Source organism: Acanthopagrus latus, chromosome 1, assembly GCF_904848185.1.
Source record: "Acanthopagrus latus isolate v.2019 chromosome 1, fAcaLat1.1, whole genome shotgun sequence".
Classification (NCBI taxonomy): Eukaryota; Metazoa; Chordata; class Actinopteri; order Spariformes; family Sparidae; genus Acanthopagrus; species Acanthopagrus latus.
Window position 1 is genome coordinate 26815604 of NC_051039.1, and position 60685 is coordinate 26876288.

Consider the following 60685-nt stretch of genomic DNA (forward strand, 5'->3'; position numbering starts at 1 on the left):
TGTTGATTGACGCCAGCTTTTAGCGCTTCTGTTTTTTTTTGTTGTTGTTGTCTTTTTTTCAACTGAGTGAGACAAAAGCTACGCAGCTTTTTCATCTTTATGTCCATATGCTTTTTCTACTTTGACGTGTGTGACCCTTTGGAGTTGTGCAAAACATATCCACTTAATATGACCCTAAGCCGTTGTAGCAGTGAAATGAAACATAATGAAACCCAGCTGAATCATTCTGTGCATGATTGTGAAATCTACAGTTCAGAAGAAAAAAGCCCATTACAGGACCGAGGCTTCCATTCGCTAATCTTGTGGCTGTCCAGCTGGACCAGTGGGCTAAGGCGCATACTATTATATAACCGAGACACTGTTGATTCAAATCCTTTATTGCAAGTCTTCTCATCACTCTCTGTCCTCTCTACTTAATAGATTCCCAGTTGATTTTTTTTTTTTGGTTTTCATTTCCCTCAAGTCCATGGAGAGGTCAGACCGCAGGCTCGGGTGGAGGGTCATGTCTGTGGAGCTGGTAGAGATTCTGCGAGTGTGCACCAGTCACCGCTCCACCCTGCTTTTCCGCCCCTCTCTCCTTCTGCTTAGTGTACTGCTTTCCAAAGACACACAGAGGTTTACTTAACTAAAATGAAGCACAGCCCGAGGCTGGCATCTGGTGATGGTGCATAAGTATTACAGCTTACACAGGTTCATCTTTTCATGAGCATCAGGCTGAGCTTTGCTGCACTCTTCCGGTGGAATGTTTACAGTGTAAGTGTAAGCAGCCTGTCTCGTGTCTCATCTCACACGCTGAGCTGCTCGCTATGAAGTCAGGCTAAAGGAATCAGAATCAAAGCAGGAATGTGGGGAGATCTGCGCAGCAAATGAGGATGCAGTATTTAAAAAGATGTTGATGTAACACTTTATAAAAACTATCATTAATAAATGTTAAATGAACCGTCAGCTACACTTTAGTTAATAGTATTTCACTATTAACAAACAACGCGTTATAAACCCTTTATTTAACAATATTGTGAAGCTTGATCTACATCAGTTACATCTTTACAGTTAATTACTTCTTAATAAATGTCTTTTAAAACATTGTATTGTTTGTCAACTATTAACTAAAGTTTGATTAACAGTAAATATACCAGTTATTAATGATGGTTATTTTAACGTTTTACCAATCTGTTGGAAAGATATGAGAAACACTGAAAGCAAACAAAAACGTGTTCTCCTAAATAAAATGCAGAAGATTGAAGGTGACAAAATGTACTCAAGTTTACAATTTTGAGGTTGTTGTTCCTCACTTCATACTTCTACTCCACTACATTTTAGAAGCAAATATTGTACTTCTTACTCACAGAATTTGGTGACTAGTCACTGTCCAGGTTGCTGCAAGTAGTGCATATTTTATTTATGTTTCTACTGGTAATCTACGGAGCCCCAGACATGACATGGTCAAAAAAAAAAAAAAAATGTGTGTATATATATATATATATATATATATATATATATATATATATATATATATATATATATATATATCTTTTTTTTTTTTTTTGTGGCCACAATATAGCTATAACATGCACACGAAATACTAATTCATGGCCACAAAATACTAATGAATAACATTGATATCATTCCTGGATAGCTGGGTAAACAAATCGAGCGCACCTTCTCTAGAAACTGCAACTTTTCTTATTCTGGTCTAGTCAACTGCCTAAATGTTATTGCACATTCAGGCAGTCGTTTATGAGTTTATTACAGAATAAGAAAAGAAACTCACCTTAAGGACATCACATAGGCTATTGCATGTTCTAGAGAAGGTGCACTCGATTTGCTTACCTAGCTGTCCAGGAATGATATTGATATTATTAAGTAGTATTTTGTGCAAACATTATACCTACTTTGTGGCCACAAATTAGTATTTCATGTGCACGTTATAGCTACATTGTGACCACAATTATTTTTTCTTTTTTTTGATCATGTCATGGGGCTCCGTAGGAACCAGATAAAAACAGTAACAAAACACTGATTCTGATAATCAGATGCTTAATATCTGATCTAATAATCATTATGGCTCATAATCATCTGACCATTGTTTTCAGTATGAACATACATATACAATATAGGGCATGAATATTTATTATTCTATATATGTTCTTTTGTCACATAACTACAGTTACTGCCAGGAAATGTCTTTTCATACTTATGATATCAGTTTCAGGTTTTGGTTTAAGGGGAAAACTCTAAACTAAGGGGATGAAGTGGAGGTGGACCCAAATGCAGTTACACACGGGAGGCAAGGATAAAGGGGAACAAAAGGCAAGCTTTATTAAATTAAAGCTGAATGCAAAAAACAAGGGTGCCAGGTACAAAAATAATCCAGGACAAAAAGCCAAAGTAGCAAAAGAAAATAGCAAGACAAAGTACAAATCTAAAGCAAAGTTCAAATCAAAAAGGCAAAAATGCAAGAATCAACATCCAAAGAACACATACCATGGGGAGACTGGAAGGACATGATGAGAACATGAACAGGAACATAGATACAGACAGAGGCAGGGGTAGGCACATGAACATGAACATGAACATGAACATGAACATGAACATGAACATGAACATGAACATGAACAGGAGCATGAACAGGAACAGGAGCAGGAGCAGGAGCAGGAGCAGACGGGGCGGACAAATACAAGGACCGGACAAGGAGTGAAGGGAAAACACAGACTAAATACACAGACACTGATTACCAATGAGGAACAGGTGAGGAGAAAGAGGAGGGAGGAAGCCAGGTGTGGTAAGGAAGGGGAGGAGTGCAGAGGACAAAACACTGACAGACAGAGGGCGACAGAGGGCAGACCACAGGGAAAACTTAAAGGCACATGGGGCATGAAAAATCCAAACATAACACAACACAAAAACAGGAATCGTGACAATCAGATAATGATATGATATGGCACTTTGACCAAAGCACCAACAGTCATCTACGGTAGATGCACAGAGATAAACTCAGCAACACGTGACATTCATGAATATATAACGGTCGGCTGGTCACCCTAAAAAAAGAAAATCCTGGTCGTCCCTATAGTTATCCCACATTATAACACAAGCTTGACCGTTTTGCCTTTACCAGCCTTGTCATCTTGTGATAACACCACCATCCCCTGTACATTCTGATGTTAAAGGTGGCTCATACTGTAAGCATACGATGTGAATGTGATTGGCATCATTTGGCATTAATTTCAACCTTGGACGTATCTGTGGTTTGCAGAAACGTTAACTGCTACGTTATATCATGGTGACTGGGCTGACTTAGTAGAGTTTGAGTCTGAGACTATATTTTAGGAGATACTTTTGAATTTTTGACTTTTCTTAGAAATTACAAGGGGGTTGAGATGGGGTTCCACTTGGTCATTTGAAATTCTGACGCAGTATTTCTAAAAGCCTTTCTGCCTGTTACCCAACAGAGATCAATCTTTTTTTTCATTTTCACTGTGATGTGGTGTGTACCAACATTTCTGTCTCTCTGGAACTTGAACATCTGTCTGCTCCCTTTCTTTGTATTTGAAAAGAGGCTGAGTACTCTGAATACTCTTGCTCTATTTCTCCCCCTACAAGCCTGTACTCCCGTGGCCCATCAACAGAACCCTTTCCCACTAATCTGAAATGCCGGGGATTAAACAGCCAGCCAATTCTCCATCCATAATTCTACCATCCCCTCCCCCTTTCTCTCTCACTCTCTGACTCCCTCTCTTTCTCTCTCTCTCTCTCTCTCTCTCACGCACACACACACACACACACACACACACACACAAATAAATACACAGAGTTCTGCCAGACTAGTCATTTTGAGACCATAAGCACGATGTTTGAGAGGCAGACAGAAAAAAAAAAGGTGGGCTTGGTGGATTAGATTAAGTTGGTCCAAATTCAAGGGATCACTCGTGGATAGAGGGGGTGACAGATAAATCGGGGGGAAAAAAGAACGTGTTTGTGTGAGACAGAGTCAGAGAGGGATAGAAGAGGGAGAGAGAAAAAATGGTCGAGTCATGCAATCAGAGTCAGAGTCTGGCAGCAGCAGGTTGCCTCAACCCAGATTTGACCCAGCGCTCTCACCACACCCCGTCAATCTCCCGCACCCTGCTGCTATGCCATAATATCACACTTAACATTTCAAAGCTCATCATGACAGCCTCCAACAACCTATAGGAGTTTAGGATCAAATGCGAGATCATATGCCTATGTTGCCGCTCACTGGACCAATGGAATCTTGGATTGGAGCATGTGCACTGAGAGGAGTCCTCATTTGCTTTCAGTAGTAGTGGGGAACATTTGCCTTCGCCTCAACGGGTGTGAGAGGTGTTTCCCCGCGGACTGCACTGGATTGAGAGTGGACTTTTTTGTGACAAGTGAGAACACAGGGAGAGAAAGAGAAAAAAGGGAAAGAGAAACAGGGGAAAAGTGTTGGGACAAACGAGAACGACAAAGAGGAAAGGGAGGGGGGAAGACAGGAAGAAGAGGGGCAGGGCGATGGGAAACATCAACAAAGCTTCTAAAAAGAACAGTAAAAGGAAGCAGGTAAGGACTTATTTAACTGCTTTCAGCTTGGAAAGTGAGTTTAAATTATTGATATATGTAGGATCATGCGTTGTTGAGTATTTTTAAGCGTAATCATTTGTGAAAGTTTGTCACTAAATTTTGTTTCTTAAAGTGAAACTCTCACCAAAAAGCAACATAGGCTTTATTTGTGAATGTATATGAGTCAAACCTTCGTGTAAATGCATAATTACAATGAAAGAGTCACTTTTAAGATTTACCATAGTTACGTTTACCCTCCCAAGTATGAACAGGCAGGAGAGTAATGGTGGACCTCCTCCTGTTTGGTCACACTCAGGGATCGACACTTTTTGTCTGCCATGACGGCGGCGTGCCGGAGATGCCACTGCTAGCGTGAGTTCTTCAAAAAAAGATTTTTAACAAACTCTGTGTACACAAACAATGTTTTCAATGCTGGTGTTCATGTGTAGAGACCCTGGTGATACTACGAGCAAAGTTTCATGTTGTGTCGAGTTTTTTTAGTGTTTTAGAAATAGCGATTTTGATGCTAGCGTAAGTGTGCCAGTAGCACTCCGTTGACAATTAGCTTGCCTGAAAACGAAACTACGGTAAAACTTAAACGTGCCTCTTTCATCGTAATTATGCTTTTACACGTAGGTTTAACTCATATACATTCAAAAATAAAGCCTAGGTTGCATTTTGGCGAGAGTTTCACTTTAAGTTTTAAAATTTGACTCATGACTGCCATAACACAATGGAAATGTACATGTGAAAAAAAGCATGTTTCATTGCACTCTGAGGTTTTATCCTAATTCGGTTGGTTCCCCTCCTCTAAGGGGGACTCACCTGTAGAGCGAAGCAGCGCCCAATTATCTGCCACCATGCTGGGGGAGTTGGGTGGTGCAGGTGAGGTGGACACGGACGACGAGGACGAAGCAGGGAGCGATCGGGACTTCGATGAGCCCCTGTGTGCTCTGGTTAAGAACTGCAACATGCTGCACAACATAGTGGGGCCTGCTTGTATCTTCCTCAGACAGGGCTTCGCACAGAGCCAGCTTGTATGTATGACATTCACACAGGACAGAATGATCAAGGTCAAAATCACCCATATATCCCTTCATCCATTAATTCTCATAGCGTGCCACTGTCCAAGGTGAGGTTTAAGGCCATCCCTCAGATCAGTGTGACATCATCTCACCCTTCCCATCTCCACCAGTGAGAATTTCATCCTGTGAGTGTCAACCTCCTGTACATCCCCCACCACCATATCCCCCTATTTCATAAGTCTTACTGTATGATTTTGGTCAAATATGTGTGTTACATCATTGGTTTAAGGGGATAATGCTAAAACACCTTGAAAGGGACATAAGATTTTTAGTGAAGAAAGTCATAGAATATTTTCCACTTACTGTTTGTCCTATGGTGAGAGAGAGTAACTGGTCATATGACAGATTGTCATTAAGTTCATGAATTAACTTTCTTATACTCTTGGAGATATTATCTTATTTCAGATCATTTTTTATGTATAGCAGAGGACAGCAAAGATCAATAACAAAGTAATTTCCTGGCTGCAGGGAGCAGCACTAATTGAAAAGAGCCATCAGGACAGTCACTGATCACGGGTCCTTTACTGAGCTATAGGCTCCCGAGGGACTGGAAGACCTTGGGCTGAGTTTAGAGGAGAAATGTAATGAAATGATTTACATAGAATCTATATTCTTGTACAGTACTTGACAGTTGGCCTTAGTGCATTTTTTGGCAAATGAATATAAGTAAATCCAATCAAAAACGTTGAAGGAAATCTTATTAACTTGTCGTGGAGAGTGACAAATGCTCACTGTGCAGTACTTGCACAGCAACAAACAGCATAGCCTACAGACACATGTAGCCGTGAGCTGAGACATACTTCTTGTTGGAGACCAAAAAAAAGCTAAAAAGAGGGTGAATGTTGGATTGACATTCATTGCATTGCCAGAGACAAGAATCCAAATGAATGCTAATGTTACAACATATAGGCTGTATACGTACATATTGACTGAGACGAGTGTTTTAGTATATAAGGTATGGAATTACATTTTTAAAATATTTAATACATAAATATACAAATAAATAAGCTTGCGAAATAAATAAACAAATAATGATTGAAATAATGAAACAAATGAATATGCCAATGAAATTAATTCTGAACTAAATAAATAGGGAATTAAATATATAAATAAACATAATGAATCAATATGGTTTAATAAACAAATATATTTTCAATTTGTACAGTCTTTTTTAAGGACAACATACTAAAATAGCATTCTGTAATTGGGTAGTCTTGTTCTGTAAATAGTTTTCTTTTCCTCTGGTCGGACACATTGATCTGAAGCACACTTCTGAGGCTGTTCTGTAAATGTTGTTAGCACCATCTGTTTTCAGTTTAAGCTCCACCAATTGTAAGTACAGATACAGACCACTCTTTTAGCTGAGCAGATACAGATTATGATGTTCTCAATCAGTCCCAAAAAAAATATACATCTATTTGCAAACAACTTTGACACATAGCTTTAAAAGATGAAGGTTACGCAATATTATGGTATTAGCTATAGACATGAAATATTTATATTGTATTAAATATACAGTACACATACGTTTGAATATACCAGCAAAGATGTTCAGCCTTATACGTCCTCTGTTTATTAGCTCATCTTGTTGACTTTTCACTTGTGATTGATTGTGATGGTAATTGTTCTTTTTGTACAGCTTTGTTTTTACTATTATGTGTGCAGACTCTCTCCACTGCCCTAAACTTGTATTTTGAGTAATTAACAGGACAAAAGTGTTAACGCACAGTAAACTATCAATAGTTAAAGACTGATTTGATTGCAAGCATTTCTTCTTTCTAATTTCTATAGATATTGCAATAATATTGTTATTGCAAATTTTAATTTGTGTTGTTCTACTGCCAATTCATGCAGGTCCTAACAACAACTTTAGCTGTTTTGTTGGAGCTGAGCACAGCTTGAGCACAAGTTACCGCAAAAAATGACAATCTGCCTCTTTGTATGCATATGTCTGAATGCAGGTAGCGCCTCTCCTTTAACGTGGCTATATCATTATTTTCATAATAACAGTGGTATGCAATTTACTGTTTTGGTTCAGTCTCACTCCTTTGATCGACTGAGTTTCCGGTTGCAGCTGGTTTCAACCAACAAGCTGTAACAACACGCCATTCACTGCCTGCCCACCACCAAACTACAGACGGATGAAATTAGCAACTAGCTGTAAATATAAATATAAAATGTGAATATACAACCAATCATCTTGCCAAATTTTGAATTGGTGATTGGTGATCCCTATATTTTTTTTATCCAACACCATCACAACATCATCAGGTCATTGTAATTTGTCTTGTAATGATTAGCCTTTCCATCAACTTGGGCTTTAGTTTGTTTTCAGTGCTGACAGAAGTAGCAACAATGGCATGCTTGTACACTACACTTATATGTTGACCATGGTAAACATCTGGGCTATAGTTGCTCGCTTACAGCTGTAATGTTCAAGCTTCATAATATCAGCATTTTAACATAGTCACTGTGAGTAACGTGAGCATGCTTACATTAGCATTAAGGTGGTGTTGATGAAGGTTCTCAGTCATCTAGGTAATGGTTAATCTAAGTGCTATATCGAAGGCAACTGGACGTTTGTTGTTGTCACCAACGACCTAGAAACTCAGAGTTCACATGTTTACTTAAAAACTCTGTTAAAAAAGTTTTAAAAGCCTGTAACTCCCCTCTAGATAGTTAGAATTGAAGAAGCCTCTTGGATGAGAGATGAAATATATTCAAGTAACAACCCGACCAATTGCCTAAAATACATCACTTAGAATTTGCAATACCCTCATGTAGTTATGAGTAAATTAGCATTTAGTCATCCTTACAGATGTACTACATCCTTACATCCCAACAGAGCTGCTCACAGAGATGCTATGGTATTAAACTCTTGTTCTTGTTGAGTAATAAGAGTACAGGCTTTCATACATCAGTCAAGTCACTCAGCAGAATCTTCACTGAGCCACCACAGTCCTGAACTCATAGGACAACTTTCTTCCATAAGTCATGGATCGAGGAAAGAGATGGGATTCCTCGACAGAGTACACAGATAAATCTACGAGATGGACAGTGTGAGAGTGATAGTCGTAACTGGTTATTAATCCCCCATAATCCCTTTGTTCTCTAAAATGATGCGCTTAAAAAAGGCAGAGAATGAGTACTACTTTAGCAGCACATTACACAAATGGTATAGTGTGAACTTGATGCACATAATTGTAGGCTCTCCTAAAACACATAGAGGTGGCAACATTCTTCCATCAAACGCTTTTGTCGATGCTGGGTCGTTCTACAAGCGATCGGTGGTAGTTGTGGTACTACTGCGGTAGTAGTTTGGGAATGCAAATCCTAACAAAATGGGAATGAGAAACTTCTCTTCAGGCCTCTGTGCCTGAATTGCACTTCAGCCTGACAGTCACAACTATGAGCAAGAACTACATCCGGCAGTTTGTTCATGTGTCTTTGCTGTACGTTCAGTCTGCGCAGGTGTGTTAATGTTTGTTAATCAAGTCCCGGCCGAACCACGGTGCAGATGCAGATGCAGATCCAGATACAGATGAAAAAAAAATCAGCATCAGATAGGGAAATGAAAAACCGATAAGCCTTCGTGATTTGTAATACAATTTACAGCTGTAATCTCCCTCCCACCGTTCTCTCCCTTTGCACTCTCTAATCCAGGTCTGTATTATTCCTGCTGCTGATGTCAAAGCCTCACAGAACACGCTGAGACCGAACTTATCCTGGCGTCACCTTGTGCCCATGCCACCACATGCTAAACCCAAACTGTAACTGTACATTTTGTGTATGAGTGTAGCTAAACGCTTTGCTGTTTCAGCTCTTTTCTAAAACAGTTTAGGCACTGACTCCTTTTCGACTCTTCTTTTCTGCAATTTAATTGTATTCGTTCACTTTTTTACTTGGTACATGTTAAGCAGAGTTTTCAGAATTTGGCCACCAGACAAACCATTTCATCAGCTTTGTTTCCTGTGCGTGTGCGCATACGGATGGTTGTGCTTTATTTATGCGTGTTTGGAAATGGAAAGAGATATCAGATGATGATACATTTCTGATGGCTGTTGTCGAACATATGCACAGCAGACTTCCAAAGCTTCTCCATCAGTGAGAGCAAAATGAGATTGGACATGAAATTTTATAGCAGATCAACTAAAAAGGCTATTAGGGTCAGTCGGATCAAAAAAAAAAATAATAATCCTGTATTGGAAGCTGGAACAAGGAAAAAAAGATGGTTCACAGGAGCGAAGGAACCTGTTGACGTACTACAATGTTTCCTGTATGTTTTGCCATTGTAACTGTGTGCATGCAATGGAGTGATACTGATCTGGATGTTTGTCCTGTCTTCAATCTGCACCACCGCAGGACAGAGATCTACGGCCAGAAGAAATGGAAGGTACTGTGATATTAGAACACTTAATCCAAAATCCTCCCAGCCTTTCCACCGTCTTCTCCCTGAACAGCCTTCCTTTCAAACCTCAAACCTTCTGTTTGACTGTAAAAAATTGTGCTTTACTGTAAAGAGCAGAATTTGAATAGACCCTCCTGACTTTGCCTTCCCACTGAATGTCAGCTTACTTGAACTATGGAAGATCAAAGTGAAGGATTATTATTCAAAGGAAAAGATTATTACTCACATTTAAAGCATAGTTCAACGATATTTCTCAGGTCTGACTCACGCTTTCACACTCCACATTCATGGTTATGAAAGAAGGAACTTATTGGATCATTTACATTAAAAACAGTGAACAAAACAAATCAAGGTACCACTTTAAAATGAGGCACATATTGTAAATGATAATGGCTTTATTGAAGTCAATTAATAGTTTGTGTCATTAGCCAATCATATTTGCTAATGATATAAGAACACTTTTGGTAGGTGATTATTCTTTCTTTCTGATAACAATGTCCAAATGCCACTTCTACAACACTGTTGGAATAAGAAAAGTTTTTGAAAAATTTTAGCTCAAAATAAATGCAGCAGCATCAAAAAACAACTGTTTTATTCCAGGGATTAGTCTTTGCTTGGTGCCTAAATAACCCAAAATGCAACATGACCTGAGGCCAAAAGTTCAGTAGGATCGGTAGCTCTCTGATCTGAGTATTGCATGCACCAGGGATGTTATAATGGCATGCACAAGCATGACTGCCATCTAGGACAGCAAGGTATGGTAACAGGACAAACAACACTAAAATGTACACTTCCTTAGTGCTTGGTTTTCATTGAACTGCTGTTTCAAAAAAGTCAATTCCAATGGGTCTTATTGACATGGAAATTACGAGAACAATATTTCCAAAGCATAAACGTGCAGTTCCCCCAGATATTGTACAGTACAGTACAGTACAGTACAGTACAGTACAGTACAGTACAGTACAGTACAGTATACAAGAACAAAATGAACATACTCAAATGTGCTTTTGCTACAACAGGTAACAATGCAGGTGGTCTGAAATAATTGGATGTAATTCAATCATAAGCCAACTTGACAAAACATCTGTTTTCTTATGTGGTACTTAGATCAGGTGGTGACAGGATTTGTTATGCTAGTAGAAGCTAATTTTCCAACTTTCAAACTTGTAGTCTTCAGACTGACACAAGTGACACCCAAGGACATTCATCAGACTTCCCTCTGTACCCACTGGAACAATTTGTGTATGCAGCATAACTCTCAATCACCTGTAACACACTTTGATGTCTAAAAATGGTAGAGTTGCCCTTTAAGCCATTTATGAATCAAGTCTGACAACTTTGGCTCCTACCACTAGTAGCATTTCTAAAAAAAAAGAACCTGTGTACGACCCCTACCTTCATGCACGCACACAATCATAGATGTGATTCGGGAAAGATAAAAGGCTCAAGCAACACACACAAGAACAATCCTCTCTAGGTTTTCCAATCAGATTCATTTGTCAAATGGTATAATCCCATTAAATTTCTAAACATGGGACTTCAACATAAGACCTATAGAGTACACATTTAGAACAGCAATGTCTCTATATTTCTAAATCGGTCATTATGTTTTTTTCTTACAGAGCTGCGTGAGGCTTTCAGGGAGTTTGACAAAGACAAGGATGGCTTCATAAGCTGTAAGGATCTCGGCGAGTGCATGAGGACAATGGGGTACATGCCAACAGAGATGGAACTGATAGAACTCAGCCAGCAGATCTGTGAGTCCCACATGCACACGCCAGTACATGTACAGAGAAAGACACAAAGGACATCTGTAATTTCATATAGTCTTAGAACAAAATGTATATATATATATATATATACACAATGTCCAGGTAATTGACTCGCAGGACTTCCCAACAACAAGCTAGCTGCTGCAGGAGAGTGGTGAGATGTGTTCTCTTTTCAATGTGCTGGGACCGTATTTGTACTGTTGCTGAAGTTTGGTGCTGTTCTGAGCATTATTTATGGCTATGAGTAGATTTTTGATGTTGGTTTCTTGGTTGGAGGCATATACTGCAGTGTACTGATGTCATGCCGTGTTTTCTGAGGTTGCTAAACCGTCATAAGCTAGTGGTCGGAAAACTTGATCTCTCGAGGTGGGGTCTACTCGATGTCACAGTGTGTTAGACCATGGATTAAATTTATATAAATTTATAATGTCTCTTCTACAGTGTCTATTAGCAGAACAGTGGCATATACAGTATCACTTTGGCCTTCTGTGTGTCCTTTTTTTCTTGCCCTTTAGGTGGTGGCAGAGTGGACTTTGAGGACTTTGTGGAACTAATGGGTCCAAAGATGCTTGCTGAGACTGCGGACATGATTGGGGTGAAGGAGCTGAGGGACGCCTTCAAAGAGGTGTGCAATAAAATCTATTAACTCGAGCCAAAAAAGGCTATATTCCATTTTAGGAGTACCCTGAGTAGCTTACCTTCTTTCAGCAACTTTCAGATCTATTACATTGTTTATTTTATTTTATCTATTCTTTTCTATTCTCTACCCCATCCATTGTACCCCCCCCCCAGTTTGACTCAGATGGTGATGGTCAGATCAGCCTTGGGGAGCTGAGGGAAGCCATGAAAAAGCTGATGGGGGAGCAGCTCAACCACCGCGAGATTGACGAGATCCTTAGAGACGTAGACCTCAATGGGGACGGACAGGTGGACTTTGAAGGTAAGTGATTACTACTTTAGCTCAAAACAGCTAAGAAGGAAGGGAAAGTGTCTGCAACATGGGCGCCGGACTTCTATCTGTGGTATTAAATAATTATTTACTTTGAAAAACCAGAGTTCAGGCATGATATAATCTTCTTTGGCATGCATGTAGCATCCATTCCTGGCAAGAAAACTGAGCTGGAGGAGGATGTTCAGATTAAGGAAAGAAGGAAAAGGAGGTTGTCAAAGGAAACAATGTAGGAACTAATTACCTTTTCCCGAGCCAACAATAACAAATTATTTCTTTCCACAGAGTTCGTGCGAATGATGTCTCGCTGACTCCAAACCTCTCTACCTACTGCACTAAACACACCATATACCTGACTGCACACTGTTAATGTTTATGTAATTCTTTTCAATGTACAAAGACTGCTTGGTGTCGTTTTCAGCTACTTCCATCATGTCTCAAATATAAGAAAATCCTTAAATGTGTTACTGTTGTATGAATGTTATATGTATTTAACATGTAACAAGAGATTATAGAGGGTTGGGGGGGGGGGTAGTCTCTTTAGAAGTACATTTAAATTTGAATATAAATACTGTAAGGGTTAGCTGTAACTCTAGTTTGGGGGTTCAGTTGCCCTGCCCTTTTAGATTTTGACCCTTTAAATATGCAGTACTTTACCGGACCTGATTTGAAGACAGGTGTATGAATATAAATATGAGGATTTGTTGTCATAATGTCAGTTATGCCACATCTGTTATGACTGTGACTGTGTGATATTATTGTAGAGTAGACAGCAAAAGTGAATCCTTTCCTAATGATAGAGCAAGTAAATGAGATTATATACACATATTTTTGTACAAACTACCACATAAATCCATACACACACCAGTTCATTTTAGCACTATCTTCAGCTGTGCTTTTTTAAATGTAAAATAATCAAAGCAAACAAACAAAATCATTGCTGATGCTAACTTTTTGATAAAGATTTGATAACACTACACATCTGCCACACATCTGTACACATGAAGTGTATGTCCATACCTCTGTTTTCCTTTTCAGATGGAACTTAACAATGTCAAAGTACATGTTTATTTATGCAATCATCGGGTTTAATGTTTTATTTGTACAGTGTTCAACATGTCAGATCTTTTTAAAAAAATGCATTGTAAATTAAAAAAAAAGTGAAAGAGTGAGCATTTACTCGTTTCTGTTGACCCCTTTTGACAACGTTTTTGTTTTAATTTATCATTCTGATGTACATACTTAATGGCTGTACAATAGATTTGTTCCCTATGAGTCTCACTTTTACATTACTATCTGTCTTTTTTTTCTGGTAAAACAAAGTCAAGCACTTCATAGTAAATGAATGAATGAATGAATGAATGAATGAATGAGTAATTGGTTAGGGTTAGGGTAAATTTATGAAAAAGGAAATGTGGGAACATAGGGCCTAATTGTGAGAAAAATCTTACTGCCGGGTCTCGAGACAGACAAAAGCGGCATTCTTTCTACGAGATCAGCGAGCAGCGAACCTGCCTACTTATTAATACAACCAGTTTTACTCTGTCTATTCATGTTGGTGGTTCAGGCTTTCCAGGTCAAATTGGGATTAGCCAGGCTGTTGGCTGTAACCATGTTGCTACTATCTTAGTCTTTGTGACAGCGGCACCAACAGTAATACCACAGGGAAACAGTGAAAGATGAAACATTTTTAAATTAAAATAGGCTTCTGCAAAATTCCTCTGCTTCCCCTCTCCGCTATAGGCACAGATAAAGCTTCACCTCTTATAGATCCTTCCAGAGGTGTTCCATCCTCTTGATAAACTGCATCAGATCACCCCTTGCCTGGCACTTTTTGAGGTCACCTAACAGACGCTTTTTCAAAGCGTGAGCAGTCTCACTATAGTCGACACTGATAGGAGCCATCGGTGGAGTTCCATGCCAAAGTGAAGGAATGTGCCAGCTGCAAGTGTCTCGATCAAACTCCACCACATCTGAGACCCTGGTGATTTTTGCCTTCTTCATCCTACTGTCTTTCCGGATGATCTCATTGAGCTTCTCCCACCAATCTTTACTGTTGCGCCTCTTTGCAACTGGCTTCATGTCAGTGTGAACGAAATAGCACAGTGGCTTCGATTTCACATCCTTTAACCTTGTGAAAGCATACAGCACCATCTCCAAAATGTCTTGCTCACTTGAGTTGTCTCTGGAAATGCTGACAATTGTGGCATCACTTAGTGCTACAGCAAGGCTGGCTACTTCCTTATCACGTTCGTGACTATGATCATCGTGAACCATCTGATGCGGTTTCAGTCCCTCAGTGTCAATGATCATGATGCAGTCACACCCCAGCTCTTCTTTGACTTCTGTGTCAATACTGATCAGTTGGATGGACGCCCCGCTGGTGCATGTTCCTTTGCTGACAGCAAACCTGACTCCAAACATGGTGTTCAGCAGAGTTGATTTTCCTGTGTTTTCAGCGCCGATGATAGTAATGACCTTGAGCTTACTGTTGGACTGCATTATGTAGTGTAGCTCAGTAAGCACCTCAGTGATCCATTTAACTGGGATGTTTGCTGCATCTCCATCAACAAGCTCAAGAGGGAAGCCATCCTGTAACATCTGAGCGCACAGGGCAGGGAGTTGTTCCCTGATTTTTCTCTGAACACTGTAATCTGGCAGGTAACTCGCACATTCATACAGCTGCCCACACTCTCGAAGAAAGTGCTCCAGGAGTAAAGAGCGAGCAGATATGTGCTTGTCAATCGCCGCTATTTCTTCTGTATGTTGGGGAAGTTTCTGACTGAGCTCTTTGTACTGATCCTGCAGAGCTGATAGTTGGTTCCAGGACAGCTTGTCCAAATCCATCTCCAGCCATTTGAGGAAAAAGGAGCGTTGCACTTCGGATGTGACCACACTGCGAAGGAAGCTTGACATAACAGGTGTCATCTCAAATTTTAGCTTGATTCCTGAAGGGCTTTGATCAGCTCTGTTTCAGTCTTTTTCTTTTGGCTCACATTAGTTTTCTTTAAACTTGGTTTCAACGTCAGCGTTTGTAGTGTAAAGGTCTTCCCCTGTGCACTGCTAATCAAAATGACATTCGCTTTTACATCTTTCCCTGTCAGATCCTTAAAGAAATCAGCTTCTGATTCATCACAGAAGATGTAAATTGCTGCGGATGTCCGACAGAGGAATAAGAATTGCTTGTCAAAGGCCCTAATGTCTCCTCTGAGGTTGGCGACAGCCAGTGGCTCAGTGAATCTGTCTACTTTCCTGTCCCCACATGGGTGGTAACAGCTAATTTCAACGAGTCCCTCTGAAATCCTCCTGGGAACTTCACCGCAAACCATGTTGCGATGATAGAATGGGTCATGGCACTGCTGAGAGTTACCAAGCAGTTTGTTCAGCATCTGAGACTTGGACAACATCATCCTGTCCAGCCTGACGAATGACACCAGAGGAATATCAGAAAGTATAATTCTTTCTACGCAGCTTAACTTTCGGAATGCCAGATTTGAGGGACTGAAGGTTCTGACAATTTCACGCATGGACCACAGCATCAATGTGATTTGCTTTGTTTCATAGTTGGGCAGCAAGAGTGGGACAGCAAACTGGCAGAGTACCATTTTCAGAACTATGTGCTGCTGAAGGAAACTGTCTGAACAAAGAAGCAGCGCAACAATTAGGTCTAGGGGATTAATGGCATTGCTTTTGTCTGTGTCCACATCATAGGAACCACATCTGACACTTCTAGCATTTGCGTTCAACATTGTAAGTTTCTTCAAAAAAGCCCCAGGAAGTGACTCTGCAGTGTCAAGCCTGTTTTCTGACATATCGTCTTGTTTGATCTTCATAACAGTGCTCAGTGTTAGCTTGTCGTCATACTGGTCTTCAAGTCCCATCTTTGACAGCGCCTCTGTGAGGCATGCCTCTGTAAATCAACACAAAGAGATAAATCAGTATTCATGATGTAACAATTAATTCCATTCCAGATACTTAATCATTTTGCTCAGTTCGTTTTAGAAAGACCTTCTCAAGTGTAAGTAATAAGTTGATACTGGATCACAGATTTAAATGGAGGTTAAAGTTTTGGTACAACAGAATTTAGTTTAATTTTGGTTGAGAGGGAAAAAAACTGAGGTTTAAAGAGAGGTTTAACTTCAATCTTTCTTAATTTTTGTGTTACGTTAAAAGTTTGGTGCAACACAGTTTAAACTTAAACCATGATTTATTCGGGTTTAAAAGTTGATCCTTGTTGACAAAATCTGACCTAAATCTTGACTTACACAATTTCAGCAACAGAATTTCAGACTTAACTTGCTAAATACCACAGAAAAATAAGTAAGACAACTCCATGTGTGGGGGGAGGGTGTCCAACCCACATTCAAGTCCGGTTGGATCGACGACTCACAAGTGGCCCTAACGACTCTATAAGAACACTCCCACATGGGGTTTAGACCTGAAGAAGCCTCTTGGATGAGAGGTGAAATGTCTTCCAGAGACTGAAACAAGTCCAATTGCCTACAGTATAACACTTAGAATTACCATGACCTGCTTTAGATTAAAAGATATCAGAGAAACGTGTGTTTTGAATATTAAATTCGATATAACTCCCACCTGTGTGTATAGTTGTAGAGACTGGCTCACTGCACACATCGCCCAGCACTGTAGAAACAGTAATAATGTACTCTGTGTCTGGCTCTAAATCAGAGATCATCTTGTAGCAGTCTTCTGTGTGTACTGCTAAGGAATCTTTCCCTGGACTCGTGATGGTTATGAGGTACTGATGTGGAATTCCCTCCATTTTTTCTCCTTCCGTCCATTTTAAAGACAGAGCTGTGGCCTCTGAATGTCCTTTTTTTAAGTGTCGAGGGGCTGGCACCGCTGCAAGAGAGCAGTTATTTGAAACGTGTGTGAATGAGACAGGAACACTATGTAGTGAAAGAAACATGAAATGTGTTTGCGTCCCTTTTATTACCTGTCACAATAGATGCCTCGACACATTCACTTAAATTGCCATCCTTGTCTTCTGTGGCCACTCTGAAAAAGTACTTTTGTCCAAGTTGGAGTTTGTTTATTTCAATTTTGTGAAAACCTCTGATGACGAGGCAACCCGTCGTCTTCATAGAGGAGCCCCACATAACTCTGAAGCTGGCAGGCCCCTCCAGTCCCTTTGGGCATCCCCAGCTTAGAAGCACAGAGTTTGGCTTCACTGACAGGAATGTGATCTTACCAGGAGGGGGCACCACTGTCAAACATAAAACAGCACAAGAAATACTTAAAGCCACTCTTACATTCACAAACCCATTATTGTAATCCCAATGGTCATCACGTGTAAAACACTTTCTAATGCTGCACACTCATTTCCATTCAATAGGAGCTTGTATTTTCAGCTATTGAAACTAAAAATGCAATTCTGTTTTTTTTTTATTATTTCTCATTAATATTATTAATATAAAAATAATGAGTTTAATTGCTGAGAATAATATATTTGCTTGAGTGTCTGCTTCATCATCATTACAAATTATTCAGCCAGTGAATTATGATTTCCATTTTAATTGAATACTGTCACACATTTATATATCAGCCTGTGTTCTTGGTAACTGGCACTGGAGATGTAGAAATCTCTTGTAAATATTATCAAGATGAAGATTAATAGATTAATAGACAGGTGGATAAATAGGTACATTGAACAGCCGCTGTACTCTACAACACCACCAATAAAAAGAATTATGATTTTTACCTCTGCCCAGCTATGCGGCGCGATATGCTTTTTTAACTGTGGATCAAAGTCTATCTCTCTACATGTCATAAAATAAGGGAGACAGCACCCTTTTTACTGTTGACTAGATTTTACTAGTTGGGAGGAAACTTTCAACAACCCCTTTGTATGAAACTCTTTCTGTTTCTTGGATCCAGTATATGCCTTGTCAACTGGAGAATTCCTCATATTGTTTTAACTGCCAGCCAATCACATTGCTGATCTGCCCCAAGATAATTGTAATTAAAGGGCCATATGAGTGAAACCCAAATGTATGTGTGACTGCGCCTGTACCTCTGAAGTATTCACTCACCTGTCTCTGTTAGTCCAGAGCTCTGTTATCCATCACCGCAACACACATGCAACAGAATAGAATGAATTAGCAAAATGCAGCGTGTTACTATTGAGATATTTTTCCCGTTGTTTACACATTTTCAGATCTTCACCTGACTTGCATGTCTCCTCTTCCAGATGATGTCATGACCTTTGTGGTTTTTCCGGGCACATTGGCTGCATATCTGAGTCCGATCAGTCCTGCAGAACAAGTCTAGAGGCTTTTTGTGTTGCAGGCAGCGCTTCCTCACGCCTTCCTGACACACATCGATGAGTGTGTGTTCCTCCAGAGCTTCGTTTTTGTAATGGTCCCATGCATCATTCGCACAGAAGGAGATGTCACAGGTCAGGCAGGTCTTCATAGCTCGAGCTTTAGAGCAGATGTCACATATCACCTCCTCATCTTCTCTGTTAAACAGATGAAAAAGTGCATAAAGCAGTGCAAGAAATGTTCGCTATGTGTGAGCCTGGCTCTTAAACATTAAAGATGGGGGGACTAGTTAAGTTTCTTTTCCATAAGCACACTGTGTGAAGGTAGAAAGGTGGCAGGGTCCGCCAAATAGAAAAAAAACCTAACCCTTTAAGGTTGGTTTCTTTATTAATTTAGTCATGAAAACGAAGATAGCTACTTTATTTAGTTTGTTTAGACATAAGAAATCAGTCAATCAACATTATTCATCTCTGACTCTGATCACTCTACTAAGGTATTGAATTTAAGAAATGTCTCACGAATCAGTTGTCTCCTCATCAAATACTGAATCCCTCGACCCAGTCGTGGATGAGTATGCTGTCTGTGCTTCGAACTGAACACCACTGGAAGACAAAATAGTTAAAAAGATTCAACAGATGTTGACAATAATCTGTAATTAAAAGCTGTACACTGACACTGCCCTCTTTCTGTTTTTTAAGTCATTCATATTCAAAATGTAATAGTAAAGAATTACAAAGCAGAGATTACAATGACTGTTGCAACATCCAGGAGGAATCAAGAGGTGAGGATGAATCAGCCTTTATATGCTTTATGGTTGATATATGAGTCATTATTCATTTCTGATACATTGATTAAATATTGTTTCTGTATGGAACAAGTGATCATTCATTATTCATTGTAACAATATCACATATAGTCTTGTTTCTTACGTTTCATTTTGGAGGAAATTGGTTATGGCATCTTCTGAATCATTGGACATGACACTCTCACATGCAGGAAATGAAGGGTAGGAGGGTTTGACCAGATTCCTGAAAATTATATAGAAAAATATTCATGAAGGCCATATAAATGTACAAATATTAAAAACTCAACTAATGCAGCTCTCGACCTTTCAGTTCAGTCGACAAATTCTTCAAAAGCTGATGAATGTGTGTCTCTCATTATGAAATGAAGCGTTCGATTAAAGCTGCAGCTGGTAAGATGATAGAAAGCAGCAAGACCAAACCAAAGTAAAAAAATAAATAATTCCACATGCTCTCTCTCAGTGCCAAAACACATGATCTGACTTCACAGACAATGACAGCCCTAGCTGTAGTAGCTCTCACTGGCAGCACGGTGATGTGTTTGCAGCTAGTTCGCTACCTTCCACAATCTTTCTTAGCTATTTCAGTTTAATTAACACATAAATATTTGCCACAATCGTATAAACAGTTGTCACCTCAGTCTAAAAAGGCTAACAAGTGCAAATTGTGTAGGTGTGTGATTTGTGCTAATCGCTAAATGATTTTGTTTGTGCTGCCTTGTAAGGCTCAGTGGCTGTGTGCTTTGTGCTGTTTGTTTAGTGGATGAATGAACAGTCTGTCACTGCCAGTACTGCTCACTGCTGAGTTATCAAGCTGCTGTAGAGCAGGCTGTGTACTGTGAGTACACTGCTTACCATATCCAAGTAACTCAAGACTCACATTATCATAATGACTGCAAATAATGAGCCTGACTACAGGGTAAACAAATTGTTTACATGAAAACCCCACTGGTACTGACGTGCATCTTATCATTTCTGAGCATCTACAAATGTCAGCGACTTTTGTTGAATGCATCAAATAAAATCAGATTTTTTTTTTTGCCCATCAACCTTTTGTTCTTTTAATAAGAGCACATGAATTAATGTGAACAGTGATTTTTACCAGCTTTGGTCATTAAGGGCTCTGGGACCAGTTGTTAGTACTGGATACACAGCTGGTACAGGACCCTGCGGCTTAACCCTGAAAGTCATTACACACATCACACAGTATACATGTCTGTCAGTTTTCAGTTGGTCTAGTTAATCAGACAGAAGGTCAGCATGGTATCAGACAAATATTCATGCAGGAAAAATACCATTGTGGAATCTCGGAATGAGGCAGATGTCCACCCCAGGCTTTAGGTACCCCGTATGCTTTTGATCTGAAAGGAGGGGTTAAGAAAAAAAAAAATCAGTCATGTCAAAACCAAAGATGCAGGAATTTTCCATCACCAAGTTTCCAAGTATCAACTATGCTGACAAAAGACAAAAATCTACAAAGCCATTCGCTTTGTCTATATAACAGGCCTGTCATTTTTGTTATGCATTATTTGGTATTGTTGTTTAATGATGCAAAATACATTTTCATTAGATTACTTAATTAATCGATGGGATAATCAGTAGAATACTCGATTCTAAAAATATTCGATAGCTGCAGCCCTAGACACAAGTCTTACATTTTGTTGTCAGGGATGCCTGATCTCTTAAATCTGAAAATATGACAACACCAATTGTCTGTGAACCCCTGAACAAGAACAGCATTTGTCTGATCATAGCTTGACAACTATATGAACACAGAGCAGACGTGTCATGCTTAGGCTTGGATACCTTAAAGGGTTTTAGCAGGGGCCATAGAATGTGTCCTACACAAGAGTTTTGATTAATTTCATTAAAACTGGCTGGCCATTGAGCATAAGCATGAACAGCAAAATAACCTACAGGCTAGGCTTATTGGCTGTCGGTGCTAACTTCATATTTAGCGCACACTTTTTGTTTCCTTCAGACAGAACTAGGTCAGCTTTTTCCATCTGTTTACAGTAATTTTGTCAAGCTAACTGGTTGTTGGTGATCACTTCATATTTAGCACACAGACATGAGAGTGGTATCAATTTTGTCATCTAACCCTCTACAAGAAACTGAATCTAAGTGAAACTGTGAACTTATGATTTCTTACCGTTCTTTTTTTAAGTCTACGATGGGTTCATTGGACTGTGCAGACTTCACACTCGCAGATCCACTGGGCAATGGGCTTGGTATCCTCAATCTGAAATTCATTATGCAATTTTAGGAAAAGTTTAGTAGCCTAACTATCTTTAGCCTATCTTTTGGATTATCATTTACACTCTCAAACGTTTAGGTTTAGACACCAAAACAACTAGTTAGGTTTGGATGAGATCATACTTTTAAAATAACTATTTCAGTCTTGTAATGTAAGTGACGTAACTCACATCACATGAAATCCGCAGAGTACGTCATTAATGTACATGAACTGACTTAGGGACCATAAATTAAAACCAAATTATTCTGGACTCCTTGTCACAAACTGAACATGATCTCCAGTCTCTAGAAGGAAAGTCCAGTGTATGACCCATCCAGCCACTTCAACAGCCCCCTAATTCACACCTTTTCCCTTCTTAAACTGACGTTATACTGCCAGGCTGCTGTATTTGATGCTTTGGGAGTGAGAGCAGACTGGAAAGTACAATAAAGTCACTTAATAAAAAGAGGAAAATCAAAAGCTGCTTGTTCAACTTTAGTGCCATGTAAAGGAAAAGTTTAACATATTTGGAAATATGCTTCTTTTCTTGCTGAGAGGTAAATGAGACAGTTGACACAACACTCATGTCAGTATGTCCATACAGCCAAGACAGGGTTAGCTTGCCACAAAACAGCTAGCCTGGCGATGAAGTCTTTACTATTTGATCTTTAATGAACAAGCAAGATACAACCTGTTGATGCATGAGCAGTAGAGGCACTGGCAGGCACTTTTTGTTTCCTTCAGACAGAGCTAGGTCAGCTTTTTCCATCTGTTTACAGTAATTTTGTCAAGCAAACTGGTTGTTGGTGATCGCTTCATATTTAGCATATAGACATGAGAGTAGTATCAATTTTGTCATCTAACCCTCTACAAGAAACTGAATCAGAGCATTTCCAAAAATGTGAAACAAGTCCTTCAAACCACGAGCAAGGAAATGTCTTGCATCAAAGATTTCACTTGCATGAAAGCAGCTTACATGAATACATTCAATTTTTTCATTTCTCAGTGAAACTGTGAATTTATGGTTTCTTACCATTCTTTTTTTAAGTCTACGATGGGTTCATTGGACTGTGCAGACTTCAGATGACCTTGCAATTTAAGTCTGCTATCAGGTCAATTATTAGTTGCTACATTATTTATGAGTGAGTGGTTTCCTTGTATGTGTCTGGGTGAGGTAACCAAGATAAATTCTATTCAGTTATGTTGATAGGGCTATCAAGTATTGAATCTTGTTCTCGAATCATGACTTTGCTCTTATAAGCGACACCAGCTCAGGTCTATCATAACAAATGTGTTTACTGGAAAACAGCTTGCATGTAATAATTCCCAGAACAGTTCATGACCTCTGATTTGTTCACACAATGTAAAACTAGTGTTAGCTACACAAACACTGTACATGGGCGAGTTATATCAGCAGTGATATTTTCAGCTTAGCCTTGCATTTCATGTTTGTAGGTGCGAAGGCAGTAATTATGCCCTCGCTGCTGCACTATGATGTGAGGGGAAACATCAGAACCCGTGTACACATTTGGTGTGACACATGGCCTCCATAAGTCTATAGTGGAGTTAGCAAAGACAAATAATATAATGCATTAGAAATAAGTTTATTGAAAAGAATTAGAAATACATTTCGGAGAGGTGCAGGAATACTTGGCAAGGCAATTTGAAAGAAGAAAAAAAAAGTAATGCTGTCCAATTATTGCTTTTTTAAAAAGATGATAAGGAAATGTATGAAGACGAAAGACACTTTCTCCAGTATCATTCATCTGAACATAATTAATCAGAATATATATATATATACGTGTGTGTCTGTGTGGAATGGAAAAATACAAAACCAGCCTACCTGATAGAGTCTCATGGTGAATCATGGTAACTCAAATAGAGCTTGACGTGTTGGGTCAGTGAGTGAAATCACTTGACTATAACGTGTAATGTCACTGGCAAAGTTACTGACCGCTCCCGCAGTTTGTTAATATATAACTACTACTGTAAAAAGCAGAGGGCTGCATACTTCGATCACTGTCTCTATTATTAACATGTTTCAATACATTTTACACAATGTATTCATGTGGTTATTACTATGATGATTACTTATCAGCAGGTAACAATTGACCATTTTGAGTGCTTTGGTATAAAATTCGACGTGTGTGTGTGTGTGTGTGTGTGTGTGTGTGTGTGTGTGTGTGTGTGTGTGTGTGTGTGTGTGTTCAAGTTCAGGTTCCAAAAAGGATAGAATTGCATACAGATATGGGAACTGATTCATGGGTCCTTTCATGAGTGATCTATCAATCGTTGCATCATTTCGAATGATATCCAATGATCGCCAACTGTAGAAAGAAATAAGAGTAATTCGGTTCAGTCTCACAAATATTATATTACTCATTCATCATTTACGTATTTCATTTGTTTGTACTTAGAAATAGTGAGGGGTTTTTTTTGCATATCTTAAACCATAAAAGTCAATGGCCAAGAGTGACAACAGATTGCTTTCAATACTGCTGGCCTTAAGAAAGGGGTTAGGAAATGAACCAAGAGCTAACTCAAAATCCTCATGTAGGCTGCCTATAAATGTTAGATTGAAAAACAAACTTGTAGTTGCTTTTCAAGAAGAGTGGCCACAGATCAAAGTGAATTGCTAGGCTATATATGTAGCATTTAGGTGTATGTAGAGTGCAGAGTCAAGTCTCCCATTGATGTACAGTGCTGTGAAAAAGATGTTCTCCCCGAGGATATTAAAGTCTGTCAAATATTGTTGACTAGCATAAGCAAACAGCACAGCCATCTGGTGCATTTTTTCATTGCCAGGCCCCACTGTAAAAAGTCCTAAATTTATAATCCTACTTTAAAAAGGCACAGAGGTATTATCAGCAAAATGTACTTAATATACATAATAATTACATGATTCTATTAGTACTGAAGCGTCATTATGTAAATAGCATGGTACTGCTACTGTGTGGTGCAGCTAGTTTGAACTACTTTACAGTTTTGTAGTTTGGTCTACTGGTTCCCAAGCAGTGGTTTGGGCCCCCTCCAAAGGGGGAACAATGAGAACAGTCAAAGTGGCCATGAGATTATCTCTATTTTCTAAAAAAAAGTATTCTGACAAGTTTAGACATATAAATTATCCTTTTTACAAGAGGGTACACACCAGAAATGTTGATAAAATTGGTATAATATCTGATAATACAACATGAGTAAATATATAGCACACAATGGAAATATGAAAGTACAGTACAGATTGTAAGGTAGTTGAGTAAATGTATTCAGTTACTTCACACCACTGTTTATCACTCCTCAGCACAACAATGTTTCCACAGTTTCATTTTTTAAACCTCCTCAGTGAGTATAAGACTGCCTGGTGAGGCTTGAATTCACTGTAGCTTTTGGATGGTGTTTCTTCAAAGGAAAAAAGACGTATGTGTTTGTCATTACTGCACAGTAGATCAGGTTACTCTGTGTACACCAGGCCATCTGAACGAGGTGGCACTCTCCCAACTACACCTAAATATAAAGCTGTTATACACAAAAAAATGTAATGATGGAGATCTAACCTTAAGCTCAAATGGAAGATGACACGCTTTTCATGCTGGTGGGTTGCAAAATTCCATTCCTTAAAAAGACAACTTGGATTACATGGGCATGTTACCTGAACATATAATAGGGAACATTCTACAGGTTTTGTGTATAATATCAGACACGTGAGGCCGAGAGCTTTTATTTTACCTCTCTGAGGTGCAGATGCATGGTTCTGCTCCCACACAGCAATACAGCCAAATTGAGAACTCACCACCTACCTGTGTGAGTGGGTGGGGTACAGATCAAGATAGACAGACAGATGAATATACAAAGAGTTAGAGTTTAGAGACACCCAGCTGTGGTTGACCGTCAGTGCCTGTTTGAGTTCTGAATACAGGCCCAAATCTGGAAAAGTTAACTCACTTTTAAAGAAAGAGTTTAGTTTTTGGTTCAGTCAGCCCTTTGGGTTTGGGTTTCGTCAGTTGCCTAAATTGACTGCATGGTAAACTGCAAAATTATTCTATACTGATCAGGCTACTGCCTTTTTCCAAAGCACATGGAGACAAATATCTATAATCTGTACTGTCACATACAGTCATGCCTGGGATGGGATATATAGCCTAGACTCTTTATATACTGTATATATGCTATTTTCTTTTTTGGCTTTATCACGATACACAATATATAACTCAATATTTTGATCTCTTCTCAAAAGTACATCAGTGTTATAACTGGACAACATAATGAAATGCTGCAATATTTTTGACCAAATACCTTATTGAATGGATTACTATTGGTCCCAGGAGGCAGCAGAGTTAAACACTGAGACACTGTGCTTTACCTTGCTTCTCATTTATCTGTTAGTGAGCTACTGTGCAGGGCACTTAGAGCATAGTCTTCAGTTGGATTTTCTGACCACTGGAAGCAGGAAGTAGGTGCTCGGAGCCCAGTCATGTACATCATGGTTTATGAAGAAGAAGCTTTATTTATCACAAATAATCATATGTACAATGTAGTGAAACTGGTTCTGCACATTTAGCCCATCCCGGACGAGTAGTGGGAAACTTATCTACAGCGTCCAGGGACCAACTCCAACTCCAGTGCTTTGGTCAAGGGAAATGACTGGAGAATGAACCTATTATACATTATACCCTCCCTCCAAAATGTATTATTTCGGGTCACTCATGATCACATTAACTTTTGACCCCACTGTTGAGGTCATTTCAGTTATCATAAGATCAAAGCTTCATAAGTTTCCCAATAGCTGTCTGTTGCTGGTTTATAAAGGCAGGATACCTGGACACGGCAGGGACAAGGCCTTCCTTCTCATTGTTTAGGTGGTTCAGACCAATTCCCTTCAAGCAAGGAATTCTGCTACATTGCTTTGAGGGCAAGAAAAAAAACAGGGGTCAGGCAAACTATCAGAAGACACTGTATGCGCACTGATTAGCTGATTATCCTGAACTCTCACATGATGCCACAGTTTGAGGACATGTGCTGTACACTACTACCTCTGTGATCATATACTCACACCTGTTTAAGGGAAGAGATACTCACAACAATTATGTCCAATTCGAATATAAAACTACACAGTACGAAATACTTGTAAAATGTGCATGTGCCTCTTTTAGAAATATCTATAAAATCCTTCACTGAACTCATGGTTTGTCATGAGTTCAGTGATATAGTAAATTGTGCATCTTTGTATTTCTAGATTTTTTTTGCTAAATTCGCTGAGCGTAGTTGTACAGGTTTTATATCATTGAATGGCATAGACGTGCAGGTTAAAAACTGAATAATTCCCCTGTCAAACACGAGCACATGCAGCTTGCAACTGACCCCAGAATAATTGCAAGAAATAGGATCACTGAGCAGACGAGGAAGCCAACGATGTATGCAGGACGTAAGAGGGAGTGAAGGAATGATAGTTAACATGGAATTAGACTGACAAACACATCCATTCTAAAATTGTGAGCTAAATTTAAAACATAAAAAGATCAAGATTAAATTACACGACTGTCTAACTAATGTCTTTAACTGTCAGTAAGATGGCAGACAGATGGAATGAAAGTGAACCAATGAGGTGAACATTGTTTCCAGGGAATTTTGCTCCAAAAAGTTGGGGGACTCGGAGATTTGAATAAGAATGGACAAAACTGAAGCCAAAGAGGTTGAGATATTCTGACTTATAGCCTTTAGTTTTGGTTTGAATACAAAGTTCCACCCTCTAGACTTGCAGACTGAGCCCTCCTTGGACTACGTTGATACATACTGTGACATGTTTGCTGTCATCACGTCGAGTCAGCGTGGGAGTGAGACTGCAAGGCAATATGACTCACTGTTTTACACATTAGTAATACATTATTTTTTGTGTTTGGTTGTTTGTTTTTCAGTTGGTATTGCGAAAAACTATAACGTCACGTCTGTAGCAGTGAATTGTGGGTGATTAAATCAGTGACGTCCAGTGCAGTCTGGTACCTGAGCAGACTCTCTGGAAGTATGCCAGAGCTCTGCTGGAAGTCTGTTGGTGAATAGTGGATTTGGAAAGCAAACATCAAAACACACAAATTATGGACATGACTTCTTTTTTGTTTTACCCTTAACATTCAACAGCAGGGGAGGCCTTTTGTAGAAATCTTCAGACTTGTGAATTCCTGATGTATGGCAGTCTTCTCAGTTTGATGAACTGTGGTTCAGTGCACGTCTGTCCTCTTTCAAGGACTACAAGTTGTTTTTCTAGAAGGCATGGTGCCTTTGCTGTGCATAAAATCTAAATGGGATGCAATATATCAGCGGAAATCATCTTGAGGTGTGTACTTTTCATGTTGGCTAAGAAATGCAAAAGATAGAAGCAGCATAAATCTTTAAGGAGCACATCTTTTTGAGACAGCACAGTGGGAACGTTGGTGGTATAAGTCGGCCTGCTTCCACTGAATGTGCTGATAATCTCTTGCAGTTAACAATGATCATTTTAAACATGTAAGAAATGCATTTGTTTTGTGTGGGTGAATGTTCAGAAAGTGTTTTCTTTAAAATATACAGCGCCCATTAGGCAAAACATTTGATTAAGTCGTCCTAAAAGGATCCAGGAATCTAGGACAATGGAAGGAACACCTACAGCAGTGAGAGAGAAGTGTGAGCACACTCCTGCACATGCAAAGGCGTTGTGGAGAGGAATGAGTAGGATTTCTGGCAATGGGACTGTCATTTGGGACTACATTTTACTGTTTTTTGAGGCCGAAGATGGGTTATGTTGATGTACTGTGTTGTGATCAGATTTAACTGCAACATAAGAAGCAACCCATCAGTTGACACCAGACATTTGAATCAAATTTGGCAGTGTTTGGCAAATTTGGTGGTGGCACTGAAGTATGTTGTATTTCTTCCGACGTACGTCAATCCAATGCCAGAGCACAGAAGAAAAAAAAGCAATGCAAATATCTAAAGCTTTGGCACAAAAATCTGTATTCATGTCAGGCCCCTGTGCATAGTTAGAGGCTGAGTAAGAAATTGTGTCTCAGGGCCCTCAGTGAATTTTTGAACTTACTGATTTTTAAGTGCAGCATAGTGAGATGCTGAGATGATTTTTCCTCTGAAGCACTGTGAGCAGCAAATGAAGGCATTAGGGGTCAGGTCATCATCAAAAACAGACACAGAACATGTGTCAAACAAAGGTTAAGTGCGCTGAAAAAAAGTGACAACATCCCATAAGACTGATCATCTTAGCAGTTTCAGCGCTGTTTAGTGATAACATTAGACTGTGTTTGTGCTTTGGACTTGGCTAACACCTTGTTTTGGGCTTGTCTACAATGGTACTCTCAGTGACAATTCTTATAAGTCATGATCAATTAATGTCTACTGATTAAAGGGGTTCTATGTAACTCTTTTTTTGGCAATTTACATGCAATACTCTCTTTTTTTTTGCCATTTGTGAGTCGATTTTAGAGCTGTGACCTTATGTACATTCTCTCATCTCAGTCTACACTTTGCTAACAGAGAGCTAGAGCAGCCAACGTTAACTTACAAATGGAGTCAGCCTTCCACCAGTGAAATGTTTCCACAGCATGGCAGGCGTCAACACAGGTGTCCATTGACACATGTTCAAGCCAGCAGGCTCGCAGCTTATATCATTTGTATCCTTCAGTCTCACCCTATTATTAGGACACGTGATACTCCTTCAGATGCATCCTCAAATAAAGGAAAACCAGTAATTCAGAAATAGGCCAATAATCATCCTTGTACTGAATTTAATTATTTGACCACATTGATGAACTTGATGTTGTACAAGGTGAATTACTTTATTTGAAATCACTCAGTTTATATGTTTCCATGAATCGATATGAAAAAAAGCATTTATATTAAAAACAGTGTGAAAAAAAAAGTTTAATTGCAATGTAAGAGTCAATTCAAATAGTTAAAAGTGCAGATTGAATGGTTGTTAATACATAGTGAATTATGAATAATATAGAACACTCCATTTCCATTTATCTCATCGTGAAGCTTCACACTGGCTGGTCTTTGAGGTAATACAGGAAGCCATAACTGAGCGGAGAATATCCAGCATAAGCTTAAACTGAGAACAGTCTCACTGTGATGATGTTTGTCTATCCTCTAATCTGGAAGTGTCTATTTCACATATGTGTGCGCTGAAAATCATTCTTCAGAAATTAGTTACAACGCTAACATAATTGATTGTTAGTGTGTACAGATATCGTTGTACAGTTAACTGGTGCAACATTACCAAATGAGTTTTATCCAGACAAATTATCTCAGTGTATCAGCTCCACACACGATCAGTCATCTGCTAAATTTGACTTACATTATTTATCACAACAATACATTCAGGCTTTGGCTGTTAGCAAAGCTCTGTGTCATTATGTGTAAATTTGATATTACATGATAATCATCTGTACCAGACATTGGCCAGCATGTCAAGCCAAAGCTCTCGTCCACTCTGCACAGGAAAACTACATCTCACAGATCCAGTTCTGTTCTACGTTACAGTTCTCATCATTCCAGTCTCCATTTCCTGTTGCACGGTGCCGGAACTCCGCACAGTCCTGGTTCCTCCCATTGGAGCTGTTGGGCTGGTTTTTACCCCAGAACCTGCAGGAAAACAAGAGACATCCAGAATGAGAAAAAAAACGCTGCTCTATCCTTTGTTGAACAAGGTCTGCGTAATTTTTACTTTCTTACGTTGTGGTCAGTGGTGACCCATCTACCCATGTCCAATTCCCTTCTACTCCTTGATCGGTCAATCCAATCCAGACTTGTTTGTCACTTGGATACAAGCTATTGATGAAGATCTACGGGAGATGAGACATCAAATCAAAAGTTTTTGAAGAACTTCCTTAAACACAAAGTAACCTAAAATCATGTAATACAGATAGTTATCGTTGTGATGAAGCAGTGTAACTTAAAGCTGCGCTAATGAATAGTTTTATACTAACAATTGATGAAATGATGTTATAAGTGAACTTAGTATAGGTATGGTGAACATAATGGAGAATTAAGCATGTAAACAGCAAGAGATTTCCATTTCCATTTTGGTTTAAGTAACAGTAGTTTCACTTCCTTCGTCTCCTATTTTCCGTTATTTTTCCTGTTTCCAGTGGAGCGCTTGGAACATTATGTTGACCACGTTGACAACATGGCATCACAAACAAATTGTCATGCCAATATTTGCATTTGTTTAGGGATAACCGAACCAAAACATTTGCAGAAGGTTGTAAAATCCAAACAAACAATGCATAGACAGCAGCTGGTGGGGCTCCTAACATAGGTGACTTCTTCCTCGGCCGAGAAGAAAGTCCCCAGACCAAGTTGTTATGTGAGAGTCTTCGTAGACATTGTGAAATTCTTTCTGTGACTGGTTCATGATTATTTCCACCTAGGTGTTATTTCAGCACATGTTATACATTAAGTTCTTTCTGGAGAACAGAGGAGCCAAGTGAGGCTCCTGGAGGCTTCATCACTAGCTGCATCCTCTTTCACATCACACATCCATTGTTCCATTGCTAGTCTGAACATGATGATTAGTGCAGCTTTCATGAACTAAAATGCCACAAAGAAACTGGTTCGTTGTGTTTTCATGGTGACACCTGCATGAAGAGTCATGCCGATATAGTGTAGATAAATGCAAAGAGACAAACAAACCATTTCCTCTTGGCTTTTTACTATTGCCAGGTCTGCTCCTTTGCTTTGACAGTATTCTCTACCCTTCCTCCAAGTTTTCTTGCCAGTAGAAGTGTAGTAGCAGCTGCCCTCAAATTTTCTCCAGTCAGTGGGGCATGGCTTTGCTGAAAACGCAGTCATCAAAAAGCAATGTGAAAGCATTGGATTTGTTATTCATCAGAAGGCACAGCAGACCTTAAAGTTCTTTCTAGAATGATTTTGACAAGGGCACAACATGCAAATTGCTGGGTGACGACATGTTGCAATATGAAACATCGTTAACATGTTACCTTGAATCTTTGCCTTCAGTTGCTCAATTTCCAATTGCAGCACTTCACTCTCAGCAGTCAGGTTGTCGTTGTTCTTCTCCAGCAGGTCTCTCTCCACAGTTACATTTTGGCAACGGCTTTCCATATCCTGTTTTTCTTGAATCAAGGACCTGTAAGAAGCCTGCAGCTCATCTAAGGATTTCACAAGTAGATCGTATCTGTCCTGCAGACTTTCCTTTTCTGCCGTCAGATTCTGGTGGCTGCTTGCTAGCTTGTCTTTCTCATTGGTAGAGTGGTTGTATCTGTCCTGCAGGTGCTCTATGTCCTTAATCAAGGTGTTGTAATTCAATTGTAGCTGATCTCTTTGTCTGGTTGCGTTATGGTATTTGTTCTTTAAATCGTCTCTTTCCTTGGTTGCTGAGACATAATTGGCCTGTAACTCATTTTTCCTGTTGACCACTTTATCGTGTTGTTTTTGTATCAGGTCTTTGGCTGTAGTCAAGGCATTATTATTAGTTTGGAGCTGGTCATTACTGGCTTTTAGTGCTTCTATCTCCTTAGTTACAGCAGTGTTACTGGCCTGTAACTGGGTTTGGCTACTTTTAAGTTCAGTTACCTGCCTATTCAGTAAGTTGTAGTTGGTCTCTGTGTGCTGATATCTCTCAGATAAGTAAACGTTACTTCTCTGTAATTGAGCATTTGTGGTTGTGAGATCCTTTGTCTGTTTTTGCACTGCCCTCAAATCCTGCTGCAGATTCTCTTTCTCTTTACTCATGGTTTTTAGGTTGTTCTGATGGTCTTGCTCTGCTTTTTGGTCTGCCAAAGATAAGATATATCAGTAAAACAGTGGTTTTATCATGACGTGATAACTTCTTAAAACATTTGATAATTTGACAGAGGAAACAAAGAGATGGACTCACAGTGAACACTCTGACCTATGACTCCTGAAAACAGGATTAGACACAGCACACCAAGGCAAACTGTAGCGACCCGGAAAGGGCTGTTTCTCATTGCATAGACTGGATGACAGAAGGAGTAGAAACAGAAACATAAAATTGAAGAAGTGTTTTGAGGAACTTGTGGTTTTGTGCTTCATCTTCGCTATAAGTGGTGAGTCATGGTGCCTTCAGAAATAAATGTTACTGTTGGTACTGAGGACTATACAGTAGATGGTGATGATTTCCAAGAGAACAGACTGGGAGAAAATATATTAATAAATCATTTGGTAATGATTACTTCATGAATATCTGTGAATCAACAACTAATTAATTAGTCATTTTTGAATCATGAATTGCAGTTTTCGGGCCTCCTTAAGTAGTGATACAAAATACTGCGTAGTTACCAAGTAGTCCCTTAGTACTTCATGATAACAATTAGCTACTAAGACCCTGTCCGTGCATACAAAGGTGTTCCTAAAAACAAAGCTTTTTTCACGCATTCTGACCTTTTGTACAAACATCAAAGGCAAGACAATGACGCAGTCACACACACTGTCAACTCGGAAGTATTTGCATTTGTACCATGACCTAATGGATGTTATATTGTTTAGCATTCTATTTAGAAAGACACAGACATTGATATTTAAATGGTTGGGAAGACAAATAAAAATGGGTTCTTGACAGACTTTTGAAGATTGTGTGAAGAGCAGTCAGGTTTCCCTGCATCAGTTATAATATTTTCTGTAGCTAAGCAACCAACCAGATTATACAATCTGCAGCCTTTTTACAATGGCATATGCATGCCCTGTGTACGCGAATGGCCATGAGATTTAGCATTTTCAAGGCTATAGTATAAACATAGATTATTTCTGTAACGGGACTATAACACTCATCTGGAAAGAGGTTTTTCTTTTCAAATACCCTTGTACATGTCGGCCACAGGCCTTTATCTGTAATAACTTGCCAAACATAATTAACGTTAAGTTAAGTATGCAAACCCATTACCTCAAAACAATGTTATCTGTTGAAAACTTGTATCTTGAAGAAAACACATGTGTAGCCATGAAAGTTCTGTTGCAATAAGGAACAGTGCAGTCACCGTAATAAAAAGAAAGGACTTTTTCATTTTGTGTCCGCAGCATATTCTGCTGCACCACAGACAAAACATTTTTAAAAATGTTGCAGTTTTAACAACAAGTTATAGAAGTAAACATTTTTGGGAAAAAAAGTTCATTTCTATCAAATATACAAGTGTGATTATCCTATGGTATTGTCAGTGGCAATGCTGGGTATTTCAGATTTTTTTATTTCTTTAGAAAATAGTTGTGGGCTGCAAAACCAAATCAGTTAGCTAAAAAAACATTAAAAAGCAGTTGACAAATTTGTATTGTTACATCTTATAAATTGTTAAATCACCCACGTGTATTTGAAAGGAACTTCAGATGCTTTTACCTGAAGACTGGAGCTTGCTGCCGTCCGTGAAGAATTGCTTATAGCCAATTTTACTGTTCTCCATGTCCATGTTTGTTACTGTGGAGGCCCGGTACTCAACGGCCATGTTTGGATCTGCTTCATGAGCTGCAGTCTTACCAGCAAAACACTGCAGCATTAGCTTATGGAAAACTCTTTCAGTACAAAAAAAATCTATCCACGTTCAACAATTTCTCTTTGACTTATGTTGCTCTTCGAAGTTCCTAACAGTGACATATAGAATAACACTGTATAACTGACATTACGTTTTAATGGAATTCAAATGTCTACATACAGTTCTACATTTACTTGTTTGTTTGTTTGTGTTTTGGCATCTACCCCTGGATAAGAATACCAGACATCAATGCAAGATAGCAACAAAGCAAAACTTACCTCTCCTCGTAGAAATGATCAAAGATTTGGTATAATGAAAGAATTATGTTTTGTGTTCCTGTAAGGTCGCAGCACAGAGGCAGAGCACCTATTGCGTCAATATGTCATACTCACTGTAACGTATGGTGTTCTTTTCACTTGTGACCACTTGTGGGGCAGAAATTGAGGGCTGGCCAGGAGGCGGAGTGAGAAACTCCCTTCTCCCTTAAGCGCAAGTGAGTTAGATGGAGAAATCCATTTAAAGGAATAGTTCACCAAAAAATGAAAATTTCGGGAATTACAATACCACGCTTGTAAAGACAAATACCAGCTCTGAAACAATCTGTCAGACATAATGTAGGTGCTAACAAAACTCATTAACCCTCTCTCTGAAGTTATACAGTGCAGAAACAAGTGATGGCCAAGACAGTGACACCATTCACCCTATTCCTGAGCAAAAACCTGAGAGAAATACATTTTTAAAAAATCAATGTGTCCAGCTCTCAGTTCATTTGTACTTTCTGACTGGATCTCTTTAGCTTCTCTTGTCCTGTTTGTTCTCTCAAACATCTGCTGTGTTTTACAGTATCATTGTTTTGACTGAAAACACAACATTTCCTGTAATGTAGCCTAATGATAAAAGCTTTTACATGACTGAATAACAGGGGGGCTTTTACTGCAGGGATTGGGACAAGAGTGTCATTGGTTTAAAACACACCTTCAAGCAGGTAACCCTGCTGGGATGGAAATGCAAAATCCTGGCCTCCAGTGATTAGCAATGGTGCTAATAATGGGGACTGTTCGTGTAATTTCCCCATTAAACCCACTGCACTATTTCTCAATTGCAGTTCCTTCTGACTAGTCAGAGTCTCTCTTCACAGCTGTAGTGTCTCTGGGTGAGAGAGACTGGACAAGCTGGATGTCTGAAGTATAGGCTGCACCTCTACCAGCAGCATGGTGGCAAATACAGACTTGCTGAAAACCAAGTCGTTCAAGCTGGGTTCACGTGGGGCCGTGGCCCTCCCTGCAGACAGTCTGCCTGTCTGCTCTCTCCAGCCCAGAGACACAGCTGTGAGTCGCAGGGGTCAGTGAGTTTAAAGAGGAAAGTCAGCTGGCAATCTGCTTACTAAAGCCAGCAACACAGACACACCAGTACACATGTATAAATGCTCACTGTGGCATAGGTCACTTGGTTACAGCATCAGCTCTGTGTAGAGCTGAACTGTAACCATAAATCAGGCTTTATTGTAACACCAGAAGCCAAGCTTGGTAGATGACACAACTCCATTTTAGAGAGAGCATCATATTTTTTAAGGTACCGTATTATTTTTTATGTTTTTTACATATTTTTTAAGCACAAAATGTAGTTATTTGTCAAAAATTACGAAACATTGTCAGTAAAGATCATGAAAATACCACAACACACTGGAGTGAAGCTCCAACAAACGTCTAGACAGAACTGTTGACAGGTGCACTGAATGTTCGTACTGTTGGAGAACTTCAAGCCTGAAATATCACCTCCTTTAAAGTTTAGACTGTCCATTTATTGTTCGATTCACTCATCAACCGAAATACATTTGCACTGAAATATTGACAGCCATATTCAAAACAAGTCTCCATCTACTTGAGTGTACAAGTTGTTGAGGAGAATGCTGCAACACTGTTTTACTGTGAAGGTCCAGAAATGTTTTGTTGATTATAACATTTCACTTTCCATCAGCATGGGGGTGAGTGGATATTGACTGATCTTGAATGTTTGTGTGAATTTTTTCTTTAAGGAGCAGATGAAATTAAACTGAGGATACCAAGATTGATCTTAACACTGGTGGTGCATTGTTTGACCTGCAGCTAACAAAGCAATGTTACAGTGTAATGTTTCCGTAGTACATTTCATGGGTGACATCAGTTTGTGTCTCTGCTTGGAATAATCATCTAAAGCCCCGACAGCACTGGGACCACTTTTTGAGATCTTGGGATATAACGCTGATTGATTTGGAGTAATCAGGGCACTACAGAGCCCAGCGGCACAAACTTTTTGTCAGTTTCACAACATGAACCACAAGTTCAGATATGAGGAAGGACAGATTACACAAAACAAAAATGCTGAGGATGGAGTTTTAATAGCATAGCATACTGGGAAAACATCTGAGTCAGGTCGATTACTCAAGTTTCCTTCCAACATATTTCTGATTGAGAAAAAACTGCACTCTGGGCAAGTAAATTATTTTGTGTAGACTTTAATTAACAGCCTGTGTAGTAGAGTGGACATTTGGCATGGACACGTTTTTAAGTTATTCATCTGAATTGGTTCATTTTCATACCATAAAGCAATGCAGTAAATGTATTCATCAAATTCACACAGCAGATGCCGCTGTATATGTAAAGCATCTCTATGAATCTTTCTGGATCACAGCGACAGCAACAGGTCCAGTTGGACAATGCAAGCCGGGGCTAATATTTTAAAACCTCTAATTATTCCATAGCTTGTCAACAATTTAACAACTTATAGTCAGGTTCCTGTGAGAACGTTAGAACAGCAAATCAGCATTTCATGACACAATCCATTCTAAATATACAGAGGGACAGTGAGAGGAAATACACAGTTTCCCTCAGTGTGGCCTTGGCCTCCCCATCTGCAATGACTTCAGAACCAGTGGTCTCACTGCTGCCGGGACTGGTACAGCACTACTCATCCTGTTGTATATTGCCCTCTATTGCTTTCACAGTATAAAAAAAACTTCAGGATTATCTGTGCATGGGTTTATGTTGCATTCCCATTCTCCTCAGATGTTCCCACTTTCCAAGATGGTTCAATTTACATGTAGTTATCTCTTTTTTTGACATTTGTGAGTGGATTTCAAGGCTGTGACTTCATGTACATCCTCTTATCTCAGTGCACCGTCTACACTTTGCCAACAGAGAGCTAGAGCGGCTAAAGTTAATTCTCAAATGGCGTCAGCCTTCCACCATGACATAGAAGTTCCACAGAGCCCTTTTATCAGACATTAACACTGTTTGGCAGGCATCAACGCAGGTGTCCATCAGCTGCTTTTTGACACATATTCAAGCCAGCACGGCAGTTATGCTTGTAGCTTATAGTATAATTTGAATCCTTCGAACTAACCCTATTATTAGGACACGTCATACTCCTTCAGATGCATCCTCAAATAAATGAAAACCAACAATTCAGAAATAGGCCAATGATCATCTTAGTACTTTATTTAATTATTTGACCACATTGATGAACTTGATGTTGTACAAGGTGAATTACTTCATTTGAAATCACTTGTTTTATATGTTTCCATGAATTGATATATAAAATGTATTTATATAAAAAGAAGTGCAAAAAAAAATGTTTAATTACAATTTAAGCATCAATTTAAATAGTTAAATGTACATACTGAATGGTTGTTAATACATAGTGAATTATGCATAATACAGAACACTCCATTTCCATTTATCTCCTTGTGAACCGTCGCACTGGCTGGTCTTTGAGGTAATACAGGAAGCCATAACTGAGCACAGAATAGCCAGCATAAGCTTAAACTGAGAACAATCTCACTGTGATGATGTTTTTATATCTTTTCACTTTTGATTTTCAGGGCCTGGCACCAGAGGGCCCAATTTTAAGTGAGCTCAAACTCCACCCAGCTGCTCTATCACAAGCCTGATAGCAACTGATTGGTAGGTACAACTTTTAGGAAAATTGATTAATTAGTTGCAAATTAGTCTCACATAATCTGGAAGCGTCTACTTCACATATGTGTGCGCTGAAAATCATTCATTAGTGTGTACAGATATCGTTGTACAGTTAACTGGTGCAACATTACCTAAGCAGTTTTATCCAAACAAATTATCTCAGTGTATCAGCTCCACACACGATCAGTCATCTGCTAAATTTGACTTACATTACTTATCACAACAATACATTCAGGCTTTGGCTGTTAGCAAAGCTCTGTGTCATTATGTGTAAATTTGATATTACATGATAATCATCTGTACCAGACATTGGCCAGCATGTCAAGCCAAAGCTCTCGTCCACTCTGCACAGGAAAACTACATCTCACAGATCCAGTTCTGTTCTACGTTACAGTTCTCATCATTCCAGTCTCCATTTCCTGTTGCACGGTGCCAGACCTCCACACAGTCCTGGTTCCTCCCATTCAAGCTGTTGGGCTGGTTTTTACCCCAGAACCTGCAGGAAAACAAGAGACATCCAGAATAAGGAAAAAAACACTGCTCTATCCTTTGTTGAACAAGGTCTGCGTAATTTTTAGTTTCTTACGTCGTGGTCAGTGGTGACCCATCTACCCATGTCCAATTCCCTTCTACTCCTTGATCGGTCAATCCAATCCAGACTTCTTTGTCACTTGAATACAAGCTATTGATGAAGATCTACGGGAGATGAGACATCAAATCAAACGTTTTTGAAGAACTTCCTTAAACACAATGTTGTGATGTAGCAGAATAACTTAACACTGCTTGGACGCTATGTTGACCACGTTGTCAACATGGCGTCACACATAATTTGTCTTGCAGAAATTTGCATTTGTTTAAGTATAACTGAACCAAAACATTCGCAGAAGGTTGTAAAATCCAAACAAACAATGCATAGACAGCGGCTGGTGGGGCTCCTAACATAGGTGACTTCTTCCTCGGCCGAGAAGAAAGTCCCCAGACCAAGTTGTTATGTGAGAGTCTTCGTAGACATTGTGAAATTCTTTCTGTGACTGGTTCATGATTATTTCCACCTAGGTGTTATTTCAGCACATGTTATACATTAAGTTCTTTCTGGAGAACAGAGGAGCCAAGTGAGGCTCCTGGAGGCTTCATCACTAGCTGCATCCTCTTTCACATCACACATCCATTGTTCCATTGCTAGTCTGAACATGATGATTAGTGCAGCTTTCATTAACTAAAATGCCACAAAGAAGCTGGTTCATCGTGTTTTCATGGTGACACCTGCATGAAGAGTCATGCCGATATAGTGTAGATAAATGCAAAGAGACAAACAAACCATTTCCTCTTGGCTTTTTACTATTGCCAGGTCTGCTCCTTTGCTTTGACAGTATTCTCTACCCTTACTCCAGGTTTTCTTGCCAGTAGAAGTGTAGTAGCAGCTGCCCTCATATTTTCTCCAGCCAGTGGGGCATGGCTTTGCTGAAAAAGTAGTCATCAAAAAGCAATGTGAAAGCATTGGATTTGTTATTCATCAGAAGGCACAGCAGACCTTAAAGTTCTTTCTAGAATGATTTTGACAAGGGCACAACATGCAAATTGCTGGGTGACGACATGTTGCAATATGAAACATCGTTAACATGTTACCTTGAATCTTTGCCTTCAGTTGCTCAATTTCCAATTTCAGCACTTCACTCTCAGCAGTCAGGTTGTCGTTGTTCTTCTCCAGCAGGTCTCTCTCCACAGTTACATTTTGGCAACTGCTTTCCATATCCTGTTTTTCTTGAATCAATGACTTGTAAGAAGCCTGCAGCTCATCTAAGGATTTTACAAGTAGATCATAACCGGACTGCAGACTTTCCTTTTCTACCGTCAGATTCTGGTGGCTGCTTGCTAGCTTGTCTTTCTCATTGGTAGAGTGGTTGTATCTGTCCTGCAGGTGCTCTACGTCCTTAAACAAGGTGTTGTAATTCAGTTGGAGCTGATCTCTTTGTCTGGTTGCGATATTGTATTTATTCTGTAAATTGTCCCTTTCTTTGGTCACTGAGAGATAATTAGCCTGTAACTCATTTTTGCGGTTGAGCTCTATATCATGTTGTTTTTGTATCAGGTCTTTGGCTGTAGTCAAGGCATTATTATTAGTTTGGAGCTGGTCATTACTGGCTTTTAGTGCTTCTATCTCCTTAGTTGCAGCAGTGTTACTGGCCTGTAACTGGGTTTGGCTACTTTTAAGTTCACTTACCTGCCTATTCAGTAAGTTGTTGTTGGAATCTGTGCGATAATGTCTATCAGATATGTCACGGATATTTTCCTGCAAGTCAGTATTTGTAACTTCGAGATCTTTTTTCTGTTTTTCCGCTGACCTCAAATCCTGCTGCACATTCTCTTTCTCTTTACGCATGGATTTTAGCCTGTTCTGATGGTCTTGCTCTGCTTTTTGATCTGCCAAAGATAAGATATATCAGTAAACCAGTGGTTTTATTATGACATGAGGCAACTTTTTAAAACGTGAAAATTTGACAGAGGGAAAGAAAGAGGTGGACTCACAGTGGACACGCTGACCTATAACCCCCAACAACAGGATTAGACACAGCAGACCAAGGCAAACTGTGGCGATCCGGAAAGGGCTGTTTCTCATTGCATAGACTGGATGACAGAAGGAGTAGAAACAGTAACACAAAATTGAAGAAGTGTTTTGAGCAACTTCTGGTTTTGTTCTTTGTCTGTACTATGAGTGGTGGGTTGTAGTGCTTTTAGAAATAAATGTTGGTATGTATGTATGTATGTATGTGTACATATATATATATATATATATATATATATATATATATATATATATATATATATATATATATTGTTGACAGACTTTTGAAGATTGTGTGAAGAGCAGTCAGGTTTCCCTGCCTCAATGATAGTATTTTCTGTGGCTAAGCAACCAACCAGATTATAAAATCTGCAGCCTTTTTACAATGGCATATGCATGCCCTGTGTACGCGAATGGCCATGAAATATGCAATTGTACGTACATGGTATGAATGTAGATTATTTCTGAAACAAAACTAAAATGCTCATCTGGCCAAAGGATTTTTTTTTTCAAAGCACCCTTGTATGTTTGGACCGAAAGGCCTGTGTATTTCCTGTTTTTCCTAGTTTCTTAATAACAAACCAGAAACTGCAGGGTTCTTCAAACTTATTATATTCACACCACAAACATTTATATTCTCTCTGAGGCCTTTATTTGAAGTTAAAGTTAAGCAGTGTTAAAGGGTCAAATTATTGACTACTGACTTGGTTAATCCTTGAGGAATTTAGCAACACTACTATGGTCAACACAAATGCCAGGTCTATAACAACTTGTTAAATGTGTCAAAACAATGTTATGTGTTGAAAACGTATATGTGCTACATGGGGGCAGCAGAACAAACCTCATAAAATTGCTGCATCAAATATTTAGCAAAACGTTGCATATTTAACCAGGTGATCGTTAACTTTATTAGCATAGTCTGCCTACTGCGAAATACTGGGAAGGTAGGGTCCAGTGCTGATGCCAGAAAAATGATCCATCCAAATGGATGCCACTCTTGTTATGGCTGTGTAAAAAGGATATGGCCAAATGGTCTTTGCCAGGTAGTATGATTTAGACAGATAGTCGCAGTATCTTTTCATTGGTTTGGTTTACTTTTGCTTGGCATGCTACTTTACTGAGTTGTTTGCAAAATGCCTGTATAAACGTTGACTCCCATTTGGCAAATCCCACTTCAACACATATGTTTTCAAGACATAACACTGTCATTGTTAAAAACATTAGAAGTAAACATTTTGGGAAGAAAGTTCATTTCTATCAAATATACAAGTGTGATTATCCTATGGTATTGTCAGTGGTAATGCTGGGTATTTCAGATTTTTTTTCTTTAGAAGATAGTTGTGGGCTGCAAAACCAAATCAGTTAGCTAAAAAAACATTAAAAAGCAGTTGACAAATTTGTATTGTTACATCTTATAAATTGTTAAATCACCCACGTGTATTTGAAAGGAACTTCAGATGCTTTTACCTGAAGACTGGAGCTTGCTGCCGTCCGTGAAGAATTGCTTATAGCCAATTTTACTGTTCTCCATGTCCATGTTTGTTACTGTGGAGGCCCGGTACTCAACGGCCATGTTTGGATCTGCTTCATGAGCTGCAGTCTTACCAGCAAAACACTGCAGCATTAGCTTATGGAAAACTCTTTCAGTACAAAAAAAATCTATCCACGTTCAACAATTTCTCTTTGACTTATGTTGCTCTTCGAAGTTCCTAACAGTGACATATAGAATAACACTGTATAACTGACATTACGTTTTAATGGGATTCAAATGTCTACATACAATTCTACATTTACTTGTTTGTTTGTTTGTGTTTTGGCATCTACCCCTGGATAAGAATACCAGACATCAATGCAAGATAGCAACAAAGCAAAACTTACCTCTCCTCGTAGAAATGATCAAAGATTTGATATAATGAAAGAATTATGTTTTGTGTTCCTGTAAGGTCGCAGCACAGAGGCAGAGCACCTATTGCGTCAATATGTCATACTCACTGTAACGTATGGTGTTCTTTTCACTTGTGACCACTTGTGGGGCAGAAATTGAGGGCTGGCCAGGAGGCGGAGTGAGAAACTCCCTTCTCCCTTAAGCGCAAGTGAGTTAGACGGAGAAATACATTTAAAGGAATAGTTCACCAAAAAATGAAAACTTTGGGCATTACAATGCCACTGTCGAAAATACAAATACAAGGTCTGAAACAATCTGTCAGACATAATGCAGGCGATAACAAAACTCAATACGTCATGACAATGAAGTCAACATGTATTTAATGCTGTGATCCTACCCTCTCTCTGAAGTTATTCAGTGCAGAAACAAGTGATGAATTTTTAAAAAGTCAGTGTGTCCAGCTCTCAGTTCATTTGTAGCTTCTCACTAAATCTCTTCAGAGGCAGTGTTTACACACAAACCACACACGCACACAGCAGCCTCACACACACAAACTAGCAGCGGTAACTGCAGCAGAGGCGAATCCGAAGGGAAAGTTGGCGTTTTCAAAGTGGAAGTACAGACACTACTTTAATCTCCTTGTGGTAAAAGGCAAGAACGTACATGTGAAGTGTACGTTATGTCCCAGAGCGAAGGGTTCGTCCATGTCTGTTGTAAGCAACACTAATCTAATGAAGCATCTCTCAAGGGCACACGCCTCTACAAAGCTAGTAGCCAAAAACTCCATTGTTGACACTGTTGATGATGATAGCAGGCTAGGTGTGGCTAACGTGAGCTCCGCTAACAAAGAAGGACATGGAGCCACACCGTCCAAAAAATAAAAAGTACACTATAGTTACTTTCCCTGGTAACTAGTTACTTGTATAGTGGAGTAATTCAATTACTAACTCAGTTACTTTTTGGGAGAAGTAACTAGTAACTATAACTAATTACTTTTTTAAAGTAACGTGCCCAACACTGCTTCTGACTAGTCAGAGTCTCTCTTCACAGCTGTAGTGTCTCTGGGTGAGAGAGACTGGACAAGCTGGATGTCTGAAGTATAGGCTGCACCTCTACCAGCAGCATGGTGGCAAATACAGGCTTGCTGAAAACCAAGTCGTTCAAGCTGGGTTCGCGTGGGGCCGTGGCCCTCCCTGCAGACAGTCTGCCTGTCTGCTCTCTCCAGCCCAGAGACACAGCTGTGAGTCGCAGGGGTCAGTGAGTTTAAAGAGGAAAGTCAGCTGGCAATCTGCTTACTAAAGCCAGCAACACAGACACACCAGTACACATGTATAAATGCTCACTGTGGCATAGGTCACTTGGTTACAGCATCAGCTCTGTGTAGAGCTGAACTGTAACCATAAATCAGGCTTTATTGTAACACCAGAAGCCAAGCTTGGTAGATGACACAACTCCATTTTAGAGAGAGCATCATATTTTTTAAGGTATCGTATTATTTTTTATGTTTTTTACATATTTTTTAAGCACAAAATGTAGTTATTTGTCAAAAATTACGAAACATTGTCAGTAAAGATCATGAAAATACCACAACACACTGGAGTGAAGCTCCAACAAACGTCTAGACAGAACTGTTGACAGGTGCACTGAATGTTCGTACTGTTGGAGAACTTCAAGCCTGAAATATCACCTCCTTTAAAGTTTAGACTGTCCATTTATTGTTCGATTCACTCATCAACCGAAATACATTTGCACTGAAATATTGACAGCCATATTCAAAACAAGTCTCCATCTACTTGAGTGTACAAGTTGTTGAGGAGAATGCTGCAACACTGTTTTACTGTGAAGGTCCAGAAATGTTTTGTTGATTATAACATTTCACTTTCCATCAGCATGGGGGTGAGTGGATATTGACTGATCTTGAATGTTTGTGTGAATTTTTTCTTTAAGGAGCAGATGAAATTAAACTGAGGATACCAAGATTGATCTTAACACTGGTGGTGCATTGTTTGACCTGCAGCTAACAAAGCAATGTTACAGTGTAATGTTTCCGTAGTACATTTCATGGGTGACATCAGTTTGTGTCTCTGCTTGGAATAATCATCTAAAGCCCCGACAGCACTGGGACCACTTTTTGAGATCTTGGGATATAACGCTGATTGATTTGGAGTAATCAGGGCACTACAGAGCCCAGCGGCACAAACTTTTTGTCAGTTTCACAACATGAACCACAAGTTCAGATATGAGGAAGGACAGATTACACAAAACAAAAATGCTGAGGATGGAGTTTTAATAGCATAGCATACTGGGAAAACATCTGAGTCAGGTCGATTACTCAAGTTTCCTTCCAATGTATTTCTGATTGAGAAAAAACTGCACTCTGGGCAAGTAAATTATTTTGTGTAGACTTTAATTAACAGCCTGTGTAGTAGAGTGGACATTTGGCATGGACACGTTTTTAAGTTATTCATCTGAATTGGTTCATTTTCATACCATAAAGCAATGCAGTAAATGTATTCATCAAATTCACACAGCAGATGCCGCTGTATATGTAAAGCATCTCTATGAAGCTTTCTGGATCACAGTGACAGCAACAGGTCCAGTTGGACAATGCAAGCTGGGGCTAATATTTTAAAACCTCTAATTATTCCATAGCTTGTCAACAATTTAACAACTTATAGTCAGGTTCCTGTGAGAACGTTAGAACAGCAAATCAGCATTTCATGACACAATCCATTCTAAATATACAGAGGGACAGTGAGAGGAAATACACAGTTTCCATCAGTGCTGCTTTGGCCTCCCCATCTGTCATGACTTCAACCCCACGGAACCACTGAGGAGACTAGTTTTCAGTCAGCTGAAAACAAACCATGAGGAAGTGAGCCGTATCAGAGCTGGGACCATCTGCTACACCCTCCATATCTCGTCCAAGCAGTTGTGTCTTCTAGATCAGTTGATAGCTCAGCAAGAACACATGCAATAGCCACTTAATGGAGTATACCAAAAGCATTGTTGCTCACCCAGAGATGAAAACTGTTTGGTTCATTTATATGTTACAAAGACTGATAATACAGCCTGCATGGCTTTATGAGCAAGTTCACACAAAGTGAAAAAAAAGATGTTCATTTTCAGATAATTCAGTTGTTAAAGGGGCACTTGACTGATTTTAAGCATGAAGATCAGTTCACTCATCACAAGGAGTACAGTGCTACTCATCCTGTTGAACAGTTGTATAATGACCTCTATTGCTCTGCAGGGAGCTGTTCACAATGTGAAAAAAACATCAGGGATATCTGTGCTTGGGCTTTTGCTGCATTCACATTCTCTTCGGATGGTCTCACTACCCAAGTTGGCTCAGAGCGTTAAGACAAAACAACTGTTTCCAGTATTTAAGTGACTTTAAAATACTGGTAAAAGTTTTCTTACCATACACACTGATTAATCAGTAATGGGTAATAGTTATATGGGTGTAATGGGTATATGGGTTATAGAAGGCATTTCAAATGGGATAGTTAATAATGAGTTTACATATCAATCAAAATAGCTTTAGAAGTTTAGAAGTTCTGAAATTAAATATCTTGCTTCTAACACACTAACACACACACACACACACATTTATCCTCTGCTTAGATAGTCCACAGTAGTAATGTTCACAGTCTGTATAATCAGATTCAAAGTCATACAATCATATAGATCTTAAGTTTTTTAAGATCCACTCACTGTGTGGTAACATACGTAACATGCAAGAAAATGGCCCTCCTAAAAGATGCCGGTAGTGTTTGTGAATTGCATTTTTGTTTTCTTCTAGATTGTAGCTACCTAACATTAATTTGTAACAGGGAAAATTAGCAGCAGAACATCCCTTCATTTTTGGAACAGCTGAAAAGTTAAAAGTTCATGATGGTGTCAGAAATAAGGACAAAGTATTCGGCACCAGAACCACACCCACCCACAATAGAAAGAAGAAGGCTAACAAAGCCATAACGTACCCTTACTTTAAGGGTTAGAGAGACCTCTCACAGTAAACATAAATAAATAAATCATGGTGTTTAGTCTCAAAGCCTGAACCAGAACCCACAAGTGGAGAAGCCTCCTTGCAAAAGAGAATTTCTGTTTTCCACATTCTCGCAACTGATGAACACTCGGCTTTGATTGGTCTCCCAATGTCAGAAAAGTTTTAAAAATCATAGTGCACGCAGTAAAGAAAAACGCCTGCAAAAAATAGAATCTCTGAAAGAGAAAAGTTGGTCAAACATGATGACACAGTGAAAATGGTTGATCTGTCTGTATTTAACTGTGTCAACAATCAAAACAAACAGTCAATCCCAGGTCATGGTCAGTATTCAAAGTGCCAGATGAAAGAAGCACAGAAACCAACTTTCTTTTCCATCCCTGCATATAAAGTCCCAAATGTTCTTTGCAGGACTTCCCATGTAGACAGCGAAAACTCTCCCTGCTGATGCTTTTACTCTGGTTCATACTGTTCTTGTACCAAGTGCAGGCCCTGACTGTTTTATTTGTGCAGGTTCTGAAATGAATTAAATGTAGAAAACCAGTGCTGACATTGAACATGTATAACATTGTCAAAGACAGCCATGCTGAACTCCTCCTTTGCTACTTCACTGGTGCAATAAATGCACTGACTCAGTCTTTGAGAAAGTCAGTCATTATCCAGGTAGGTTGGTTGTTAGTGTTATGAGTTATGGTTAAACAAGGTGAGGGCCCAAATGCAGACACACGTGGGAGGTCGGAACAGGGGAAGTAAAAGCACACCTTAATAAAACAAAGCTGAACAACACAAGAAAACAAGAGAACAAGGAAAAACAAAAACAAGTTAAAATGGACAAAAAGACAAGGTGGCAAGGCTTAAATGAAGTGCAATAAAAGCAAAGTACAAATCAAATGGGAAAAATCAGAACTGACAAGGACATGAGGGAGAACAAAGACTATACACACATGAATGAGGGGATCAGGTACAGGTGGACTGAAGAGGGAACAGGACAGGTGAGGAAACAGAAAAACACTGTCAGGGAAAAAGATGTAGGAGACACTGAAAAGCAAGACATGACACACACGGGGATACTTTCAAGTTAAACTGGAAATGAAAGAACATGAAGAACTGGGATCCTAACAGTCAGGAATGTTTCTGTTACAGACAGACTTGAAAATACACTTTAGTTGTGTGTGTTTTCTCCTAAAGTCAGTGTTGTCCGTTTGAAGTGATCTTACTATTTCCTACAACAAGGCTGTAGTGATGGTGGCGGACCCTGTAGAAAATCTTTCCCAGTAAGGACAATCTTGCACCGGGTGTGATGTACCCGTTGGTGACCCCAACACAGCGGAAGCCCAGGCGCCGGTAGAGCTGGTGGGCAGCGCTTGAGTAGGCTGAGGTTCCCAGGAAAACAGAGGAGTGTCCGTGAGCAGCAGCATACTCTAGAACCTTCCGTCCCAGTGCCACACCGACTCCCCGCCGCCGACAGCTCCGGTCAACACACATCCTCTGCAACTCGACAGCACCTCCTGACTTATGCTGTCCGACTGCTGCTACGACACCCACCACTTTGCCCTCCAGCACTGCTACCCACATACAGGAGTCTGAGTTTGAGGACAAGGACACAACATGAGCTATGATGAATAAGGGATTTGAAAATGCTGCGAAAAATAGAATCATTCAGTTTCACACATAATTAACTCAAGTCTCTATTTTTTTCCCAGCAACAATATCCTTGTCAGTCCTGATTTTATTACACGTCTTTCAGTGGCAAGGAAAGCCTGAGCGGTACAGCAATGTGGTGTGAAAACTGTCATTCACGAGCACAGGAAGCTCAGAGAGGTTAGAAAGGCTGGGTACAAATTATGCGTCCATCACACTCCTCCCAACAAGCTTGTCAGTCTTATCAGCAATATGACTGCTAAGTCTCTATGAAGTTTTCATGTCTTTATTCATGTTATTAATATGGTCCATAAACAAACTTTTTTAATTACTACTTTCAAATGTTCCTAATACTTCATCTGACTGTGAACCACACTGATGGAGGTAAGGGCAGGGATTTATTGTTTCATCCCTGACAAAGTTTTATTTCGTAGATACGCTAATCTTGTGCAAGGCTGCAGCCCGTATGGACAGGATAACACTACATTAAGTTTTCAGTTGAAATGACCTTGTTCTCATCTACTTGTGGCATCTTCCGGAACTTACAGCTAACAAGGCATCTAACTTTCTGGGTAATTATCAATAAAAGAGACATTTCAGTTAGTTTCAGCTTCAGAAACTGAATTAACTTCCCTCTTGAATGCATTTCAAGACCTAAAAATGAGTGCTTCATTACTGTGTTGTACTGTTGGAGTGTGATGGAGCCAGAAAGGGCCATGTTTGGATAAGAATGTTGGAGCTGGGGAGGCTATTCTGATTGGAATAATCCTAATCCTAGCCACGCCCTAAGCAAACACTGATTTATCTTTTATTTTACTTTGGATGGGACTATAATTTACAAAATGAACATCATGCTGTATTGAAGAGGACTTGAAACTAGAGATTGAGACCATAATGTTATTAGTAAACCATTGGATGAAGTGACAGATCAAGCACATTAGCCTCCTCCCTGCTGGCCATTAGAAAGAATGCAGGTTCAAGGTGTTTCCATGTTGACTTAACTTGTCAGACACAGAAGGTTCAAGCTGTCCTGGAGGTACAGCTGTGCAAAATACCCTCACTTCTGTTCAATTTAAAGGGGTTTTTCTAATGTATTGCTAAATTAGGGGATAAAAGATCGGAAAGAACGGTTTTGTAACAGTTCACTTTGGGTGTCTCAATTCTTCAGTGTGCAATATAGATACGTTTTCAGTACATGTTTCATTTGAAATTCGAATTCTATGATATTTACCTGACGATTTCATGTAAAAGCCTTCGATGTCTTCCATGTCTCTGCTCATGGCGTGCTCCAGGTAACCATGGATCACACGTCTGCTGTAGAAGTAGCGCCCACACAGCACAACTGCAGGGAGGAGTCCTATCACCCACCAGCACATGGTGATGACAAAACATATAACTGCCGGAGGAGAGATATGAGCAGATGTGTGAGAATAATGACAATGACTAAAGTTGTTGTGCTTATAACTTTCCCCATGGGCACAGACTGAATGGGAGGCATAAAGAGCGAGCGAACAAGAGAACAATACAGCAAATTCATGTCACATTTATTTAAACAATACATTAGAAACATAATCAATAAGTTTTTTTTTTTTTTTAAAAATGCCTGTTTTCATCACAATCAAGAAACTTTAACAGAAAAAAAAAACAGAGAAAGATGTCTCTCAAAACTGAATTACTGTCTCCTGATCTGACCACTCCTAATCAATGTGCTTGCGACTACTACCATACATATTTTTCCAAGCTGCAGAAGCAGTCACAGAAATATACCATTTATTTTGTAATCCTACCTGTCATAGCAGCATAGAGCAGGAGACTCTCGGGGTGATGTCTCAGGCCTCTGAAAGCGATGTCTGGTATCATCTCCATCACCCCTTCATAAAAGATCAGCTGGACTTCTGGTTTGTCCGCTGGCTCAAACTCACGCACCACAACAGTTTGAAGTCCATTTGGAGCTTTTAGTCCTTCATCATGTTTCTGGACATCCTTTTTCTGTCCTTTGTCACCCATTTTAAAAGTTTAAAAATACTTGATTCAGTGGATGCAGTTGTAGAACTAGCAAGGTCCAACCACTGACAAGTTTCTCTGTGAGCTCTCTGCTTTGAGATAGTTTGCTGCTCCAGTACCTTTGCAGTTGTTCTGAGAGTATTTGTCTTTGAGGATCGCTACAGATAACACCCCAAGGCACGTCTGGAGGCCTCTTAAACACTCTTATCAGCTACCATATGTGAAAAGATGTCTTGCTCTCAATGAAAGGGAAACAAAGCTGATGCCAGCCTATTTGGCAGGCAGGTATGAGTTTTTACAATGAAGACTCCTGTGGCTCCGGAGGAACATGTGCAAAATCTGATAAAAGTTGTTGTTGTAGGAGATGTGATGGAAATTTTGTATTTAAAACAAAGATGTGAACTGAAGTCTTACACAGGAATGTTCAATGTAGTTGTTTAACATGACCTGTAACTTGTGACCCTGTTTTAGTCCATTTTATTACCTATGTCTGGTGTTGAGTGACCACTGGAGCTTATCACTTCCTTCTCTGCGAAGTATCCCTTTAAGTGCAGGTCATAAATTAGGAACTATTGTAGTGAAAAACACACCCACAGAGAGGGATAAATACCATGCTTTTCTCTTCACATATTGAGTCTTCACTTTGTAACATACCTGCGTGTTGCTCTGTGAATGCTCCTCTTGTACATTAAAACCTTGTTTGAACCTAGAGCTGATTCTGATCTCCTTCCTCCAGTTCTAAATTATCGCAGAATTATTTTAACAGTAGACAAGATTGAAAATGAAACAGAATTGATGGAGAATTGGTGCAGCATAAAAAGAGGGATTATCATAGCTCTGAATCCCACTCCTCGGCTCTGTTTGTGGCAAGCGGTCTGTGGTTATATTAGCTGCTACTGGCAAAACACACCAAAATCTATGACCAAACCCTGGCTCCAGGTTTTGACAAGTAGGAAGAATGGAATACATACATGAGTACTTTTTCCTGCATTAAAATATCTAAAAAAGAACAGACCTTTTCATATCACTTGTTGAGCTGTGTACCACCACAGCGTTTTCACCAATGTTCAAACTCAGAGGAATCCACATGTTTACTGAAGTTAGTAGTGTGTGTGTCGTGGCAACTTAAAAGCACTTGCTGGTCTCATGCAGATGAGAGTTGGTCCGACACAATATTTACTTTCTAGAGGATCTTTATTGCTTGCAAGCAAGAGTCACACACCAGGAGAGCACAAGTGATGACTGAGGAGAGGCAGTATCTCCTCAGCCTATATGAAAATTAGGAACAACACATACAATTTGTAACAGTCACAAGAATACATATTTCACAGTATTCCAATCATCTCCACCTCCATCTTATTATACACATCCACTTCCTATACACTTCAACCATTGTTGTGTGTCATACATCAACCTGAGGTCAACACACTTACATACATAGAAGACACTTCACCTTCAGGATGAACTCCTTACCTAAATTCTTTTGTGTTAATTTTCCCGGCACATAATATCATGAACTATACATGAATACATCCATTCATACTCTGCAACCACATAGCTATTACAAGACAGAGCTCATGTTGGAAGCACACTAACAATAAGATTTGACTTTACCTTAAAAAATAATGTTGAATCTATTGTTAAGTTTCATATCTAAACACAATATATCAAAATAAGAAGGGACATTTGAGAATTGCACTCAGAAGTGTTTCATTAGGTCACCTGCAACTATATCTGGAATAGGGAAGTCAGTGACCAGATGCAGATAGATGGAGCAGGGGTCCCCCCCACCGGGCCCTCCAACACTCCATAAACATATTTTTTGAGATAGAGAGCCACATTGCAGCAGAAGTCACATATTGTAAGTAAAGTAAGGAATAATGCCCAACGAGGTGTCCGTAATCAGGAAATAATGGAAGATGTGAAGTCCATTAATTCCTGATTATGTATGGACACGTTGAAGGGCATTATCCCACTTATAGCATGGTCACTTGTCAAAGAAAATAAATTAAGACCATTAATTTATATTTTCAAGTTTCTCACAAGCCATTACTTAGTTTCCCTGCTAACGCCTGAGGATTTGACTAATACCTGGAACAATGATTACCCTCCCGTAATGTCCTTATGCAACGGAAACGCTGGTCACTCCTCCAGTAAATAGGATGGACCATAGATACGACTCGGCAACGGGAGATATTCTAGTCCGCTCAGCGATGAGCCAGAAAGCTAACGCTATGCTAGCAAGATTCAAAGTCAATAACAGTTGACAAATGGTAAATACAATTTGACAGTATGTTTAACAACAAGACTAGCTATTAACCAGTCATGTCATTGTCCCCAAATCAATATCAAGATTTTCGCGAACAAATGATCGGCCGTGTGTAACGTTACTGTGGCCGCAGCCTGAAGTAGAGAGTTGAACAGAGAACGGGATGTGAGATTGTTCGCTTTAGAGGGGAAGTATACTTTCTGCAGCATGTGTGTTACAGTCACCATCCTGTGGTGTTCAGAGGATAAGGCACTGAAGGACTGAAGGACTGCACCAGTGTTGGAAATAAAATATTCAGATTTTATCATTTTTGAGATAGGCTGATATGCCAGCTAGCGCATTACAACGGTGAACAGACAATTTGACTGGAACTACTTAGTAGATGTCCATATATTAGGGATTAATGGACACCCTGCAGCCAATCAGAATCAAGTATTTCCCCAGACCATGGTATAAACGTAGTTATCCTAGTGGGGAAATATCATCCACCCTGTATATTAAGGAGGAGTGTTCATTTCTGTCCAACTGCGTGTCAGGCTGTTACATGGCAGCCTGCTTAATGTGATTACTTTTTTAACAAGGAGCATGAGAGATTATCATTTGAAATTCAGTAATTAAATTTAAGTTATTAATCCCAGTTACTTCAACACTTTTTGGTTTGTTTGTTAACTGGACTCTGGTTGAGTTGTAGGGACAGTGGTTAATTAATGCCTTGTGTGAAAATGTGTCTTTTTTAGCTACATGTTGTGTGTACCAAATGAGGAACATATTGTCCTTGCTAATGTTTGCCACAGGATAACATAGATTTTGAAATCACAATTTGCTTAGGGTTGGGGGATGTGTGAAGTCTGCTGCTTCACTGTGACGAGAGCTTCTGGAGAGCTTCTACCTGTTTGCCCTGTTAAATAAGCTTGCTGTGGATGGCCACTAAATACCTCCAGGCTGTTTGGTGACCTACAGTGTCTCACTTCTTTTTTTCTGTCTCTACACAAGTTAGCCTACAGAAGAGTAGAGCGTGAGGGCTCCGGAGATGGTTTCATATAGCAAGTATTGTGTTTTCAGGTCGCGTTTTTCAAGTTAAAAGTGGATTCCCACATAGCTCTGTGCTAAGCCCCTGCTTTTTTAGCAGCTCATACCTATATACTTATCATGAGGCTCCCTGAAATACAGGCTGAAACAGGTGGCACATCATATATGGTAAGAATGTCTCAATTATTCTCAACTGGACATATCGTTCAGAGACTCTATTAATCCGACAAACTGCTGAAAAATGACACATGCTTATAATAGAAGGCTTTGAATGAGTCAAGAACATACACAAACACCACCTGCTTGCTCCTGTTTGCTCAAGGCTTTAGACCGCTTGACAAAAGATACAGTTTATCAATGAGCACTACAAAGGGATGTAGCTCATCTAATGAAGTCATTTTCTATTAATTTCTGCAGAATGAAAATAGACCATTGACGGCAGAAGGCGAGGTGGTGTGGGTGGGGGGGAGGGGGGCCGGGGCTGGGAGGAGTCAGGGAACTGGTGGGGAATGACTCATTTCTAGTCCAAGAACTCTGGAACAGAGCTGTTCAGATCATGTGTGACAGGCAGACAAGATCAGGCATGCCAAATATGACATGAGAGTGGGATCTGATAGATTCTATATTTAGCCGCGATGACGACTTTTCGTAGTGATGTGTGTGAAATGATACTGACACAAATGTTTGAATGGGGTAAGGCAAGAATGAAAGGCTCAAACAGGAGCGGGAGACAGAAGCAGCACTTTCCAAGGAATCTTCGTGTGTAGCTGTCTCAGCGTGATCCGAATGAGGAAGCTCATTCATGTCTGACAGGCACTTCACGAAAACTGTCTCCTGTACATGCAAATGAGTATCAGGACTGTCTTCTCAGAAATACTTCCCCCACAGGTGAAGAAGAAATGTGATTTTTGAATAAGCTTGAAGCCACATCTCTTAGTAATGTACAACCAGAACTCACTAATGAGGTAAACCCTAAATAGTTTTATACAGCTCAATAATACAGGTCAACAAAAAACAAATACACCCACACACACTCTCCTCTTCATTTTCACCTCTCGTTCCCTTCTGCAATATGCATACTATGAACACATGCTGCCTCCCACTCACTAACACTCAGTTCTCCTGTGATATGATTAGTATCATCTCCATCACAGTCGTTATAATTCATTTAACCCTCTTGTTCTTTATTACGCTGATTGATATATATCAGAAAACAAAACTGCAATCGAGATTATATTTTAAATCATTGGGTTTGACAGAGAATTTCTGAGCTATTAATGAACTAAAATATTGTCCTGACAAAAGTGACTTTAAATTAGCTAATTATTTATCATCTACTGTATATATTTGTTGATCCTTGGATTGCAGTGTTTTGAGGGCTAGCTAGTGACCCCCTGTTAAACGTAAAGTGTGAGATTTGGGGAAATGGGATTATTATTCACTTTCTCGCCAAGGATTTGACGAGAAGATTGAGAACACTCACTCTGCATTAAAGGTGTCATTTGTAACGTGGCCACCTGTTGAAGGTCGCTGCAAAGACACAGCTGGCTGCTGCTCGCTATAGTCTCTACCATAGCTATTATTGGCTGTGGCGGCTAGCTGCCCTGAGAAATTTAGCCCATTTAGCCGTTGAGCTAAGTGGTCCTATTAGCTGACTAAAGTCAAGGGATCGCAAAGTCACTGCAGGCAGCAGTGCTAAGCTCAACGGTGCTCAGCCAGCCGACCTCCCAGTGACTACAAGGGATAAAAATGATGCATGATATCAGAGGATAGAGAATGATTCAAGCCCCAGCAGTGCTAGAAAACAGTGTATAGTCACAACAGTTTACATCTTATTTGGTAAATGGAAGATTTATTTCAGCCAAATTAGAGCTGATTGTGGAAAGACAAACCAAGACTGTTTTGGTGAGTTTCATTTCATTTATGTCAAGGTCGGATTAAGTGTGTTTTATGATGGCAATTTAAGAATATTGAGTTCCTGACATTTTGAGCATTTATATGTTTTTTTTGCAATATCACAAAAACTGGAAAATGCACAGCTACAGCTAGCTACTATGGGGGCTAGGGGGCACTAAAAAATGGAGTGTATATCTCTTGAACAGCGGCACAGATTTTTACGAAATTTGGTCAGTATGATGTAGGGCCAATCCTGAGGCCATATCTTGAAGGTAGTCATGACTGGTCAATGTGGGCGTGGCTTATTACAAGATAAACAACAAACATTAATCTCAGCCAAACTATCATGCTAACTTTGAAATTCATATAGTACATATAGAATAGGACACAGTTCTTCCATACCAAAGTTGCACATGTGCTCCACTAGGTGGTGCTATAATGGATGAAATCGCGTTTTTGCCTGTAACTTCCACATTTTAAATGACACATTCACAAATCTTATATCCATATGTTCCCTGAATAGGGCTTGGTTGTCTGACATAGGACATGCCCACTTCTGCTGCACATTTCGTTCGCTAGATCACCACATGTGCAAAACCTACTTTTTCAAGCTCCTCCTACAACTTAAGCGCCATCTGCCTGAAACTTTGCACATAGAATCTCCAGAAGTGTCTGATGAAAAGCTGTCAAAAGAATTTTGCCACTCCAAAAAGTCTGCTAGTTATAACCAAACAATCTTTTTTGCTAGCTAAAAAACACATATTGTTTCATATTTCGGTCGAACTAAATTCTTTCAACATCAAACTTAAGGCAGTTGTTCCAGAAGTCACCCAGAGGCTCTGTGCCAAATTTGGTGCAAATTGGCCTATAGGTGGCACTATGTAAATGCATTTTTACCTATAACTTCCACATTTTAAAGAACACATTCTTAAACATCATATTCATCTATTTCCCCAATAGAGCTAGGTTTTCTGACATAGGCCCCACGTACTTCTGCTGTACTTTTCCTTTGTTAAGTCACACTAATCAAAATAAATGCATTTTCCTTGTCACTCTCATTTTTTGTAGCAATAATAGAAACAGTGCTGATGTGGGGTCACTCCTGAGGCCAGCCACATAGTTAAGTAATGATTCGTCAAAGTGGGCATGATTTAGCACAACAAATCCAAATCAGCACACATTCAGCCTTTTGCGCTTCCATTGCACTTCCCATTACAGTGAATACCACGGCTCAGATGCTGGTCTGTGTCCTCACTTTTGCCCCGAGCCCGTCATCCTTTGCGGTAAACTTCCATGGGCTCTGCGGTGCGCAAAGTTCGTAACTGCTTGCAGTCCTAGTTCTGTGTTTTTATTCTGAGAGCCCGCTACTCCCATACATCTCCCAGCTAAAACTACAGGGGCTATCGGACTATCATCTCCCGCAGTGCAGAGTGGAATCGTGAGCCAGAACAGGCGAGGGCTAGCTGATTAGCATGCTAACCTCCGTAGGCAGTGATTAACACTGCTGTTCTTCACACTCTGTTGATAATGTTAATTAATTTTGTAATGTTTCAAACAAATATTCTGGTCATAATTTAACCCTTTATAGAGCCGTAGCCAGAGGAGAATTAATTTTGATTTAATTTAGTGTGAATGCTAATGTCCGGCTCAGATGACCCAGACATCAAACAGACTTAACCCTATTGTGCAAAATCCAGAGACCATATAAAAGACTTATCAACAGTCTACTCTTTCTCCGATCAATCCCAAGATTACCAGTATTAAATAGCTGAACAAATTGTTTGAAAAATGTCAATGTGAAAGATTCTTTTTATCAGCTGTTGAAAGGCACAGCTATGTGTAGCACCTTGACAGCAAACCATGTCCCCTGATAAGTTAGATGTTTTGAACAAGAATTTCTCTTGAATTCTTTGCCTAGGTGTCGGGACAATGTATACTGATGATATTCCTCCTTTGGTCAGGTAGTATAAAAGAATAAATGGATTTCATAGAGTTCCTAAATGCAAGGACTCATCCTCTTTATCTTCTGAGCAATAATCATTACTCCCAAAACAATTCTCAAACAATTTAACCAACTCTACAGTGAGGGGTACCTGAGCCAAAGTGGCAGCTGATCTCGAGAGCTAACCCACAGACAAGAATCTTATATTGCGAGAGTTTCCATCCATAGTTAATTTAATAGTAACATTTGAAGCTCAGTTCAGTTATAGAATGAACAAAATGACAACATGATGGAATGATTTAGGGATGGGCAGTATGAGAAAGGCTTAATACAAAATGCTGTAGAAGGATAGAATGTCAGCCAAAGTTAATGTCTCAACAAGAGAAATACTGACTCAGATGATGGAAGCATTATATAATAATCTGCTTTGGGGAAAGAATTAAGGGATTCTCCAACAATATTGTCATAGTTTGAAATATGATTCAAATCATAAATCAGTCTTTAAGTATTCCCCACGCATTGTTTGCTAATGTGCTCCTGTCACAGTTCTAAATAGACCCAAATGGAGACATGGAGTGCAATGTCAAATCCATAGTCCATAATGCAAAAAGCAAGCAACAAAAGACAGGCAAAGGACAGTCCAAGGAAAAAAAGAGAAATGCAAAACTGATGAATAAACCAGAAAACCATGAGGAACACACGAGGACCAGAACAGAGACAGGAGATGTGTGGACGGACAGAGACGAACCCTGACTTAAATAAACACTACTGTAACGAGGGGATGACGTGCAATTGGAGACACACAGGGAACAGGGCAGAGCTAATGAGGATGATGTGAGACAGGTGTGGGGGGAAATATCAGGCTGGTCAGGATCAAGAGGATAACTGCAAAATAAAACAAGAAATAACTGACCAAATACCAAAAACCTTGACCTAAAATTTGTGAACACGTAGTCAGAGCTGACCTTCCAACAGGACGACCTACTCACTTCTTATCGGTCATTCCAGATAACACTGTAATTTCACTTTCAAAGGTCACTGACTTACTCATTCACATTCAGACACTGTATTTCTCAAACCGTTTATGACCCTCTGTCTGAAAGCTCTGTTTTGTTGCCTGTCAGACAACAATAAATATAACTCTTTTTCAGATGTGTATTTGTCGATACAGATGATGAATAAGTAATACATAAATGTCTATTTTTGTACTTTTTTCTATGTATATTTCAACATGATTTTTTTTGTAAAGATTGATTTTTTTGTTATGAGTGATTGGCCTGACCCTGACAGAGTACCCTTGGAGGCACTTTTCAGTAAGTCAAAATAGTTTTTTTAAAAAGTATCCCAGATGATGGCTCCCCTAAATGTCTGATTAACTTTGTTACTGTATATACAGCACTTTTATTAACAAAGACACATTGTCTAAATCACTGCCTAAACTACTTTTTTTTATTATTATTGCACAGCAACTACCGAAAAAACTCACCACACTCACTTTAATTTTGGCAGTAGTTGACTGTCAGACTGATAGTTAGCCACCTTGTGCATAACTTACTTGAGGGTGAGAGGCTGTTGCCAAACAGTACCCTGGACAAAGCGAAACAGAGACTTGTGTGGGTAAATGAGAGCCTCAGACAGAGTCATGGAGGACAAGTTGTTCCAGGAGCCTCACCTGTTGACCGTCAGATCAAGGCTTATCGGTATATTTATTTCACAATAAGTCAGGGACTGTTTGACAATGACATCAGCCACTTATCTGCTCTGACATCTTGAGGCATGCAGAGCAGTTCCAGCCTGGACTGGAATACTGGAAAAAATATGACTCTCACTGTAAAAACTGATTTCTGTCTGAACGGGCCCAAAGGCAAGAGCCTGTATGACGTTCAAACCAGGCAGTTAGTCCCTTTAGTGACTTGGCTGTGAAGAAATTAAAAACATAAAGGAAAAACTACCAAAACCACAAGATAAGTAATGGGTCGCAAACAACTGTCCCGCCCCTTTTTATTCCATTTTTGGCTCTGACAGCCACTTACCAGGTGATGTCTACTACGTCTGTGAGGGTTCAAACCTGAGGGCAGCCACTGGCTAATGTTAGGCCGTCTGTAAGCCTCTGTGCCCGCCAAAGCTTAGCTGAACAGACACACACATTCCCGGGTCCCACAGGTTCAGGATCGACCCACACATCACCACAAGCTCTACAGTTTTTTGAGCAGACTGACTCTCAGTAAGCCTGTGGATGATTTGTATGAGTTGTTTAATGCAACTGGGCTGTTTTGATATTGTCCATAGTGTGTATGACTGTATGCGCTTCCTCAAGAGCCTCGTCTCAGTGTTCCTCAGAGTCTCTTTAACTTGGCATTCATGCAGTTTCCTGTCAGTTAGTCATTGCATCATCTCGCCAGGCAAAATATTTTCCACTTTTCGTCTTCTGTGGCATTGATTTTAATGTCAGACTGACCAAAGAGTCGTTTCCAGGAGAGTTTCCCGTCTGTGACGTCACATAAGCCTCCAACGGATTTGCCACACTTCGATCATCCATTTGTGGTGATCCCCCGTGCACATTCCGATCTTTATTCTTATTTGTTTAGTGCTGCGGTGGCATGAGTGATAGCTTGTTTTTAACCTAATTTAGCCGGTGACTCAGTAAACTCAACAGGCACCCACAGCTACAGCCATTATCCCAGCGACATTTTCTTCACGCATTAAATTGAATTTGAACTGCACAAACTGTGCACTGCCATCCTTAAAACCATCCCACAGAGGATGTAAATAAACTGGAATTTATATGGGCAAAATCTGACTAAGCAACCCACACCTCTGAAGGAGAACATTAAACAGTTTCAGAGCAGTTTGTCAGAACTCAAAAAAAAGGTGGTCCTGCCTATTAACAGGGCCCGACATATAATGGGC

At 39.6% G+C, this 60685-nt stretch overlaps 4 protein-coding genes and 1 pseudogene across 4 annotated transcripts; 1 reads left to right on the top strand and 4 right to left on the bottom strand.

Annotated features, from left to right (window-relative positions):
* Window positions 1-4515: 4515 nt before the first annotated feature.
* Window positions 4516-13198, top strand: cabp2a (calcium binding protein 2a). The gene is made up of 7 exons (XM_037116061.1): window positions 4516-4563; window positions 5379-5600; window positions 10011-10041; window positions 11679-11813; window positions 12344-12453; window positions 12621-12768; window positions 13063-13198. The coding sequence occupies exons 1-7, from the start codon at window positions 4516-4518 to the stop codon at window positions 13086-13088; spliced, it is 720 nt and encodes a 239-aa protein (XP_036971956.1). The 3' UTR covers window positions 13089-13198.
* Window positions 13199-14509: 1311 nt separating this feature from the next.
* LOC119029318 lies at window positions 14510-24032 on the bottom strand (annotated as a pseudogene).
* A 5856-nt stretch (window positions 24033-29888) lies between these two features.
* On the bottom strand, window positions 29889-34993 carry LOC119025384 (C-type lectin domain family 4 member M-like). The gene is made up of 7 exons (XM_037108888.1): window positions 34860-34993; window positions 34449-34581; window positions 32979-33077; window positions 32080-32874; window positions 31772-31914; window positions 30812-30921; window positions 29889-30721 (listed from the first exon to the last, which is right to left on the bottom strand). The coding sequence occupies exons 2-7, from the start codon at window positions 34552-34554 to the stop codon at window positions 30583-30585; spliced, it is 1392 nt and encodes a 463-aa protein (XP_036964783.1). The 5' UTR covers window positions 34555-34581; window positions 34860-34993; the 3' UTR covers window positions 29889-30582.
* Window positions 34994-38031: 3038 nt separating this feature from the next.
* LOC119025393 (CD209 antigen-like) lies at window positions 38032-43114 on the bottom strand. The gene is made up of 7 exons (XM_037108900.1): window positions 42979-43114; window positions 42568-42700; window positions 41064-41162; window positions 40164-40958; window positions 39856-39998; window positions 39124-39233; window positions 38032-39033 (listed from the first exon to the last, which is right to left on the bottom strand). The coding sequence occupies exons 2-7, from the start codon at window positions 42671-42673 to the stop codon at window positions 38895-38897; spliced, it is 1392 nt and encodes a 463-aa protein (XP_036964795.1). The 5' UTR covers window positions 42674-42700; window positions 42979-43114; the 3' UTR covers window positions 38032-38894.
* A 5068-nt stretch (window positions 43115-48182) lies between these two features.
* Window positions 48183-50642, bottom strand: LOC119033179 (N-acetylaspartate synthetase-like). Its single transcript, XM_037122959.1, has 3 exons — window positions 50423-50642; window positions 49867-50031; window positions 48183-48577 (listed from the first exon to the last, which is right to left on the bottom strand). Exons 1-3 carry the CDS (start codon window positions 50640-50642, stop codon window positions 48183-48185), a joined length of 780 nt encoding a protein of 259 aa, XP_036978854.1.
* Between the last annotated feature and the right edge of the window lie 10043 nt (window positions 50643-60685).

What these genes read in the sequence shown, in the direction of transcription:
- cabp2a (XM_037116061.1), top strand. Translation starts at nt 4,516, where the DNA reads ATGGGAAACATCAACAAAGCTTCTAAAAAGAACAGTAAAAGGAAGCAG. An exon ending in ACGGCCAGAAGAAATGGAAG is followed by an intron (nt 10,042 to 11,678) that starts GTACTGTGATAT and finishes TTTTTCTTACAG; the next exon opens with AGCTGCGTGAGGCTTTCAGG. An exon ending in CGGACAGGTGGACTTTGAAG is followed by an intron (nt 12,769 to 13,062) that starts GTAAGTGATTAC and finishes TTCTTTCCACAG; the next exon opens with AGTTCGTGCGAATGATGTCT.
- LOC119025384 (XM_037108888.1), bottom strand. Translation starts at nt 34,554, where the DNA reads ATGGCCGTTGAGTACCGGGCCTCCACAGTAACAAACATGGACATGGAG. An exon ending in ACTGAAGGCAAAGATTCAAG is followed by an intron (nt 31,915 to 32,079) that starts GTAACATGTTAA and finishes CTGCGTTTTCAG; the next exon opens with CAAAGCCATGCCCCACTGAC. An exon ending in GGGTCACCACTGACCACAAC is followed by an intron (nt 30,722 to 30,811) that starts GTAAGAAAGTAA and finishes GTTTTCCTGCAG; the next exon opens with GTTCTGGGGTAAAAACCAGC.
- LOC119025393 (XM_037108900.1), bottom strand. Translation starts at nt 42,673, where the DNA reads ATGGCCGTTGAGTACCGGGCCTCCACAGTAACAAACATGGACATGGAG. An exon ending in TATAGGTCAGCGTGTCCACT is followed by an intron (nt 40,959 to 41,063) that starts GTGAGTCCACCT and finishes TATCTTTGGCAG; the next exon opens with ATCAAAAAGCAGAGCAAGAC. An exon ending in ACTGAAGGCAAAGATTCAAG is followed by an intron (nt 39,999 to 40,163) that starts GTAACATGTTAA and finishes CTACTTTTTCAG; the next exon opens with CAAAGCCATGCCCCACTGGC.
- LOC119033179 (XM_037122959.1), bottom strand. Translation starts at nt 50,642, where the DNA reads ATGGGTGACAAAGGACAGAAAAAGGATGTCCAGAAACATGATGAAGGA. An exon ending in GCTCTATGCTGCTATGACAG is followed by an intron (nt 50,032 to 50,422) that starts GTAGGATTACAA and finishes CTCCTCCGGCAG; the next exon opens with TTATATGTTTTGTCATCACC. An exon ending in CTTTTACATGAAATCGTCAG is followed by an intron (nt 48,578 to 49,866) that starts GTAAATATCATA and finishes CCTCAAACTCAG; the next exon opens with ACTCCTGTATGTGGGTAGCA.